At 33.5% G+C, this 72,089-nt stretch overlaps 1 protein-coding gene across 1 annotated transcript; it reads left to right on the top strand.

Annotated features, from left to right (window-relative positions):
- Window positions 1-14,196: 14,196 nt before the first annotated feature.
- On the top strand, window positions 14,197-47,666 carry CYLC2 (cylicin 2). The gene is made up of 5 exons (XM_059143029.1): window positions 14,197-14,257; window positions 26,690-26,730; window positions 28,215-28,336; window positions 29,994-32,419; window positions 47,578-47,666. The coding sequence occupies exons 1-4, from the start codon at window positions 14,241-14,243 to the stop codon at window positions 31,800-31,802; spliced, it is 1,989 nt and encodes a 662-aa protein (XP_058999012.1). The 5' UTR covers window positions 14,197-14,240; the 3' UTR covers window positions 31,803-32,419; window positions 47,578-47,666.
- Window positions 47,667-72,089: the final 24,423 nt, after the last annotated feature.

Raw genomic sequence — 72,089 nt, 5'->3', positions numbered from 1 at the left:
TTTTTATCATTGTCATTTATATCAGTTTTTCTGTACTGGCATAGCAAGAAAACAAAAATTTGCACATATTATACCTTGCATGCTCTAAATGTCCCTCTCACTCAGTTTAATTAGTCACTTAAGTAAGCGAAAAAAAAAATTGTAAGAGGAAAAAGATATTGAAGATAATTAAATGTGCAGCTAAGCACAAAGGAGGGAAAGCAATCTTCTAAACTTTCACGTTAGATAATTTTCCAAGCCAAAAAATGATTCATGGATAAATGTCATTGATGACAAACTGTTTATTCAATTGCATTTGCATTTTCTTAGTTGTAACAGAAACATGAAATATAGTATAAAATGTATTAAAGATGAACTAAGAATTATTATCTATAATTTTTAGTTTCCTAGATTCTCATTTCAAGATATAGTATTCCAAAATGATGGATAAATTTTAAATGAAGAATTTCCTATATTTTCCTATGTAGATTCTCCTTTTAAAACAGGGAGAAGTTTTTTTCTACCAAAATTTTCTACCAAAGTTTTTTCCTACCAATTTTTCTACCAAAAAAAAAAAAAAAACTACTAATAGATGTTTACATATGGCAATAATGACTCACTTTATGCCAACAATCTCCAATAACAAAATTAAATAATCATTTACAAATTTATCAAGTCATAGTATAAAGCAAGAGTTTTCAGCATGGTCCCCTGACCAGTAAGAAGCATTATATTCACCGGGAACTTGCTAGAAATTCAAATTCCCAGATAGCCGTTAATTAGAAACTCTGGGGTTGGGTCCCAACAATCAGGATTTAGTAAGTTCTTTAGGGGATTCCAGTATATGCTAAAGAAATATTCCCAAGTTAAAAGATATATATTGATACTAGCATTAAATGGAGGAGAGAGATGTATGTTAATTCTCCAGTTTAAACACTAAATCACTGGTTTAGCCATGTAAAGTTCTTAGAGATAGTATGAACTTGTTGAATTGCTACAAATCATTGTGTCCACTATATCTCAATTTTTAAAAAGTTCCTAAAGATAATCAATAATTATGTCTATATTTACTGATAAAACTTTGAGAACAAGAATGGTTAAATCTTTTATATACTGATACAAGTTAATATTTTGGATGAAGCTTTCTCTATGGCAGTATCTTGATTTCATCAATATGTCAAAATTCATCATACCTGGACACACTCAATCTGATTTTATTATTAAATTTCTGATTAATGAGACTTCTTTAACTTTGCAAACTTTCAATCAAGGGGTGGTAAGCCCAAACTAACTGCCTCTTTGAAATTCTAAATTTTGTTTCCAGGAAGACAGTGGTGAAGACCACAGCACTTATGTACTTGACCTCTTATTCAATAATTTGGTTTCCAATTATTAATTTATTCAACAAATGTTTTTTGATTATTTGCTTTACTCTAGGCAATAGGTAAGATCCAGACCTCTCCTGATGTTTCCTAAACAGGTGACATCAATTTAAAGAAAGGAAATTATTGAGGGCTGCAGGGAAGTCACCTGTTAAATTACCTTAATCCCTGTGGACTATGATCATGTAGTTTCTAAAGGGACATTAGGTATCTTCAGGTTTTAAATATAGACCATCAATATATATTGATAATTCATAAATATATAAAAAGCTATGAAGTTTGCTTTCAGTATCAGTCATTATATGAAGCAGAATAACACTGCATTCGCTTTGCACTGATAATCCCTCCATATTTGTATGTTCTTATTTGATGTGGAAATTCAGAGGTTTTTTTTCAACAGTAATAGTTCAATAGTTCTACCTTGAACTCCATGGATACCTTCTGAAACCCACAAACTTTGTGATAGGCAGTGAACTCAGCACATGACAGAAACCTCTAATAACTTCTCAACACATATAAATATTTGACAAATATATTTAAATATATACAGTATACAGTCATGCTTGATACCAGAAATAGAGATCTTACCAAAAGAAAGCTACAAATAGAATTATATAGATTTCCTATAGTAGACTGGATAGCTACAAAAGAAATGATTGGGAGTTCTGTTCTGTCCATCTGATAGATGTAGATCAAGATTCTGGTAATTTGAAAATAAAAAACAAAACAAAACAAAACAAACCCTAACTAAACTCAAAGGGGAAAAAAAGGTAAAATAACAACAAACATATAGATCTATTTGAACAAGATATTTTATTTTGTAAAAACTAATTATGGTATTAGAAAGATCAATTTTTTATACTCAAAATTTTAGTTTATGGATTCTTTTTTAAATCATTTATTTGAGAGAACATGTGAATGAGAGACAAAGAGATAGAGAGTGCACGCACAAGGCACGGCGAGAGGCAGCAGGAGAAAAAGAGAAACAGACTCCCTGCTGAGCAGAGAATCCCAACTTGGGGCTTGACTCCACAACCATAGGATCATGACTGAGCCAAAGGCAGAAGCTTAACTGACTGAGCCACCAGTGTCCCAAAACCTCAGTTTATGTTAAGAGACATCATTAATCGGTAAATATGTCAATTTTACTTTAATCTGTAATGCCTCTTCATTTTGCTTTTCTGGGGAGTAACTTTATCCCCAGCAAAATTATGCATTTTTTTCTAGGATTCTTATTACATTTATCCTTTTCAGTTTTTTATAAAGTTTTTATTTAAATTCTAGTTAGTTAACATACAATATAATATCAGTTTCAGGTGTCCAATATAGGGATTCAACACTTCATACAACATCCTGTGTTTATCACAAGGGCACTCTTTAATCCCTATCACTATTTAACTTATTTCCCCACCCACCTTCTCTCTGGTAACCATTAGGTTGTTCTCTACCGTTAAGAGTCTATTTCTTGGTTTGCCTTTCTCTCTCTCCCTCTCTCTCTTTCTTTTTCCTTGTTTGGTTTCTTAAATATGAGTGAAATCATATGGTGTTGGCCTTTCTCTAGCATATTTCACTTAACATAAACTTTCTAGCTCCATCTATGTTGTTACAAATGGCAGGATTTAATTCTTTTCATGGCTGAGTAATATTCCATTGTGTATATATACCACTTCTTTATCCATTCATCACTATTGTGTATATATACCACTTCTTTATCCATTCATCACTAGATGAACACTTGGGCTGTTTCCATATTTGTTTATTTTAGGTAGTACTTCTATAAAAATTGGGGTGTACATATCCCCTTGAATTAGTATTTCTGTATTCTTAGAGCAAATACTTAGTAGTGCGATTGCTAAATCACAGGTTATCTATACTTTTAACTATTGAGAATTTCCATACTTTTTTTTCCAGAATGGCTGCAGTAGTTTGCCTTCCCACTAACAGTGAAAGAATGTTTCCCTTTCTCCACATTCTTACCAACATATGTTTATAGTGTAGTTGGTTTTAGCCATTCTAACAGGCATGATGAGATATCTTATAGTTTTGATTTGTATGTCCCTGATGATGAGTAATGCTGAGCATCTTTTTATGTGTCTATAGGCCATCTGTATGTCTTCTTTGGAAAAATGTCTATTGTCTTCTCCTAGTCTTTTAGGAAAATTGAGATACTGGGCATTATCTCTGGTACCAAGAGAACAATTTTACCTTACAGAAGCTTTCCAGTGTTGATTGGCTGATATATATGGAGGAACAATGAGATCCCAGAATATGACACTTGGGAGCATACTTCTGAAAAAGTAGGTTTAGATAGTATTTGGAAAATCATCTTTTACCTTTATTTATAATGCCCTCTCCATAAATTGTAGAATGTGGGTTGTTATTAATTTATAGAGCATCATTAAATAAGATAAACTATTTACCTGATTTGTCTACAATGGGTAGGAGAAAAATAACTGCATGTCTATGACTAAAGAGATATGATTGGCTGCTAATGAATTGCACATGGGAGTATGTGATGGATGTTTTCTGATAACACCTTGCACAACAGTATCCACACATAGAGTTGCTTATGTCTAATCCTTCCACATTAAATATTAAAATCCTCTCCATATATACGTATAATGCAAAGATAATTTTAATGTGTCTTTCTAGATGTTCTGTATTTTCTTAGTTCATTAATTTTTTAAATCTCTCCTGTGAACTTTGGTGATTTATGCCAAGTTGGTACCTTTGTCTGAACTGATATGGTTACTGTTGAACATTCTTATTCTCTCACTCTGTTACTATACATAGTTTATAGGTTCACAAAACAAGGCATGACATAACATGACTGACAAAAGAGACTACATAATAAAACAACTTTGAGTGAAAAAAGATTTGACTAAAATTACAAAAATTGTGAGTTAGATTATACTCTCCTCTAACATCTACAGGGGATGGAGCAAAAATACAGATGTAAGTCTACATGCCACATGACTAAATCTATGACTTATAAATCAAGTTAAGACCATGGCCCAGCATCCCTACCCAGAGCCAATTTCCTCTACACCTTTTCTGATCCAAGAGCTGACTCTGATTTTTCTCATACCTACCCCTTTCATTTCATTCCCATAAGCTCTTTGGAGAACTATATATGTACATGTATATACACACATACATCCACATCCACACACGCACACAAACATACACACACTAGAGCTCAATCAGCCCTGAACCTCTGACCTAAGGACAAATTTGGTTTAAGCTCTCTCTCCCATGACTTTTGTTTGGTTGAATTGTCACTGAACTTCCAAAACACTCTTGCAAGACCAAATTGAAAATATATATATATATATATATATATATAAGGTTTTGTATTTCTACTTGTGATCCAGAGAATCCTCTAAATTCCATAATTTATTTTGAGAAACAAAAACAAAAATATGACCAGTTTTGTGACAATAAAATATTAAATATGCATATGTTGCATTTAAAATGATTCTATAAGTATAGACAAGAATATAGAGGTATAAAATATTCTATAGGGAGAGAAATTATTAAAGCATCATTTCTGAAAATTTGTATCAAAATGGTTTAAACATCTGTCATTTTAATTTGCAATGTGATTGAGTTACTTATTTTTATGCAATATGACTATTTTTCTGTTGCGGTGATTCTTCTATTTAGCGTTTTAATTCAGACTTAATTATTCATGTCATATTCTAATGACATTTTCTAGGTCTCTCAATGCTTCTGCATTTATTACTTGGAATAAATTCTTCTAAGGAAGAGTTGTTTCTCTTCTCTCCCTCAATGTTTGTCCAACTGTTTATGAACTCACAGATATTGACATAATTTCATGGACTGTAGTCAAATACACATGTTATTTTGTGTTCAAATTGATTCAGATTTTGCTGTTGGAAGCTCTTTCAACTTAGCTCCTATGTGCTTTCAACCAACCTATCGCAATCCTTTTTACTGAGCAATTCAGTTTTCATTTTACTTATTTATAAAGATTCTATTTATTTATTTGACAGAGAGAGAGATCACAAGTAGGCAGAGAGGCAGGTGGGGGGTGGGCAGGGGTAGGCTCCCTGCTAAGGAGAAAGCCCAATGTGGGGCTCCACCCCAGGACCCTGAGATCATGACCTGAGCCGAAGGCAGAGGCTTAACCCACTGAACCACCCGGCACCCCTTTTCATTTTATTTTAATCATGCATGGGTTTCAAGTTAATGATAATTCCAGCAAATATGTAAAACTATATTTATAAAATCATCTTAATTTAATCAGTCTTTGTGTAGAATAAATCATAGACCATAATTTAAACATCTATTGATTATAAATTTAACACATATTTTTGTGATATAAACTACAGCTTATGTTGTCTCTGTGAAGTGGGGAAAAGAACAAATTCCAATGTATATGTTTGTATTTTTAAACTTCTTTCTATGGAACACTATATCAAAAACTAATGATGTACTGTATGTAGACTTACATACACAATAAAAAATAGGAAAAATAAATTTCTTTTTTTTTTGAAAAAATAAATTTCTTTCAAGCATGAGTAAGTTTTAATTTGATTCTGAGAAAGAATATTTTAAATTGAAAGAAGTAATATATTCTGGATAAGTGGCAGACTTTTTCTTGAGTTTTAACTTCTTGAATTTGACATGTCTATGGAACATTTTCAAAAGTAAATAAATAGATACCTAAAACCAGAAACTGGCACTAAGGTGCTATTAATAGCTTGGTTTCTAACATAAAGAACCAGGGATCCTTGGAGAAAGTATTTGATTTTAGAGCTAGAGAAAGAAAAAATACAGGTGAGCAATATATGGGAGCAAAAAGTAAGGACATACACAAGTAAAAGCATGGGGCATGCCAAAAGCACACATTGTGGAGAATTTATAAAATAATAGAACAGGACACTTCAGAAGTGCCAAAGTCATGAAAGTCAAGAAATGGTAGAGAAACCCCACAGATTTGGAGAAGGTGCCAGGACAATTAAATGCACTGTAAAATCCTGGGCTTGTCCTTGAACAGAAAAACATTTCTGAAAAGAGTGGTAAATCTGAATAAAATTGACAGTTAATTTAATAGTATTGTAGCAATATTAATTTTACTAATTTCAGTTTTGCTGGTTATATATGATGTTACCATAAGTTTTGGTTATGATGTAAAGTGTTAACATTAGGAGAATTTGGATGAATGTGACAGGGAAATCTGTATCATTTTACCATTTATTGGAAATTACAAAATTACTTAAAATAAAAGGTTAAGCAAACTTGTAAATTCACTTAACTTCCTCTTGATCCCTGCATTATTAGAAGAATTTTGTTTAATTTCCAAATAGTTGGAGACTTTCCAGCTATCTTCTCATTTTCTAGTTTAATTCCATTATGGTCCATGTACATACTTTGTAAGATGTAAATTTTCAAGATTTCTTTTTATGGTTCATAATATGCTCTATATTGGAGAAAGCTGTATATATTTACCTAAAAACTTGAAAAGAATAAATATTCTCCTATTGTTGGACTATTTTAAATGTAAATGAGTACATATTGGTTGACAGTTCTTTCAGTATTTTATATTCTTGGTGTTTTTTATTTTTTCTATTGATTCTTAAGAGGAGTAAAGTGTGATAGTAAAGAGAGAAGAACAGGAGGATCCTAGGTTCAACTTGTCCCTTAGATTCACCTAGCTAACACCCTAACAGTGTAAATAATCTGGAAAATGACCTGAAGACTACAAAAACAGACTTTCTATAGCTCGATGTAGAGAAAAGACCACATCAAAGAAGGCAGGAACTCAGGCAGGAGCCAAACTGACCCACAGGACTATCTGAAGCAGAAAGAGATGCCAAAGGCACAGAGAAGAGGGGAGACCAGACCTTACACAAAGTACACCAGATATAGGGGGCCCACATTGGAAAACTGAATCCCCATAACATTTGGCTTTGAGAATCAGAGGGGCTTAACTTCTTGAGTTCTTATAATCACTGGAGCTTACCACAAAAAATTTTAAAAATCAGTGAGCTGATTTCTGGGGGAGAATGGGAAACTGAGAACATGAACTTAAAGAGACAGCACAATAAATAGCTTTGCTGAGATATAGCATAGAAGCAGCAGTTTGAAAAATACTTCAGGTGTACAGGAGATTTATTTCTTAGAGCATGTGCTAGAGGGGAAGGGATCTTAGGGAGACTTCTCAAAAAAAAAAAAAAATGCTGGCAGTCATCATTTCCTTCGCCTGCCTCCAGCCTAACTACACAGATGTGAATGGGAATCTGTATACTGTGAACACTCTCTGCCTAGCTTGCTAACAGCATACCCTGCCCCTACACACTTCTGTGCTCACTCCAACCAGGCCTCCTTACACAGCAAACCAGTACAAACCTTGCTAATATCAAGTGTCCCACCTCTGCACTCTTCTGCAGACCAAGCCCTTCAAACACACCTTCAGTAAAAGTTTATCCAAAGTGGCACCACAAGTGTGGCAGTGTGTAAGCAGCACATACAGAAGTCAGAACTACCTCAAATTGACTTCTACTTCAAGAAGTAGAGAAGATAACCACACACACCAATTCCACTGGACCCCCGAAGTTATCTTGTCTGACTACAGGATTTGCCCACCAACCAAAGCTTCTCCTGGAAATACAGGGAGAGGTCCTGAAATTCAGCACTGGCAAATTCAGTTCTGGCAAATGCCTGGTCTGATTCAACACAAGCCCAAGGTAGTCCCAGGGATGCCCAGTAACAACATAGTGCCCAAACACTGCCCACAACAGGCAAAGAGAGCTACTGCAGACAGCTGGTCTGAAGGCAAATGCAGCTCAACCCAAACTGAGTTCATGCCACACACATAGCAGACATTCATGAAAGACCAGGTTCTGGTGAACACAGGACATTGCACTGCAAGGCACTACAGGATCTCTTATTCATAAAACCACTACTTCCTTCTTCTTCTCCTTCTTTTTAAAAGGTTTTATTTATTTATTTGTCAGAGAAAAAGAGAGACAGTATGCACAAGCAGGAAGAGTAGTAGGCAGACAGAGAAGTAGGCTCCCTGCAGAGCAAGGAGCCCAATGTGGGCTCAATCCTAGGACTCTGGGATGATGACCTGAGCCTAAAGCAGATGCCTAACCAACTGAGCCACCCAGGCATCCCATAACATTAATTACTTTCAAGATCAGGCCATGTGGCTGACATTCCTAACACACAGAAAAAGACACAGAGCTAGACAGAGGAATATGTCTCAAATGAAAGACAAGTACAAAAATCACAGCAAAGGAGTAAAATTAAATGAAGTAATATGCCTAATAAAGAATTTGAAATAATGGTCATACTCACTGGAATTGAGAGTGGAGGACCTCGGTGAGACCCTCAACATAGAGACAGAAAACAAAAAAGAACCAATCAGAGATGAAGAACTCAATTAACAAATTAAAAATACACTAGAGGGAATAAATAATGGATAGAGGAAACAGAAGAATGGATCAGCAACCCAGAGGACAGAGTAATGGAAAGCAATCAAGCTGAGCAAGAAAGAGAATAAAGAACAATAAAAAAAGAAAATAGATCAAGGAAACTCAGAAACATCATCAGGCATAACATTCACATTATGGGGATCCCAGAAGGAGGAGAGAAAGGGGGGCAGAAAATTCCTTTGAAGAAATCCTGAATCTGGAAAGGAACCAGAAACCCAGTAGGCATAAAGCCCCCTCTAGAAAATCAACCCAAGGAGGTCTACACCAAGATACCAAGTAATTAAAATGGCAAAAAGTAGTAATAGAGACAGAATTTTAAGGGCAAGAGAGGGCACCTGCATGGCTCAGTTGGTTAAGTGACTGACTTCAGCTCAGGTCATGTTCCTAGAGTTCCAGGATCGAGTCCCGCATCAGGCTCCCTGCTCAGCAGGGAGTCTGCTTCTCCCTCTGACCCTCTCCCTGTCTCATGCTCTCTTTCTCACTCTCTGTCCCTCTCTTTCAAGAAAATAAATTAAAAAATCTTAAAAAAAAAAAAGGAAAGAGAAAAAAAAACTGTTATATACAAGGGAATCCCTATAAGTCTATCAGAGGATTTTTCAGCAGAAACTTTACAGATCAGAAGAAAGTGGCATGATATATTCAAGTGCTGAAAGAAAAATAACCTACGACTAAGAATAGTTTATCCAGCAAGGCTATCATTCAGAATAGGAAAGATAAAGAATTTCCCAGAAAAAAGCTGAAAGAATACATCACCACTAAACCAGCCTTATGATAAATGCTAAAGGGGACTCTGAATACAAAGGAAAGAGTAGAAGTAAGAGTGAGAAAAGTTGGAAACACAAAAACAGTAAAATTAAATATATCTGTAAAAATAAGTCAAGGGATTCACAAAATAAAAGGATATAGAGTATGATTTCATATACCTAAAATGGGGGGGGAGGAAAAATTTAGTATTTTAGGATGGGTTCAAACTTAAGCAACCATACACACACACACACACACACACACACACACACACACACACACACACTAATATATTCTACTTAATATATACTACTAAATGCAAAAGATATATATAATCACAAATCAAAAACAAGTAAGGAATAGGCTAAATATAAAGAGAAAGGAATCCAAGTATATCACAAAGGAAGCCAGTAGTAAAAGAACAAGAGGAGAATGGAACAGAGAACTATAAAAACAACCATAAAACCAGTAACAAAATAGTAATAAGTACATAACTACCTACTAGCTATTACTTTAAATGTAAATGGACTAAATTCTCCAAACAAAAGACATAGGGTAAGTGTCTGACTTCAGCTCAGGTCATGATCTCAGTATCTAGGGATATAGTCCTGCATCAGGCTCTGTGCTCACAAGGGAGTCTTCTGTGCCTCACCCTGCTCATGCTTTCTTTCTCAAATAAGTAAATAAAATATTTAAAACAAAACAAAACAAAAGTATACCTATCATGAAGAGAACTGAGTAATGTATAGAATTGTTGAATCACCATATTGTACACTTGAAACTAATGTATTACTCTATGTTAATTATACGGGATTCTTTTTCAAAAAGGAAAAGAATGTGTCCAATTATAACTCTAGATCTATTTCTCCTTCCAGTTTCTTTGTTTCATGTACTGTAAACTCATGTTTTAGGTAGATAATATTTAGGAATATTATGTCTTCTTGATGAATGGACTCTTTTATATCTTTATGTAATGTTCTTGGTTATATTTCTTAGATAGTTATCCTTGGGTTATATTGGCTATATTAATCCTTGGTTATATTTCTTAATGACACCTATTTTGTACAATGTTAATATAGTCATTGCAGCTTCTAATTAGCATTTCCATATGTTGTATATTTTATCTTCTTTTTCTTTAAATAAGCCTATGGCTTATATAATTTTTTAATGAAAATTTTGTCACAATTCTTATTTTTCTTCTTGGGTATGTCATATGTTGTTGTTGCTATTGTTGTTTTCCCTAGACCTGCCCCTTCACCAGTGTTCCTGATCACTAATAATCAGGAAAATGCTATTTAAAGCAACAGTGATATACCATTGCATACCTTCAAACGAACTAAAATTAAAATAATTCATAAAAATCACTGTTGTGAGGATGTGGGTGAACAGGAGCTCTCATAAATTTACAGTGATATAGTTATGTTGGAAAATTGTTTGACATTGTCTAAAGTTGAGCATCACCATACCCTATCACAAAATAATTTTGTAAATTTTAGGTATCAACATAAATACACAATCATGTCTAGCATTGCCCATAACAAAATAATTTAAAATAGTTTAAAAATTAGAAGTAAAATAAGTGTTCACCAATTTTAGTATATATAAACAATGTATATAATATTTATATATACTGTAAATAATTATACTACAAATATACATATACAGAGAAGTTATGAACAAATTGCAAATACATGTAACTATATATAGATGAATATGAAAGTATAATTTATATTGAAAGTCACATATAAGAAAATACATAATATATACTAATATGAGTTTCAAACATAGACAAAATTAATAGTATAATAGTTATAATAACAGTGGTCACTTTGGGGAGGACATAAAGGTTAACAAACTGAATAGATCACAGGTTACTAGTAATAATCTATTTGTAACTTAGATCATTGTTAAAACATTTGTTCATTTTACTGTATTTTATCATGCTGCTCACCTAAGATTTTAGTTACATTTAAAAATAATAAAAAATCAAAATTTTAGACATTTACACAAATTCATGATTAATTTTTACAATAATGATACAAACTACTATACTATACAAAATAGCTTAGATTATATTTATTTACTTATTTATTTTTAAAAGATTTTATTTTTTTGAGAGAGAGAGAGAACATGAGCAAGGAGAGGGGCAGAGGGAGAGAGAGAAAGACAAGTTGACTCCCTGTTGATCAGGGAGCCTGATGTGGGGTTTAATCCCAGGACCCTGAGATCATCACCTGAGCTGAAGGGAGATGCTTAACCAACTGAGCCATCAGGCACCCCACTTAGACTGTATTTAAATTTTACATTTGGTATGGTATATGTATATTGTATATATACATATATAACATGTATGATATATGTATATTGTATATTGTTATGTATATTAAACTTTTCAAGCAACACAGAGAGAAATAAATAATTTGACAATACATGGTCAAATTATAGATACAGATAAGTTAACAAATACACAAATCACATATGTGTATTCATACATACATAATATGTGAATCTTTGAAAACATCATAAGCTTGAAAAATAAACCATCATAAATTGAAAAATCTGTTTCAATTATATAAATATATTTATTTTATGGAGAAAATTATATGCCATACTTTTAAATTGGTAATATATCACAAAATTTTAGGAAATAGCTGTGAATATCAAAGACTGACTACCCTATTTTATACTGTTATTTTAAGAAATAAACGAGTTAATATACACAAATTATTTTGTGACCTGTAAACCACTTAAAATATATTATATATATATTTATACTTCTATATTTTTATTTAACAAAAATACAGTTTCTAAGTATAATATTGTATTTGAGGACATGCCTACTCAGCTGAATGACCTTTTTAAAAAAAACAAAATGTTTATATGTAATCACATTGCTGCTGAATAGACATTGGCAAAATCTTAGAACATAGAAAAATACATACAAGGCTAATATATTTTAATAATCGTCAAGTAATGTAAGGCTTTAGTATAATTTTGGCTTCATGGTAGGCAAAATTTGAAGAATGACCCCTTTTTGACCCCTCAAAAAGCCTTTCTTTTTGAGCACAGGTGGGATTCATGAATATGAAGAGACAGCATTCCCATGGTTATGCTATGTTATGAGAAATAGGTGACCTTCAAATGGAGAACATCTACATAAGCCTAATCTAACCACTTGAGCTTTTTAGAAGAAAAAAACTTTCCTTATCTGGTAGCAGTGGAGGAAGACAGAAAAAGAACAAATATGTGAAATATGAGAAGGACTTGAAACATCGCTGGTTTGAAGATGGAGGGTGTCATGTGAGAAGGAATGTTGGCAGCTTCTAGGAGCAAAAAGGAGCCTATAGTTGACAGTGACAACAAACACCACTGCAGCCATGAGGAACTGAATTCTGCCAACTGAAATGTTGCTTAGAAACAGATTCTTTTTCAGAGCCTCCAGGTAAAAAGAACAGTCAACAAACGGATTTCAGCCTATGAGATATTGAGCTAAGGAACCAAATGAACTTGCCTGAGATTTCTGAGATACAAAATTATGAGATTATAAATGTGTTTTGTTTTATAACACCAAGTTTGTGGTAATTTGTTATATAGCAAAGAAAACTAATGCAAGTTTATTATAAAAAGATCATTAGCTCTCTGAGATCTTAATAGATTACGCATACTTAAAATGACACTGAGAGATTAACTCAAGAAATCACCCTGCAGAAGGCAAGCATGGCTGGCTGCCCAGTCATGATTTGGATCTTACTACATGCTGACAGAAGAAAGGCTTTGTGTACATATACTTTCATAAATGAGGTGTATATTATAAAATATTAAACAAAATATTGTGGATTTAGAAATCATATGTTATTTGCTAAGACATCACTTTGCAAGTAAACATCAGCATTAATAGTGTTAAGTCAGTGGATAATGAAGCAATTAAATCAGAGAAACCTGAATTACAAAATCATCTTAAGGAAACTTCCTACCCAACCACTCTACAACTTACTATGGTCTGAGATATGAGATAAAAACTTTCACTGAGTTAAAACTGCTGAGATTTTTGTAGTTGATCTACAGGAGGTGAAGTTTAATAAAATTATGCCTTAAGGGAAAAAATCAGCTGAAATTCCCAAAAGGAGCTCGATAATGACAATATTTTCAAATATTGCTGTATTTCCATTCATCTATTAGTGGGATGGAATGGGTCAGTGTAGTAAAAATTATCTCAGATCCATCAGTAAGTTGATAATTTTAATAAGCACCTAGTTTTCTTTAAAATGTTGTTATCTATGAGCAACTCATGTACTTAAGATGGGAAAAGGTAAAAGGCACAAAGTTACACAGAGACTTTAACAGACACATGAATATCAGATTACTTAACAGATGCTTAGCTTCATCTTTTTGTTATACCAGTCAATAGATTACATGAAAAATTCAACAAGTTTTTTATTAAGATGTAAAATCAACTGTTATTTTTAACCCACCATTTGTATTTTGTCAGTAATAATGAGGGAAAGAAAACACAAGTCTTAGACTGAATATTAGAGAACATAAAATAAAGTGATTCCTCCTGTTTTCCCCTTTAACTCCCAGTATTCTTGGCCTCTTTATGATGTCACTTCTCAACATCATTAATTTGAACTTACAGGGCTTAAGTCCTGGCAAATCATAGGTGGGGGAAATGTCTGTACCAAGATTGTAAGTCCTCTTGTGAAATTTGATGTTTTTAAAATAACTGAAATGTTATAATTAGCCCTGTATTTACCCTCTTTAGAGTAAAGAGATGCTTGCTATATTATTATTATTCATTATAAACAAGAGTATGTATTTAGCAGACACATACATTCTCAAGCCATTACAGAGGTTGTTTTGATATAAAAATTAACTAGTTCATTCATTTCAGTAAAATACAAACATAGCTTTGGATAAGGCTTTTTCAAAGTGATTCTTCATTCATTTTTAGCATACTGTATTTTCTAAAACAGAAGAAAATAACTCATAGTTCTCATTCAGGGGAACTACCACTTCCTTAGAGGCCATTTGGAAACTTATGGAATTTTTTTTTTTTTTTTAAATGTCACAGTGACTGAGGAGTCTACTGACCTTTAGAGAGCATGGGTCAAGGGTGTTAAAACTTCGGTAATAATTTATTCTTGAGAAATACTGAGTTTTGCAAAAGTACTTTGCAATGAAAAGTAGATTATCCAGACAAGGGAAGTTTGATGATAGTAGTTTCCTTATGCATAATTTATGTTGTGTTGAAATGATACGGGGAAAGAAGACCTTCAATTATATAAGCCTTTTTTACTATGTAGGCTTAGAATAAAGGTGAAGGCATAGAACTGTGAAATAAAGGGAAACTGTAACTGGTTTTCCCTTGGACAATACTTTTAAAGGAAAAACACAAACCTTCAAACTAAACAAAATGGCCTTTAATAGGCACTGGTGCTTGCTTCATTACAATGCAATCAGTACTTTAATAGACAATCACCAGTGAAAGGATTCAATGCATTTGTAATGATTAAAGGCTGAGGGACTTGCTGATAATTACAAAACAATCTGCACTCTGGCATATAGCATGACAGAATTACATTGTATACTAATTACTTTAAAATGTTTAAGCACAATAAAATATTGATGGCATTACTATTATCATGAGCACTGCACAGATTTCCAAGAACTTCAAGAGTTAGAAACATATTTTTGGTTTTGTGACTATTTCTTTATGTTGTTTTCTGGCATAATTCTAAAACTCTCATTTTATCATAGAAGGAAACTATGGTTAAATTCATAATCAAATGGCCTCAAACACACAAAAAATTCCTTAATAACAAATTCTCATATTTAACTGGATTCAAGTGGCCACTTCCAGTTCACTTAACAGAGAATCTGAGATGCAGAAATTATTTCCTACTTTGTTTTTCCTCTGAATGCTATGACAGGACCTTAATTTTAGACTTAAATTTCTATGTCATGGCTATCAATTTATAGGTGATAAAGAAAATACTCCTTTTTGAGTTCAGTTTTCCCTCTCTTCACTTACTGTTCTTTAATACTCTTGTTCATCCAAATCTCAGTAACTCCATTTGAGTGCTTCACTTTTTCTTGCCTTTTCCTCCTACTCAGGTTGTGTCAATCAACTCAATTCTTCCATTTCTAATGGTGAATCTAAGGTTTCTGAAGGAAATAGGAGAGGTTTTCACAAAGACTGGGTTACCTCAAAATCTAAACTTTTTAAACTTCCAGTATTAGCTTCTGGATCACAGATTCACTGCCCTTTTTTTTTTTCCTTGAGTTGCATTAATTAGGTCCTCTCTTATCATCTTGCCTAGGAATTCACCTTCATATAGAATAAAGTTTATGAGCCCTAGCACTACTGACATTTTAGGAAGAATAACTCCTTACTGGTTTGAGGAATGGGGAGAGGGTAGGGAGGTCCTTGTAAGTAGTCAGCAGCATCCCTGCCTTCTATACCCTAGATGCCACTATCAGCACTTGTGTGTGTACAATCCCCCCCACCACGTCACCCCCAAATTGCACACAATTGTGATAAAAATACCTCAGGCATTGCAAATGAACTGGGGTAAGGGATTCATAATAAGCGCAGGTTGAGAAACACTGCTCTAGAAAATGCTAGAAAGAGACAGGAAATCTCACCTTAAGGCAGTTGACCTTTGCTTTAAAAAAGAGACCCAAAAGGCAATTGACCTTTGCCTTAAAAAAAAGAGACCTCTACAGCAAATGTAAGAGTGACTCAGGCCCCAGTCAGTCCCTGGAAAATCTTCTTTAATATTTACTTATACTTGTACTTCTGTAAGATATATTTATACATAAAGTACATAAGAATTTTATGGTTTTAATTGCCATTTAGCTGATGTAGAATCCCCAAATCCAAAATCAACTGGCAGGATATCCTGTGATACTCACACATAATGATTATCTGTAGCCATTTTACTATTAAAATCAAACTTAATTGTGGAATGTTTTTAAAATGTTAATTGTTTAATTTCTATAAATGGAAAAATTAGAAAATAATTAGAAAGGAAAAATTAGAAAATATAAGTTTAAGAAAATAGTACAAATTTCAATAACAAAAAACCTTTAGAAATAAATTTATGAAAATATATGCAAGACATATATAAGAAAACTAAAAATTTTCCTCAGGGAATTTTTCAAGGAAAGTTTTTTTTTTTTCTTTTCCTTCCTTAGATTTTATTTATTTATTTGACAGACAGAGAACACAAGCAGGAGGAGTGGGAGAAGGAGAAGTAGGCTCTGTTGAGCAGAGAGCCCAATGATTGCCTCTGTGGGTCTCCATCTCAAGACCCTGGGATCATGACCTGAGCTGAAGGCAGAGGCTTAAGTGACTGAGCCATTCATGTGCCCCATAGGAAAGTTTATATATATAAGTTTATCCGTATAAACTTATATATATAAATATATAGATATAGATATTTTTATTATATGTAATAAATATATATCCTCTGATCCAAAGATATCCTTTGGATAACGAGTACCTACTAGAACAGCTAAAAGTAAAGATTAATGATACCAACAGTCAGCAACAGTGTGGGGCATCTGATCAGTTCAGCATTGGTGGTGGGTATAAAACGGTACAACCACTTTGGAATAACACTTGATATTTTTTAAAATAAAGTTGAACATACACATGTTACATGTATGATTCAGCCTTTCCACTATAGCTTAACCAAGAGAATTTCATAAAAAGACTTGGACAAAATATGTATAGCAGCTTTATTCACAATAAGCCAAAATTGAAGTAACTCAAATGTCCACCCACAGGAGGATGGAAAAATTCAGAGTGGGGTATATCATGTAATGGAATACTGTTCTGCAATCTAAAGGAATGAAATATTCATATATATATAACATGGATGAATAAAAAATACATTGAAAAAATCCAGAAACACAAAAACACATACTGTATGATGTAATTTTTATGAATTTCAAGCATAGGCAAGGCTGTCTGTAGTAACTTAACAGCCTTTTGTGGAGGAAGGGCAGCATGGATTGACTGGAAACTAGTACAATGTAACCCAATGGTGTGGTTGAAAATTTCTGTGTTTCTTAAGGTTGTTTAAATCAGGGTTACTGATAAATGTTTAGTTCTCTTGAATTTTCAACTGAAAAGAGTTTATAGGACCCCAAAATAGCCATGATCTGAATACTCTAGTCCTCACTCCCTATGTAAATTTACATGGCATAAGTAATCCAATACATTTAACCTTTAGAAATAAATAGCATTTTGCCACTCTTTCACCTAAATCTGGTTCTGCTGGTGAGAGCATCTCTCCCTTTACCTCTCCAGGACAGTCAAGAGATTTTCTAGATCAGGATACATTTAGATACAATTTTTGAAGTTTCTCATTAAAAATAACAACAAAAACAAAAACAAAAACACATCATCAGCATCCTTTATTATTTGTTTTTCTTTTGAGAATATTGTCTAATTTAATTATTTGAAAAGAAAGGGGCGTCTGGGTGGCTCAGTGAGTTAAGCCTCTGCCTTCAGCTCAGGTCATGGTCTCAGGGTTTTGGGATCCAGCCCCACATCACATAGGGCTCTCTGCTCAGCAGGGAGCCTGCTTCCCCCTCTACCTCTGCCTCCCTCTCTGCCTACTTGTGATCTCTCTCTATCAAATAAATGAATAAAATCTTTAAAATTAAAAAAAAAAAGAAAAAAATCTGCAAAAAGTTAAAAAGGTTGTCTTGGTCTCTATTTCATTGATTTCTGTTCTGGTCTTTATTATTTCTCTTCTCCTGTTGGGTTTAGCCTTTCTTTTTGTTCTTTCCTCAGTTCCTTTAGGTGTAGAGTTAGGTTGTGTATTTGAGACCTTTCTTGTTTCTTGAGAAAGGTTTGTACTGCTATATATTTTCCTTTCAGGATTGCCTTTGTTGTGTCCCACAGATTTTGAACCATTGTGTTTTCATTATCATTTTTTTCCATGAATTTTTTCAATTCTTTAATTTCCTGGTTGACCCATTCATTCTTTACAGGGATGCTCTTTAATCTCCATGTATTTGGGTTCTTTCTAAATTTCCTCTTGTGATTGAGTTCTAGTTTCAGAGCACTGTGGTCTGAAAATAAGCAGGGAATGATCCCAATTTTTTGGTAGCAGTTGAGACCTGATTTGTGACCCCAGATGCGATCTATTCTAGAGAATGTTCCATGTGCACTAGAAAGACTGTGTATTCTGTTGCTTTTGGATGGAATGTTCTGTATATATCTGTATTGTTCATCTGGTCCAGTGTGTCATAAGGCCTTTATTTCCTTGTTGATGTTTTGCTTGGATGATCTGTCCATTTCAGTGAGGGGAGTGTTCAAGTCCCCTACTATTATTGTATTATTGTCGATGTGTTTCTTTGATTTTGTTATTATTGGTTTATATAGTAGGCTTCTCCTACGTTAGGAGCATAGATATTTAAAATTGTTCTATCTTCTTGTTGGACAGACCCTTTGATTATGATAGAGTGTCCTTCCTCATCTCTTATTATAGCCTTTGGCTTAAAATCTAATTGTTCTGATATAAGGATTGCCACCCCAGCTTTCTTCTAATGTCCATTAGCATGGTAAATTGTTTTCCACCCCATCACTTTAATTCTGGAGGTGTATTTGGGTCTAAAATGAGTTTATTGTAGATAGCATATTTATGGGTTTTGTTTTGTTTTGTTTTTGTTTTTCCTGTTCTGATACCCTGTGTCTTTTGATTGGGTCATTTAGCCCACTTACATTCAGGGTAACTAATGAAAGAGATGAATTTAGTGCCATTGTATTGCCTGTAAGGTGACTGTTACTGTATATTGTCTCTGTTCCTTTCTGGTCTACTACTTCTAGGCTCTCTCTTTGCTTAGAGGACCCCTTTCAATATTTCCAGTAGAGCTGGTTTGGTATTTACGAATTCTTTCAGTTTCTGTTTGTCCTGGAAGCTTTTTATTTCTCCTTCTATTTTCAATGATAGCCTAGCTGGATATAGTATTCTTGGCAGCATAGTTTTCTCATTTACTGCTCTGAATATATCATGCCAGTTCTTTCTGCCTGCCAGGTCTCTGAGGATAAGTCTGCTACCAATTTAATATTTTTGCCATTATATGTTACAGACTTCTTATCTCAGGCTGCTTTCAGGATTTTCTCTTTGTCATTAAGACTTGCAAGTTTTACTATTAGATGGTGGGGTGTGGACCTATTCATATTGATTTTGAGGGGGGGTCTCTGTGCCTCCTGAATTTTGATGCTTGTTCCCTTTGCCATATTAGGGAAATTCTCTACAACAATTTGCTCCAATATACCTTCTGCTCCCTTCTCTCTTTCTACTTCTTCTGGAATTCCAATTATTCTAATGTTGTTTCATCTTATGGTAGCACTTATCTCTTGAATTTTCCCCTCGTGGTCCAGTAGTTGTTTGCCTCTCTTTTGCTGAGCTTCTTTATTCTCTGTCATTTGGTCATCTATATCACTAATTCTCTCGTCTGCCTCATTTTTCCTAGCAGTAAGAGCCTCCATTTTATTGCACATCATTAATATCTTTTTTGATTTCAGCTTGGTTAGATTCTAGTTCTTTTATTTCTCCAGAAAGGGCTTTTATTTCTCCAGGCAACGTTTCTATAATATATTCCATGCCTTTTTTGAGCCCAGCTAGCACCTTGAGAATCATCATTCTGAACTCTGGATCTGACATATTACTAATGTCCCTATTGATTAGGTCCCTAGCCTTTGGTACTGCCTCTTGTTCTTTTTGTTGTTGTTGTTGAGTTTTTCTGCCTTGTCATTTTATACAGATAAGAATAGATGAATGAGAGAATAAAATACTAAAAGGGTGGCAAAGACCCCAGAAAAATGTGCATTAACCAAATCAGAAGAAACCCCAAATCATGGGTGGAAGAAAGGGGGTAAAAAGAAGTTCAAATTTTTTTTTTTTAAAAAAAGGAAAAAATGATAAAGGAAAATATAGATGTTAGATTGGTGAATGGAACAGAGCCACCCACTTAATTTTGGGAGTACTTTAGTCTCTTAGAAGAAACTACCTTCCAAAATTTTAAGAATGAAATATATATAAATACGGGTAAACACAAGGGATGGAATATGACTGTAAAGATGAAAATTTTTTAAAAATTCTAAAAAAGAAGTTGATAAGATAAGTTGGTTGGGAAAAGAAAGAAAAAGAAATTGTAGAGAATTTGCTGAGGCTAGAGACTAGAACAAAGCCCTGTGGTAGATTTAGGGTATATTTTTATTAGAAGTTGTATCCCAAAATTTTTTAGAAGAAAAAACCCTATGTATATACAAAAAATAAAGTTAGATATAATGAAGGATAAATATAATAATAAAGGCTCAAAAAGATTTTTTTAATGGAAGGTATTGTTAAGATAAACTCATTAAAAAACGTTAAAAGAGGGAAAAGTTTAAAAAATTAGATAAAAAATAAAATTTAAAAAATTAACTTTGCAGTCTAAAGAATCATGGGGTGAAAGCCATGAATTCCATGCTTTGCTTCCTCTTCCTCTGGAATTCTGCTGTTCTCCTTGATAAGAGAGCTTGACCTTGGCTGGATTTCTTTCTGATCTGCCAGGGGAGGGCCCTGTTGTAATGATTCTCAAGTGTCTTTGCCCAAGGCAGAATTGCACCATCCTTGCCAGGGGCTGGGCTAAGTAATCTGCTCTGGTTCGCTCTCAGGAGCTTCTGCTCCCTGAATGCTTTCTGTAGAGTTTTGGAGGATGGGAATTAAAATGGCAGCCTCCCAATTTCTGGCCCGGAGGACTGGAGGGATTGGGGCTCCACTCCTCAGTGCAAGGTCCTGTTGGATTTGTAGGTGTTCGGAATGGTTTGATAAACTGTCTAGCTGATCTCCTGCTACCTAATGTCATCTCAACCTGCTACTTCTCTGCCATCTTGACAATTTGAAGGTTTTTTTTTTTTTTTTTAAGATTTTATTTATTTATTTGACAGAGAGCAAGATCACAAGTAGGCAGAGAGGCTGGCAGAGAGTGAGAGAGGAGGAAGCAGGCTCCCTGCTGAGCAGAGAGCCCGATGTGGGGCTCGATCCCAGGACCTTGGGATCATGACCTGAGCTGAAGGCAGAGGCTTTAACCACCACCCAGGCACCCTAGGTTGTTCTTTTTTGATATAACTGGTTTCTGAATTAAGGTCTCTGGATACACACACACACACACACACACATAAAATAACTAATACTTCATCTTAACCAAGGTGAAATGGAAAACAGATGCCACAGAATCTGTCTTCAGGAGCAGTGCACACATCCTAATATTTCCATATCAATATCAGTATCTCTGAGCCTTTTATTTTTAAACTCAGGATTCTTTTTTATTCTTTTAAAAACTTTTTATTTGAGCATAGTTGACATAGTTTCAGGTGTACAGCATTATGATTGGGCAAGTTTATACACTGAGCTTTGCCACCAACAAGTATAGCTCCTATGTGTCACTATAAAATGAATAGTATTATAGCATCACTGACAATATTTTCTATGCTGTACCTTTCATTTCATGACTTATTTATTCCTTAACTGGAAGTCTGTATGTCTCACTCCCCTTCACTCATTTTGCCCATCCATTCAATCCTCCTCCCATCTGACATATCAGTTTGTGCTCTGTATTTATAGGTCTGATTCTGCATTGTGTTTTAGATTCCATATATGAGTGAGCTTTAAGTAAAAAAGGTACCCCTTAACATTGTGGAATGTCATGTATTCATGATGTAGAAAGGGTGCTGGGTTTAGGTTTTCCTAAATAAACATTTGAGATCATAATGTAGGGAGACATCAGGGACTTTTTTTTAGGACAAAAATCTATTTTTATATTACTACTGGACAAGGTGTGTGGGGTTTTTTGTTTTGTTTTTGTTTTTGTTTTTTTCCTTTAAAGGAGTAAACAAGTAACTGCCATTTTTTTTTCTTAATCTGAAAAAATATAATCTTAGTACAGAATACACCTGTCCTTACTTTTACCTTTAACTATATCTGTGGTACATTTTAAAATGTATAATAAATTCAAAGTATAAGGACTCTCAACAATGTGGTATCTCCTTCTGTTTTATATGAAAGGAAGCAAGTATTGCTTGAAGACACTTTATCCATTTGAGGAAGATGTCCTCTATCTCTAGTTTTCTCAGAGTTTGTAATTATGAATGTTATTTTTTCAAAAATTCTTCTGTACATCTTGAAATGATCAAATGAATTTTATTTGTTATTTTCAGTATTACATGGGTTGATTTACACATGTTAAACTAATCTTACATTCCACAAAGTAAATCTCAATAACCATGATGTCTGCCATTTTATATCATTGTTCAGTAAGATTACTTAGGAAGGTAAAAAATTTTTGTGTCTGTGTTAATGCAAGGTATTTGTCTATCATACTCATTTCTGGTAATGTCTTTAAGAAGTTTTGGTGTCAGAATTATTTATATTGGTCTCAGAAATGAGTTGAAACATTCTCTTCTTCCTCGTTTCTGAAAAATTTGTGGATTTACTAATTTTCCTTAACTTTTAATAATTTATCAGTAAAACTGGCTGGGGTCTGTTCTTTTCTTTCTGGGAAGATTTTTGATAATGGATTCATTTTATTTAATAATTATGAGTCTAGTCATATATTTATTATTTAATCATGTGTCTGTTTTGCTAAATTAGTTTTACAATGGAACTCATCTATTTCACTCAAGTTGCTGAATTTATTGTTATAAAATTATTAATAATATTCCCCATTATGCTTTAAAATCTATGTAATTATAAAAGTTACATCAGTCCTGATATTGGTAATTTGTGTTTTCTCTTTATCAGTTCTACTAGGAGTTAATAAATCTTAAAAATCTTTACAAAAATCAAATTAGGGATTTTTTTACTCTAATTTTTTTCACTTTGATTCTGTCTTAAAGATTTATTGTTTATTCTAACTTTGAATTTATTTTGATATTTTCCTGATTTTAAAGCAAGGATTTAAAACACTGTTTTAGGGGCATCTGGGTGGTTCAGTTTGTTAAGCAGCTGTCTCTGGCTCAGGTCACGATCACAGCATCCTGTGATCCACTCCCACATCCTGCTCCCTGCTCACAGGGAAGCCTGATTCTCCCTCTCTCACTCCCCCTGCTTATGCTTACTATCTATCTGTCAAATAAATAAAATCTGAAAAGACAAACAAAAAACACTGTTTTAGGGGCACCGGGGGGGCTCAGTTAGTTATGTATCTGCCCTTAGCACAGGTCATGATATGGGGGTCCTGGAATCAAGCCCCATGTTGCACTCCATATTTAGTGGGGAGTGTGTTTCTCCCTCTCTACCTCTACCCCCAGCTCATCCTCTTTCTTTCTCTCAATTAAATAAAATATTTAAAGAAAAACAATTTTAAACTTTTTAATGTAAGACATTAAATCTATTAAGTTCTCCTCTGAACTTATTGCAGTATTCTGTAATTTTTGATTCTATGTTATTATTTAGTTGCTTCTTTTTTATGAGTTGTGATTTTGTTTGACTGCTGGTTATTTAGAAAGAACTATTTTTTAAAAAAAATTTGGGTATTTTCTATATAATTTTGGTTTTGATTTCTAATTCAATTGTTTGGTGATTAAAGAACATGACCTAGGGATTATATAAGGAATTAATGGATCTGGCCTATGTATAATGTTTTAAATCTCAAATTTAATAATATTGCTTCATGAACTTGAAATATTTTCTCTTTCAGAGTATTTAAAACAGAGATGTTCATAACCATGATTGCACATCAAAAACTTTTTAGGAGTTTATAAATGTATATTGGCTAGATCCAAACCTAGAGATTTAGATATGGTAAGGCAAGTAATTTTTAATGCATGCTCTCAATTAAAAAACAACAACTGTGTGAATGGAGCTAGAAAATATTATGCTTAGGTGAAAGGAGTCATTCAGAGAAAGAAAAATACCATATGATTTCAGTCATATGTGGATTTTAAGAAAAAAAAAAAGCAAAGAGAGAAAGAGAAAGAGAGGCAAACCAAGAAAACAGACAAAACAGAACAAATTAATGGTTACCAGAGGTGAGATGGGTGGGGTAATGGGTTAAATAAGTTATGGGGATTAAGGAGGGTACTTACAATGAGTACTGGGTGTTGTATGGAAGTGTGGAATCATATTATACACATGAAATTAATATTATACTATATGTTAACTAATTGGAATTCAAATACAAAATTTTTAAAACCACTGGACTAGACAACATTTTGGTCAATATATCCCAAATTTTATTCAATTAAAATCACTTAATTTTTTAAAAAGATTTCTTCATTTGAGAGAGAGAGAGAGCATAAGCCAGAATCCCAAAGCAGGGCTCAATGCCAAGACCCCAAGATCATGACTCCAGCCAAAATCAAAAGCCAGATGCTCAACCAACTAAGCCATCCAGATGCTACCATTTTTTAAAAGATTTATTTATTTGAGGAGAGGTCAAGGGGTCAGGGGGAGAGGGAGAGGAAGAGCGAGAGAGAGTCCTAAGCAGACTCTCCACTGAGCATGAAGCCCCATGTGGGGCTGGATCCCATGACCATGAGATCACAACCTTAGCTAAAACCAAGAGTCAGGAGGCCCAACTGACTATGCCACCCAGGTGCATCAAAATCATTTAAATTTTTACAGAGTGACAAAAATGTGCCAAGTATTGTGTTGAGAAATAGAGCCTAAATAAAGATATCAGGGTATGTATTTTAATGTACTTTATTCCTCAATTTTTTTTTCAATTTTAGTATAGTTGACAATGTTATATTAATTTCAGGTGAACAACATAACAATTAGGCTTCTTTATATATTATGCTATACTCATCACAAGTGTACCTACCATTTGTCAACATACACTATTACAGTGTCATTGCCTATATTCCCTATGCTGTGCCTTATATTCTCATGCTTTAGTCATTCTATAACTGAAAACTTCTATCTTCTACACCCCTTCACTACACCCCACCCCCCCACCCCCAGCAATCATCACTTCTCTCTGTTCCTGGATCTGGTTCTGCTTTTTATTTGCTTGGGTTTTGTTTGTTTGTTTAGATTCTACAATGTACTTCTTTCTTAATACTTACATAATGTCAAAATAAGTAAAATACTATGTGAGCATGTGTGTTTCTGTGTGTGTAAGCCCAAAACTCACATGTGATCAACAGGGCTTTATTTCTGTAATATAATGGGATGTTGTAAAATAATACTTCTCTATCAGATCTTAATATATGTTTCCATTACAAATCAATAAAATGAGATTTTAAAATTCATGTTTGTGAAAATAAACAAGTTTGCATAGTAGTAAAGCAAATAGAAACTTTTAAATGAAAAATACCTTACAACATAGTTTTATTTCTCAGCATTCCTAGAGAACAAAAATTTAAAAAAATATTAGAATCTGTTCTTTGGGTGTTGCCGGGGGGAGGGGGTTGGGGAGAAGGGGGTGGGATTATGGACATTGGGGAGGGTATGTGATTTGGTGAGTGCTGTGAAGTGTGTAAACCTGGTGACTCACAGACCTGGGGATAAAAATATATGTATATAAAAAATATATGTTTATAAAAAATAAAAAATAAAAAAAAAAAAACAAAAAACAAAAAAAAAAAAAAAATATTAGAATCTGTATCAACACTTATGGTGCACAATGACAGACATAGACACATACACAACACACACATTTGTTTACAGACATAAAGGTATGCCATTGAATGATCTGGCTTTGCTTAAATTTGAGAATATTTTGAGAATCTCATTTTGCTTAAACAATGCTTTTAAAGTGATGTCTTTGCCAAAATTCAATTGCAAGAAAATTTGGAACATGAGATAGAGAAAAATAATTCAACTATGAATTCACAATTTAAAAAAAATCTTTATTTCACATATGGCAATTTGATAATTTTTAAATGTTTCTATCTATTTTAGTTATGTTGAAGTTTGTGCTAAAACCACACATTTACTCATCTGTTTTTTCTAGGATCAAGTAATCTTACATAGTAGTAGAGATCTGAAAATTCAAAATATTACTCTAGTTGGTGATGGCAAGTGCTTACACTTGATCATTATAATAATGATCATTAAATACAGTGATTGTATGTAAATTAATTAAAACATTTCCCTCTTATTTTAATAGCCAAAAAATAAACTTTGGAACATATGATAACTACATTCCAGGTAAGAAAAAATTCAATATTTATTTTTGAAATATGATTAATTTTAGGATTAGGATTACTTTTGTTTTTAAGATTTTCTTTATTTATTTGACAGAGAGCTAGAAAGAGGGAGCATAAGTAGGCCGAGTGGCAGGCAGAGGGAGAGGGAGAAGCAGGGTCTCCACTGAGCAGGGGGCCTGATGTGGGGCTCCATCCCAGAACCCTGGGATCATGACCTGAGCTGAAGGCAGCCATTTAACTGACTGAGCCACCCAGATTAAGATTACTTTCAAGGATAAATGATTATTATCCTCTATTCAAGGTGACAAAGCAGTAAGTAGCTCATGGAATATCATTAAAAATCAACTTTCTCATGGACTTGGCAAACATTTTCTAAAGATACTTTGTTTTTGAATCCAACAAAGTTTAAGCAATATATTCAGCAACATAAAGCTGTTATGTTAGAAATCATACATGTTAGAAATCACACAATCAGATACTCTTATATTTGAAAAGTAGTGTAGAAACTGGATAAACAATTCACCCATGTCTGCAATGACTTCCACTACATTCATGACAGATATATCTTCCTTATAAAAATTCACCAATTTGATGTTGAAGGAATTCATATACCCAACAGTTTTCCCTCATATATTGAGCTTAAATATGCCTTTCATTCTGTATATGTTCTCATTGATCCTGTTTTTAGGAGATACACAAGAAAGGATATTATCTCTTACATGAAGTATTATACTGCACATGTTTAAGTGAAATGAAAAATCTCTCTCACTCGCATTGGTACCCCAAACATCTTTTAACTATTTTATTTTTAACCATTTCCTTATAGTTTCCAGGAAACTTTTCCCTCACAGTCCCAATTCTATAGGTACACTGTATTTATAGTTTACTTCATTAATATGCCACTTATAACAACAGTGAAGTTTCTATGTGTATAGCATTTGCTCCTATACCTTGGAAAATTGCTAAAGGAAGCTTAATCAGTAACATTTAGAATCAATCATATATTTATTGAATATTTTAAAACAAGTACTGTCTGTGCTAAGTATTTTCGAGGCTACTGAAGTGTAGTTATCATGTTTTCTGATTTCAAAAAAACTGTATTCTAACCAAAAGGGATCTAAAGCAAAAATCTAGACTGGGAGAGATAGAAGATTAAAAGAGGGCACGTATTCCATGGAGCACTGCTTGTGGTGCAAAAACAATGAATTCTGTTATGCTGAAAAGAAAAAAACAGTAAAGAACTTTTTTGCATTTATGTTACAGACCATATTAGTTTCACAATAATTATATAGTTTTCTATAAAACTGATCAAAATAGAAAATAAATTTTTATTTTAATATATTGATAGAGAATTTCAAACATAACTAAATGAATGAAGCCATAATTTGTATCATTTGTTCATTCATGAAATCTATTATCTTACTGTCACTTTAGTTCTGATGAAATTTTATTTACTCAAGAACATTTAATGTCTTCTTATTTTAGTCAGTGAATTAAGCAAAAAATCATGGAATCAGCAACACTTTGCCCTGAGATTTCCCAAACCACCAAGGCCAGGAAAAAAAAGAAGATCAAAACCATCCCAACTACGAGACAATGCAGTTCCTGTGAGTATTGGAAGGATCATGTAATTCTACTAGTGCTAAACCTGTGAAAACACATTTTATAGCTGTTATGTGCTATAGATCAGCACTGATCAATGGGATTTCTGTGATGATAGAAATATTTTATGGCTTTATATTCCAATGTGGCTATTGGACATTTAAAATGAGGCTAGTGTTGGAGTGCCTGGGTGGCTCAGTAGGTTAAGCCTCTCCCCTTAGCTCAGGTCATGATCTCAGGGTCCTGAGATCTAGCCCTGCACTGGGCTCTCTGCTCAGCATGGAGGCTTCTTCTCTCTCTTTCTCTGCCTGCCTCTCTTGTGATTTCTGCCTACTTGTGATTTCTCTCTCCCTGTCAAATAAATAAAATCTTAAAAAGATAAAATAAAATAGGGCTAGTGCAACTGAGGAATTGAATTTTATATCTCAGTTCAATTCAATTCAATTGTGGCTTTTAAATACCATATTGGAGAGCACAGTTAAAGGTAATTCAAATTCAATACATGAAGGAAGTAGATATTTTTATTTGCATTTCATCGTATAAACCTTGTCCCCTTATTTCATATTTCTTTAGTAACACCACAATATAGAAAATATGTGTCCAAGAAGCACAAAATTCTGGAAATCCTAATGTTACAGTTAGTATGAACATTCAGAAAATATACCCTCCAGCTGGGGAAACTCCCTCATTAGAGTCATGGGATTATATTATATCTTGATAATGTTTTAATGCTTCCTCATTTTATGTAATATATCATTCAGGATTCTGAATATTAGAAGTATTTCTCAATGTTTCTAGAGTCATCATGGGATATGAGAAGTTTTTTTAAAAAGTTTCACAATATAAGACTATCATCAACTCTTGCTTATTTTAGGGAATGTTTACAATTAGTAGTGATCCTAGCTTATTCTGTCATTTCACACTCTTTGTTTTTCCTTTCTTTCTTTATTCAATTTATTTTTCCATTGTTTGTTAACATCACTTCCAAAGTTTGTTACTTTTGCCCTTGAGATTTTGCAAGCACTTGGTTAGAAGTTGAAAAAAAATGCACCATTCTGCACAAAGTTATGTGCATCAAATGTTACAGCTTTTATTATTGTAGCTTCCTATCTGATAATACTCAATTTATATTTTGCTTAGTCAGAATTTCAGGTTTTTCTTTTAACTACAGGTAGCATTTCAAATTCCAGAGACCTTGAATGTGATAATAGAGACCAGGACATGCCGGAACAGGAAACTATTACACTTAGTTTCTGAGTTAGCCTAGGAATGGAAAGTGGGCCAGATATTTTTTTGGGGGGGCAGGGGCAGATATTCTAAGAATTTTTGAGAACACCAAGGTGGGTGGAAAGCCTTTTCTGATTGTGAAGAAAGATTCTGATATGTCATTAGTTAGTCCTCACTATCAATTTTAACATAATGGCTTGAGGGAATTATGAAGATCCTCTATATTGAAATGGGCCCACAATGAGACATGACTACCCATTAGTCCAAAAAAGAATGAAATTGGAAAAGCAGAGTAAACTATGACATCTACAATTTATCCACTATTTATCAAAATCTAAAATCTTTTAATGGTTGAAGTTAAAATGCATTTGGTATGTGGTAATAAAAGCTGTGTAACATACAAATTGTTCATTCTTATTCTAACCAATATTCCAGATATATGATTCAGAAAAAATAAAAGAAGTTTCTAAGCGACCGTTATGGATGCACAGTTCTTTAATGAGAATTTCTGAGAGACCATCTGAATATTTAGCTGCCAGGAGGCAGCGTCCATATAAACCAACCCATCAGCCAAAAGAAGATACTAAGGTAACAGATGCAGAAAAACCTATATATCCAGAAACACCTAAGAAAGGTAAAGAAGACAAGCAAGAAGACACGAAGGACATATCAGAGTCAGAAACAGAACCCACAGTTTTAAAGGAGCCAAAAATAACTAAGAAAGAGTCAAAGAAAGATAAAGATATAGAAACAGGAACTAGAGATGAAAAAGATGTTGCAAAAACAGATGCCAAAAAAGAAAGAAAAGCTTCAAAGGAGGGTAAGGAGTCAGGTACAGAATCTGAAGATGAAAAGAAAGATGTCAAGAAAGAGAAGAAAGCCTCAAAGAAGGACAAGGAGTCAGGTACAGAATCTGAAGATGGAAAGAAAGATGTCAAGAAAGAGAAGAAAGTCTCAAAGAAGGACAAGGAGTCAGGTACAGAATCTGAAGCAGAACAGAAAGATGTCAAGAAAGAGAAGAAAGCCTCAAAGAAGGACAAGGAGTCAGGTACAGAATCTGAAGCTGAACAGAAAGATGTGAAGAAAGAGAAGAAAGCCCCAAAGAAGGGCAAGGAGTCAGGTACAGAATCTGAAGATGAAAAGAAAGATGCTAAGAAAGAGAAAAAAGCCCCAGAGAAGGACAAGGAGTCAGGTACAGAATCTGAAGATGAAAAGAAAGATGCTAAGAAAGAGAAGAAAGCCTCGATTAAGGGTAAGGGTTCAGGTGCAGAATCTGGAGATGAAAAGAAAGATGCTAAGAAAGAGAAAAAAGCAAAGGACAAGGAGTCAGGTACAGAATCTGAAGCTGAACAGAAAGATGCCAAGAAAGAGAAGAGAGCCCCAAAGAAGGGCAAGGAGTCAGGTACAGAATCTGAAGATGAAAAGAAAGATGCTAAGAAAGAGAAAAAAGCCCCAAAGAAGGGCAAGGAGTCAGGTACAGAATCTGAAGCTGAACAGAAAGATGCCAAGAAAGAGAAGAAAGCTCCAAAGAAGGGCAAGGAGTCAGGTACAGAATCTGAAGCTGAACAGAAAGATGCCAAGAAAGAGAAGAAAGCAAAGGGCAAGGAGTCAGGTACAGAATCTGAAGCTGAAAAGAAAGATGACAAGAAAGAAAAGAAAGGCTCAAAGAAGGGCAAGGAGTCAGGGGCAGAATCTGAAGATGAAAAGAAAGATGCCAAGAAAGAGAAGAAAGCCTCGATGAAGGGTAAGGGGTCAGGTGCAGAACCTGAAGATGAAAAGAAAGATGCCAAGAAAGAAAAGAGAGCCTCAAAGAAGGACAAGGGATCAGGTGCGGAATCTGAGGATGAAAAGAAAGATGCCAAGAAAGAGAAGAAAGCCCCAAAGAAGGGCAAGGATTCAGGTACAGAATCTGAAGCCGAAAAGAAAGATGCCAAGAAAGATGCCAAGAAAGACAAGAAAGCCCCAAAGAAGGATAAAGGGTCTACAGAATCTGAAGATGCAAAGAAGGATAAGGATGGGAAAAAAGATACAAAAAAAACAGGAGAGAAAGATGACCAATCGAAAGACAAGAAAGATGCAAAGAAAAAGGGGAGTAAAAAAGGTAAGAAAGATGAAAAGAAGGCCAGTGGGACAGATACTGAATCAAAGGATGGTGCCAAAAAAGATGCCAAGAAGGATGCCAAGAAGGATGCCAAGAAGGATTCCAAGAAAGATGTCAAGAAGGATGCCAAGAAGGGCAAATAAACCTTGAATAATAATTCAAAAGCATTTGATAACAATTTTAGTAGTCTGAAACTGAATATGAGTGACAAGGGAATTCAAAGAATCAAATAATTTTTTTTAAATGGGGCAAAGAAGAATATAAAGCAAGACCCAGAAAAGCATCACAAAATATAAGAAAGATATGAAAAATTAAAAGTGATGAATCATTGAAGGACTTGGATGATACCTATGATAAGTTTGGGGATATGAAAGATTCAATGAAAGATCCCTAGAAAGGTTCAAGGAAGAATATTCAAATCAGGATGCAGAAGTTAATGACACTGGATCTGTGGATAAAAAATAAATAAAGACTCCAAAATAATCCAAGGAGGCAGATGTTCAATCTACAGAATCAAATAGTCTGAAGCTGCATCCACAGATTTAAATACCATAGGTGTAATGAGAGAATCAAAAAAAAAAAATCAGAAACTGCACTTGCAAATAAATACAAATACAAATTGAAGGTAGCATTTCTTTAAAAAGAAAGAGAAAATATGGTTTCCTTGTGAACCTATACCACCATCCCTGAAGTATAAACAGCCATAACCAGGTTGATGGATGTTGAATGTTCCACTTCCAAGCCAAGATAAACATACTTGGTAAGTTAGTTTTGTTTAATAATAAGCCAAATTGGATTAAACTATAACTGAGTCAATTTAAAGTCTGAATTGAAACCTGCCATTCTTATAAAAATCTGTGGAATCTGTTCACTATGTTTTTATTGGAATTTGGCAAAATGCAGTAGCATTTACTTTGTGCTTTCTTATTAACAAGAAATTACTTGTGAATTTGGTGAGAATACATTAGAATGAAGACCTTAAAAGTATCAATGAAAAAGTTAAGTAGAACTATTTATCATGAGCGAGGAGACTGATTTATGATACATCTTAACTTTAACAACTACTTACTTATCAAGATATTTTTTTTCTCCTCAAACAGAAAATAGTAACCAAGTTCTCTCCATTTAAGACAGGATGTAAATCAAAAATTTCCAAATTACCAACATATGTAAATTGAAACAAGGTGAATTAAAGAGATGCCTTGTAAATTGCTAATACATATGCAAAACCAAATTCACCAGCATTCAATAGAGTCTAATAGAGTGAAAGCATCTACATATTATTTAGATGTGAAAACTATTTATTTTATATCTTTATAACTATATTAAACTCTCTTGTGATCCATAAGTCCTATTAATGTGAAGAGAAAAAAAAGAAAAACATAATGCAAAATGCAAAACTCTTCAAATATCCAATTAGTAGCAATTAAATCTCTTTAAAATTCTCTCAGATAAACTCAACATTGTTGCAGAACTTGCTAAGTGATTTTTTTTCCCTTTCATCTCTCCCAGTATAAATTCTGGATGTAAAATAAAGCTTCTCCTTGATACTCCTAGTTCCACATGTTTTCAAGAACTAGATTTATATGAATAATGAGGTATAATTGTTACCTGCCCTTAAAACATTGGCCCCTGTTACCCTACATCAACTCCTGAAGGATTCATGGCCATTTGTAACTTATGGTCTTTGAGGTGGCCCTACCTTGCAGATCTGAATCAGCTGTAATGACAGAGTCAAATCCTGCCCCAATATTCTCTCCCTCTTGCAAGAACTCATTCTTCCTTTCTCTCTGCTTGTAAGTAAAATTATATAGTCAGATTTTCAAAATTTTCTGGAAATGCTAGCATCTTTCTAAGGATTTAGAGATTCATTTAAAAGCCTCTATTCCTCTAAAAAAAAATCTCTTAGATTATTTTCTAATATGATATTCAAAAATCAAGTTTTAGATTAAAATTTAAGGTATAGTTTTAGAATAACTGAGCTCCTAACTTTATTATTCTATCGAAATGCATGAAGGTCCCCCCAACCTTTTGGAGTTCCAATTGCAGTGCCCTTCTTTTCTGTCTATATATTTCTCTAAAATTATTCCATTCTATTCCCATGGTTTTATACATCATTCTTTTTCTGTTGAAACCTAGTGATTTTTCCACTCAATTCCAAAAGCATTTGTCTAAATATTAAGTTAAAGCATCTGCTTGAATGTCTTCCAGACATCTCAAAATTAACAGGTCCCAAAGAGAACTCAAACCTGTTTTCTCCATCCAAAACCATTTTCTCCAGGTTTTCACCAATTCAGTAAATGATGCTGACATTAAACTTCAATCTAAATCTGGTGGGTCACTCATAATTCTTTCTTTTTCACCATGTTTATCTATTGCTGAGTCCTGCCTGGCTACCACCAAAACATTTGAATTGATCTACTTCATTCCATTTCTATCATTTCTACACTAGAAGTCCAATCAGCATTTCTTTTCACTTGGAAATCCCAAAGCCCCCTAAATGCAGGGAAAGCAGCCTACTTCATCGTTGACCACCACCCAACATCTCATTCTCAACACAGAAATCATGTTCCTTCATTACTCTGAATCTTCTAGTATATTGGTGTTACATTTAACATAAACTTTTCTTTTCTCTAGCTTTAATAATCTGGCTTCTGACTGCTTATCTGCCTTCATGTGGTAGCAAAATTGCCTATCATGCTGTTGTCACACTGGATTTCTTTCTACATTTAACTATACAAATCATAACAGTTTCAAGGCTTCAAACTTGTTTCCTCTGCCTATAACCCAATTCTTCTAGAACTTCATATTGCTGATTTAAAATTATTTTCTCAGCTTAAATTTTACCTTTGCAGACCTATTTTATATTTAGAGCATTTTTAGATTCACAAAAAAATTGATGAGAAGTCGCAGAGATTTCCTACTTATCTCTTATAGCCACACACGCGTAGCTTTCCTCTCATTTGTTAACATCCACCACCAGAGTAGTATGTTACAATTAATAAGCTTGAATTGATGTATCATCATTGCCCAAAACATAAAATTTATATTAGGTTTCACTCTTGGTGGTGTACATTCTATGGTTTTTTTTTTTTTAATTTTTTATTTTTTATAAACATATATTTTTATCCCCAGGGGTACAGGTCTGTGAATCACCAGGTTTACACACTTCACAGCACTCACCAAAGCACATACCCTCCCCAATGTCCATAATCCCACACCCTTCTCCCAAACCCCCTCCCCCCCGGCAACCCTCAGTTTGTTTTGTGAGATTAAGAGTCACTTATGGTTTGTCTCCCTCCCAATCCCATCTTGTTTCATTTATTCTTCTTCTACCCACTTAAGCCTCCATGTTGTATCACCACTTCCTCATATCAGGGAGATCATATGATAGTTGTCTTTCTCTGCTTGACTTATTTCGCTAAGCATGATACGCTCTAGTTCCATCCATGTTGTTGCAAATGGCAAGATTTCATTTCTTTTGATGGCTGCATAGTATTCCATTGTGTATATATACCACATCTTCTTGATCCATTCATCTGTTGATGGACATCTAGGTTCTTTCCATAGTTTGGCTATTGTGGACATTGCTGCTATAAACATTCGGGTGCATGTGCCCCTTTGGATCACTACATTTGTATCTTTAGGGTAAATACCCAATAGTGCAATTGCTGGGTCATAGGGCAGTTCTATTTTCAACATTTTGAGGAACCTCCATGCTGTTTTCCAGAGTGGCTGCACCAGCTTGCATTCCCACCAACAGTGTAGGAGGGTTCCCCTTTCTCCGCATCCTCGCCAGCATCTGTCATTTCCTGACTTGTTGATTTTAGCCATTCTGACTGGTGTGAGGTGATATCTCATTGTGGTTTTGATTTGTATTTCCCTGATGCCGAGTGATATGGAGCACTTTTTCATGTGTCTGTTCGCCATCTGGATGTCTTCTTTGCAGAAATGTCTGTTCATGTCCTCTGCCCATTTCTTGATTGGATTATTTGTTCTTTGGGTGTTGAGTTTGCTAAGTTCTTTATAGATTCTGGACACTAGTCCTTTATCTGATATGTCGTTTGCAAATATCTTCTCCCATTTTGTCAGTTGTCTTTTGATTTTGTTAACTGTTTCCTTTGCTGTGCAAAAGCTTTTGATCTTGATGAAATCCCAGTAGTTCATTTTTTCCCTTGCTTCCCTTGCCTTTGGCGTTGTTCCTAGGAAGATGTTGCTGCGGCAGAGGTCGAAGAGGTTGCTGCCCGTGTTCTCCTCAAGGATTTTGATGGATTCCTTTCGTACATTGAGGTCCTTCATCCATTTTGAGTCTATTTTTGTGTGTGGTGTAAGGGAATGGTCCAATTTCATTTTTCTGCATGTGGCTGTCCAATTTTCCCAGCACCATTTATTGAAGAGGCTTTTTTCCATTGGACATTCTTTCCTGCTTTGTCGAAGATTAGTTGACCATAGATTTGAGGGTCTATTTCTGGGCTCTCTATTCTGTTCCATTGATCTATGTGTCTGTTTTTGTGCCAGTACCATGCTGTCTTGATGATGACAGCTTTGTAATAGAGCCTGAAGTCCGGAATTGTGATGCCACCAACGTTGGCTTTCTTTTTCAATATCCCTTTGGCTATTCGAGGTCTTTTTTAGAAATGTATAACATATATCAAACATTACAGTATCAGACAGAGTAGTTCCATTGCCCTAAAATTCCTCTGTGCTTTTTATGTTTGGCTACCACTGATCTTTTCACTGTCTCCAGAGTCATGTATCTGAAATCATAGAATAGGTAGATTTTTCAGGCAGACTTCTTTCATTTAGTTATATGCATTTAATATTCCTCTATGCCTTTTCATGTCTTGAGAGCTCATTTCTTTTAAGCACTGAATGGTATTACATTGTCTAGATGTACCACAGTTTATTTATCCATTCACCTACCAAAAGACATTTTAGTTGATTGTAAATTTTGGCAATAATGAATAAAGATGCTATAAACATTTATGTGCAGGTTTTTTCAAGGACAAATATTTTCACCTTATTTGGGAAAATACCATGGAGTGCAATGGCTGGATTATGTGATAAAAGTATGTTCAGTTTTCTGACAAGTATTTTATGCTTTAAAAAATTGGCGAGAAGATCTTATGTATTTTATCACACAAATGGTGATAATACATTAAAAGGGTGGGAGGCAACTTTTGGACATTATGGATATGTTATGGTATAGATTGTGGGGATGGTTTCACAGGTATATATGTGTATACTTATCTCCATAAAATCATCAGGTCATCTGGTTACACAGCTTTTTGAGTGTCATCTATTTATAGATATAGATATATAGATATAGTTATAACATACACATATAAAAGAAACTTCTGAACTGTCTTTTATGGTAGCTTTTATGATGACCATTTTGTATTCCCATTAGCAATGAATGAGAGTTCCTATAGCTCTATACCCTCCCCAGCATTTTGTGTTGCCACTGTTTTAGATTTTGGTCATTCTGATAGGCGTGTAGTGGTATCTTACTGTTGTTTTGATTTGCATTTCCCTGATGGCATATAATGTGGAACATTTTTTCATATTTTTATTTGCCAGCTGACTATCTTCTTTGGTGAGGTATCTGTTGGTTTATTTTTTTAATCAGGTGACTTATTTCTCTGATTATTGAGTTTTAACAGTTCTTCATATATTTTCGTAACAGTCCTTTATCAGATAACAATCCTTTATCCAGATTTTCTGGATATTTTTCTCCCAGTGTGTGTCCTGTCTTGTTCTCTAAACAGTGTCTTTCACAGAGTAGATTTTTTTTTTTAATGAAGTTTAGCTAATCATTTTTTTTCTTTCATGGATTGTGCCTTTGATTTTGTATCTAAAAACTCATCAGCAAACCCATAGTCATATAGATTTTCTCTTATATTATCTTCTAGGAATTTTATAGTTTTGTATTTTACATTTAGGTCTGTAGTACTTTTGATACTGTCTGCTCTGTCATTCATCACTTCCCTATTACCTACTAACTTCTATCTTCTAACATGCTTTATTCTTCGATGTAACATACAAAACCACCTGTGTCTGTATCTATTTATCTATCATATAAATCACGTATTGCATATTGCCTATCTCTCCCACAAGAATAAAAGCTCCACCAGGGAAAGGAAAATTATGTGACTTATTTACTGTTTGTACCTTCATAACAGAACTATACCAAGCATATAGGACACAGTCATTAACTATAGGTTAGGTAAATGAATAAATACGAGTTGGAGTACCTAATGACAAGTATGACATACTTGGGGTGAGCCTTTCCAAAATCCTCAACTGAAACATGCCAGTCTCAGTAAAGTCAAACTAAAATAATTTTTAGTGTCCTTTCAAAAAGGGGAAAGTCCCAAAGAAGGTAATTTTGATGGTTAGTGGCAATCTGGATAGCAGGCTGCAGTGTTTTCTTAATGTGATGATGTATGGAAAATTTTATGAAATATGTAGTGATTTTATGAACTAAATGTCTATACAGGCTACCAGAACTTCTTGGGGTTTTGTTTTATTTGTTTTGCTTTGTTTGTTTTTTTCATCTTTATCCCTGATCAGTCATGCTTGCATGAATGTTTTTACACAGCATGACTACTAAACATTGCAAGATTTCTAATCATGGAATGAGGATTTATTTATGTTCTTTATTAAGGTGAGAACACAAATTTCTACATTTTGTACTGTTTTGTTTTCTTTAGAAAATTTATTGTGGCTTTTCCAAATTTTTATAATTTGTAATGAGGACTTTTATAATACTCATACTAATGGATTTGAATACTTTTTAAGAACTCTGTTTTACATAGGGGAAGCAAACATCACATTATGCCCAATATAAAATAGAAACTGGTTTTTCTAAAATTGTAAGAATCTTTAGATGTTATCAATTTCTTTACTTATAATAAAACCACTATCAATAATAATTTTAACATATATAATAAATAATAATGTTAGTAACAATTTGTTTTATACTCAAAACAGTATTTCCCACCTGTGTTTCACAGAACTTAAAGTGCCAGTACTCTGTTTCATAGCTGGGAATAGTTCAAGCTTTGTCCTACACCTTTAACATGTTATTCTAATTGAAAAAAAGCAGGGATGTCCTAAATGGGTAATGGGTATTAAGGAGGGAACTTGTGATGAGCACTCGGTGTTGTATATAAGTGATGAATGACTGAATTCTACTCCTAAACCCAATATCATATTGTGTGTTGACAAACCAGAATTTTTTAAATTAATTAATTAATTTTTTATTGTGTTATGTTAGTCATCATAAAATACATCATTAGTTTTCTGGTTTTTTTCACATTAGTTTTTGATGCAGTGTTCCAAGATTCATTGTTTATGCATCACACCCAGTGATCCATGCAATACATGCCCTCCTTAATACCCACCACCAGGCTCACCCAACCCCCACTCCCCTCCCCTCCAAAACCCTCAGTTTGTTTCTCAGAGTTCATAGTCTCTCATGGTTCGTCTTCCCCTACAATTTCCCCCAATTCACTTTTCCTTTCCTTCTCCTGATGTCCTCCATGTTATTCCTTAATGTTCCACAAGTAAGTGAAATCATATGATAATTGACTTTCTCTACCTAAAAGTTTGAAGAAAAAAAAATTTACTCATGGCTGTATTATAATCCACACTATAGCAAGAAATATACATCTGGACTTTACATCTGATACATATGATCTCTTATGCCATTCATGGTCTCCTTTCAATTGCTAGTATTCATGAGATTATTTCAAAGGGTCACACATTATCATTCCACATCCTCAGTGATATCTACATTGCAGTATACATATTAGCTCCTTAAGAAATGTTGTTGTTGGTTTTTTTAAAAGATTTTGTCTATTTATTTGACAGACAAAGATCACAAGTAGGCAGAGAGGCAGGCAGAGAGGGAGAGGGGAAAGCAGGCTCCCTGCCGAGCAGAGATCATGATCTGGGATGACCTGGGATCATGACCTGAGCTGAAGGCAGAGGCTTAACCCACTGAGTCACCCAGGTGCCCCAAGAAATGTTGTTTTAAAAGCTAATTGGATCATAAGCATTTTCTCCCATTCTATAAATTGCCTTTCACTCTGTTGACTGTTTTCTTTGCTATGAAAATATCTTTTCAAGTAGCACCACTGGTCTATTTTTGCTTTTATTGTTTGCGCTTTTTGTTGTCAGATTCAAGAAAAGCATTATCTATACCGAAATCATAAATATTTTCTCATAAATTTTCCTCTAGGGTTACATTTTTAGGTCTTACATTTTAGGCTTTAATCCATTTTAAGTTGATTTTTGTGTACAGGATAAGGTAATTGCCTATTTTCATTCTTTTGCATGTGAATATTGTTTTTCTAACACCATTTGTTGAAGAGACAATTTTTTCCTAATTGTGTACTCCTGACATCCCTTTCAAAGCTCAGTTGACTATAAATGTGTGGATTTTTTCTGGGCTCTCTATTATGTTCTACTTGTCTGTATGTCTATTTCCATGCAAGCACCACATTGTTTTAATTACTATAGCTTTATAATAGATTTTAAAATTAGAATACTGATTTCTTCAGCTTTGTTCTTCTTCATTAAAATGGTTTTGTCTCCTTGGGGTCTTTTATGGTTACATTTAAGGATTAGAATTGTTTTTTCTATATTAGTAAACAATGTCACTGAAATTTTGATATGGGTTGCACTGAATCTAGAGACTTCTGGATTGGCCAGTAGAGATATTTTAGCAATATTAAGTTTTCTAATCCATGAACACAGAATGATTCCCATCTGTTTTTTAATTTCTTTCATCCATGTTTTATGGTTTTCTGTATTCATTATCTTTCACCTCCTTGGTTGTGTTTATTTTTAAGTATTTTATTTTCTTATGCTATTGTTAAATAGGATCATTTTCTTCATGTCCTTCCTTCTTCAAATAGGTTGTTATTAGAGAACACAACTTTTTTTTTTTTAACCGAAATACAGTTGACATACAATGTTATATTCGTTTCAGGTGTACAACATATTGATTCAACAATTCTCTATATCATTCAGTGCTCATCATGAACCATGCAGTTTCTGTCATCAAACATTATTATAATATTATTGACCAAATCTCCTACACTGTACTTTTTATCTCCAAGACTACTTATTTTATAACTGCAAGTTATATCTCTTAATCCTCTTTATCTATTTCACCCATCCTTCTACCCACCTCCCCTTAGGCAACCATCAGTTTATTCCCTGTACTTAAGAGTCTGTGTGATATAAGCGTTTCTAAATATCTCATATAAATTTCACGTATATGTGGAATTTTTTAAAAATGAACTATAAGAAACAAAATAAAGTAACACAACTGATTTTTGTAAGCTCATTTTATATTTCATGAATTTACGGAATTTGTTCATTAGTTCTTTTATTGAGTTTACAATAGTTTACAATAATAATATCGTGTATTTATTATTACATGTAAACTGTGGTATACATTCTCTATATAAAATTTATAATAATCTTATGTCTCTCTTTCCAGAGAGACAGTTATTAAACATCAGCAAATAACTACTTGTGCCTCACTCATATAGGGAGAGCAGGGGATTGGTCTATTTTTTGTTAGCTTCATTTTTACTCTCAGAAAACACAGTTATCTCTTTTTATTGAAAAATATCCAATTTCACAACTCTGCCTATTGGCCCTTTGTTGTTTTCTACAGTGCAAAGGAGCTTGGCTTAAGGGCTACTGCAAAGAAAAGAAGGCACTGATTACCTATTTTCTTTACAATTGAAAGTGGCCTTTAAAGATGAATATAGTTGACACTTGAACAAAACAGAGTTGAAATGTGCGGTCCACTTATGTGCGAGTTTTTATAGTACAGTTCTGTAAATATATTTTTGCTTCCTTATGTTTTTTCTAATAACATTTTTTTCTAGCTTAATTTTAAGAATAAAGCATAACAAATAGCATGGAGGACATGGGGAGATAGGAGAAGGGAGTTGGGGGAAATTGGAAGGGGAGGTGAACCATGAGAGACTATGGACTCTGAAAAACAATCTGAGGGTTTTGAAGGGGCGGGGGGCTGGGAGGTCGGGGTACCAGGTGGTGGGTATTATAGAGGACACAGATTGCATGGAGCACTGGGTGTGGTACAAAAATAATGAATACTGTTATGCTGAAAATAAAAAATAAATTTAAAAAAAAGAATAAAGTATGTAACACAAATAACATACAAAAATATGTTATAATTGGCTGTTTATGTTACTGGTAAGATTTCCAGTTAACAGCAGACTATTACTAGGTAAGTTTTGGGGAAGTCAAAGGTTACATGTAGATTTTTAACTCTGCAGGGGGGATAGCACCCTATGTTGGGTGCTGCACTTCTATGTTGTTCAAGGGTCAACTATATGTATATGCTACATTATTTGTGCTAATAATAAAGCTGACCCAAAACATATTAGTTGTGCATTTAAAATTGTTTTGCATTCTGTATGAATTTTCTTTGCTGGTAGGTTTTTCATTACTAGTTCAAACTCCTAACTCATTATTACTCCCTTGAGGTTTTTTATTTCTTCATGATACAGTCTTGGTAGGCTGTATGCTTCTAGGAATTCATCCATTCTTTAGTTTATCTGATATGTCAGTGTATAACTGTTCATACTAGTCCCTTATAATCATTTTTTTTTAATTTCTGACATTTCCCTTGTAAATGTCTCTTGTTCTATTTCTTATCTTGTTTGGTTTTTTTTTTTTTCCTAGTTTAGTAAAAGGTTGTTCAAATTTGCTTATCTTTTCAAAAAGCAAGTCAGTTTTGATTTTTTGTACTGTACTTTTGTACTATATTTCATTTATTTCTTCTAATCTTTATTATTTCTTCCTTCTGCTAGCTTTATTCTTTTTCTAATTCCTTGAGCTATAAAGTTAGATTGTTTATTTAAGATCTTTCTTCTTTTCTAATGTACATGTTTAATTCTATAACCGTTCCTCTTAGTACTGCTTTTACTCTTTCCAATATGTCCTGGTATTTTGTATTTTTATCTTGAAACATTTTCTAATTTCCCTTTGAGTTCTTCTTTGACCCACTGGCTGTTCAGTAGTGTACTGCAAAATTTCCACACATTTGTGCATAAACCCATGCATATAGAGTCAATTGATCTTTAACAAAGGTGCCAAAAATACACATGAGGAAATGACAGATTCTCCAATAAATTTTGTTTCAAAAATTGGATATCCACATTCAAAAGAATGAAATTAGACCCCTATTTTATACTATATACAAAATGAGCTCAAAATGGAGTAAAGACCTAAACATAAGACCTGAAAGTGTGAAACTCCTAAAAGAAAACATAGGGAAAAAACATCATGACATTATTCTTGACAGCAATTCCTTAGATTTTTCATCAAAACAATCAACAAGAGCAAACACAAACAAAAAACCCAAACAACAACCACAAAACAACAACAACAAAAAAACCCAGAAAACTTCAAAAACTCCTACAATTCAGAAACAAAATAGTGCAAGGACTTGAAGCATTCTTACAAAGAAAACATATAATGACAGACCTATGAAAATATGCTTGGTGTCCCTAATCATTATCCCTAATCTCCTCTTAAGTGTTATCAGAAAAACAAAGGATAGTAAGTGTAGGTGAGAATGTGGGAAAACTTGTACCTGTATACATTGTTGATTTGAATGTAAGACAGTGCTGCCGCTATGGAAAACAGTATGGAGTTTCCTCAAAAAATTAAAACTAGAACTATCAAATGATCTAATCTTCTCACTCCTGGGTGTATATATCCAAAAGAACTGATAACAGGATCTCAAAGAGAGAGCTGTACTCTCACATTCACTCCAAAATTATCTGAGTAGCCAAAATATGAGAACAACCTAAATGTCCATCAAGTGAACGGATGAAGAAAATGTGATATACAATGGAACACTATTTAACCTTAAAAAAGAAGGAAATGTTGTTACATGAACTACATGTTTGACTCTGGAGAACATCATGCTAAATGAAATAAATATGTCACAGGACAAACACTACATGATTCCATTTATATGAGACATCTAAAATAGTCAAGCTCATAGAAACAGAGAGTATAATAGTGATTTCCAGGGGTTAAAGGGAGGGAGAAATGGGGATTTGCTCTTCAACAGGTACTAAGTTTCAGTTATACAAGATGAATAAGTTAAAGAGATCTGCTGTACATCATGTATTAGTTAACAATACTGTACTGTGTACCTTAAAAGTTTTTAAGACAACAGATCTCATGTTAAGTGTTATTACCATAATGAAAAAAAGCATTAGTATCTAGGATTAGGTAGCTAACCTTGGAAGAGTTACTTACTCTACTTAAAGAATCTCTTATTTGTACCTTTTTCTTGCAAAAACACTTTTCTTGGTTTTTCAATCTTATAATACCCCTTTTAGATGTATCAAATTTTCTAAGCTTTCTAAAATTTGGATTTTCTATACTATGTAGATATTTTAACTGGTGAAATCTGAGAGATTATCTCTAAAACCCCTTAACGAATAGACTGAGGTCAAATGAGATTGAGTAATATTTCAAGCTTTTATATCAGTGATAGAATTTGGGTGAGAATGCTGGTCTTCAAATTCCCATTCTGCTATTTCTGCTTATGTCTACCAAGCAAAAATTTTGATCACTAAATTTATGTCTCTATTCACCCTTCTAACAAAGTCAGCTCTAATCCAAGTTTTCTTTGGTGGCTCAACTTAAACAGAATCAGCATTTTCAGGCTTTACTGGAGAAAGAAAAAAATTAACGTTCTAATCAAAACCAAAGAAATACACATATTTTAATTCTCAGGAAAAATATATTTGACATGTAAAATATAGCTTTTCCTCGTAGCAACGAATGTTTTCTAATTTCATCATTAATATTGGTCAAATGTCCAAGAAAATGGAAATTTTTTTTTCTTGCTTCATATAGAGCTCATTTCTAGCCCTAAATAATAAATAAATAAATAAATTCTCATGAATATACTTAGGGATAGGGTCAGTATATTTTCAAGTAGACTGTAAACAAAATGTATAAATTTAAATGAAAAGTAAAATGACTTTTCATTTTAATAAATTGATCTCTAAATTTCAAGAGAAATAAGATTTTCTTGCAACAAATTTGGATGACTGATACACTTTCTTGTTCCTTGCATTAAAAATTTCTAATTTTAAGGTAAAATATTTTACCAAAGAAGAAAATTTAAGTCTATTATTACCACATTTCTTAAGACTGAAATTATGACAAAATAAAAAGTTTAAAATAAGCTACTGAAAACTAAAGTGTTCTAACTTAGGCATCATAACTACTAAAATGTTATATTCTTTATATTTGAAAAAAATCTTGACAAAATTTAGCACTACCTAATATATACATAAAATATCATATATATATATATATATATACACACATCAGATATATCTATGTGTTAATGTGTGTGTGTGTGTGTGTGTAACCACACACATTCTTTCTTCAGTATTTTTGTGAATTTTTTCAGATTTACATCATAAAATATTCACAATGCATGGATATCCTATGACAAGGCCCTTAGTTAAAAAAATTAAAAGCACTGTTATTGGTCCATATAGATCTAGGAACTTTCTTTATATATCTATACACATAAAAATATCATATAGGATAATTTTTAGAATGCAATTGGCTTTGAATTCCTAAGTTCTAGAGTCAATAATTTCTTTTCTTTTCATTAAATTGAAATGAATTTTGTCTTACATAGACATTACTGTGAAAGAAAACATTTGCAGTAGAGACACTGTTTAGAAAGAGTGAATTAATAATCAATACTCAACATACACCATGCTCTAAATTTAGAAATAGAGGTATAGTTCTGGAATTATAAATTCTTATTCCATTAACACTGGCTATAAACTCTCCCCGGAGGCAATCATTAATTCTATTTCTATAATGCTATATCATGTAGAGAGTGCTGTGAGAAAAGAAAATGCTAAATAGCATAGAGATAACTGAAAACATAAGCATGGAAAAACTAAGAAAAGACATACAGAAAACGGAAATTTTAAAGGTCCTCTTGAAATACAACAGAACCTTGTCAATGAAGACTTTTCAAGGTTGTATTATTTAAGGTCTATGATATGTACTGAATTTTAATTTTGCTGAACTTTAATAATGTTAAATGGCAAGATGGTATATGAGAAACTATCACTTAGTTCATATGTGATCCTTGTCTGCTGGGCACTCAAATTTCATCAAAATATTCTCCATCCAATCGTTCTAGACTACACTTTAGTTTTTGCACTGAGTTGAAATATCTTTAAATTATCATCAGTTCAGATTCCTAGATTTTGAAACATTTGCTATTATTGGCACTACAAAAATTAATTTAAAATGATGAACTTATTTGCATGGAAAAATTTAATAGATTTTCCATTCTGACTGTAATTAATTTATGTAACTATGCAGAGTAGAGATGGTCATCTACCCTATAAATATCTTAGTGCATATTCTAGAGAAAGCAGAAGTAGAAGAGATATTAATAAATCAAATTTTATTACTAGACAATTGTCAGAATTTATGCTCCACTAATGAAAGGAGATTGACTCATAGTTTTAGCCATTCTTCAATTGCGTATATAATTACATTTCCTAAAAAAAGTAAACGCATGAGTTTCCTCTATCCACCCAAGTATTCATCAAACTTTATTTGTGCTTTTTGGTAGGACATATGTCACATGGAAAAAAAACCCAGAAATTATTTAGACTCTTAATTGTTATTCTGTATTTTAATATTTATACCTCTCATATTACTATACCATTCAATAAGTACTAAATTATCAAAAGACTGTATTTAGTAATAAAATAACCAATTTTTTTCTCTATATATTCAATTCGAACTTAATATGAATCATTAAAAAGTGTTATGTACAAAACAACATTTCACATTCTGGAGGTGAGAATGAATGTTATAATCTAGTTATTTGAAAAGCCCACTTATTTGCTTTATTAATTAAGTAGTAGTAAAAATTTAGGAAATCTGTTTTTAATATGTATGGTCCTAATTCCATATCAGAAACATAAATAATAATAACAATAAAGTTTGAAAATTTAAAGAAAACTGTTATATTTAAAATATAAAACATTACTTGTACCTTATTCAATTTTATTTCTAGGAGGTATCAAATGCTATTAATGAAAAAAGCAAATAGCAATCACTGAAAAGAGAAAAGTTAGAAGTCATCTACTAAGTGAGAAGTCATAGACCACATTACTGTACAACCAGGAAAATCCTGTAAAAGCACTGGAAAATTTAAAAAAAAATTTCAATATTGTATTTCAAATTACTAATCATATGCTTAATCTACAAAATCTTCCTAAATTGAAATAACATCAATAGCAAAATCAACTATCCATTTATTGTCTACTATTTGCCAAACACTTTTCTTTCATTGTCATTTAATCATCATAACAACCTATAATAACTAAAGTAGAGAGAGGTTAAGTAACAGGAATAAACTTCCACAGCTAATAGAAAAACCAAGATTCTGATCTGAATTTAAATCTCACTGGAAACAAGGATTTAGATCAGGATTTTGTGACATAATTGTTCTGAGATTTGGGGGGATTTCCTTTTAACACCTCAGCCTCGGTTTCTTCATAGCATCATTTCTATACCAGCAAAATGTATAGTTTTGTTAAAATTACTTCATATGTGTAGAGGTCCCACCATATAGTTTCTTAAGATGGGCAATTGTTCAATGCATAACTGCTTGGCTCCATTAGTCTCAAAGGAACCTGTCAGGCTACTACTTTTCCTACTCCCTGTATCTTTTAGTGTGTCTTTTCATAAATATTGCACTGTAATTAATAAGTTACATGAAGCGTATTTGCAGGAATAAGCTATAGAGAACAAAGATACAGAAACTGAAAATATGCATTTGAATCCTAGCTCATCCATTATGTAATCATGAAAGAGGGACAAGAAAAAGAATATAAAACACTGAAACCAAAGCAGATGGAAAAATACCATATCACATCCAAATAGTGCTGATTCTAAAAAGCAAGAGAAAAAATGAATTATGACTGGAGAAAAGGTAAAGTTAAAGATTCATCTATCTATCTACAATATTACTGAGGAATCAGCTCTAACAGTTTGTTTTCAACAATATCTCATGTTTTCTTCTTATCTTTATATGTCATCAAGAAGTACTTCTGTAAATCCTATTTTTTTTACATTTCAATTAATTAGTTTACGTTGTCTTAAATTCTACTAAGAATTGAATAGAATAAGGGAAAACTGATATATCTAGTGTCATATGAATCATATAATAGTATATATATAAAGACAACTAGAAAATTGTTCCATGTATGACTTTTGATAGTACTGAATGTTGGCAACAGGCTAAATTGTTTCTGCATTGTTTTACTTTAACATTGATACATCTTTTAAAGATTTATTTATTTTAGAGAGAGAATGTGCCCACGTATGCAAACAACAGGAAGGGCAGAGAATGAGGGAGAGAGAATCCCAAGCAGACTTCCCACTGAGCGCAGAGCCCCTGAGGTTCAATCCCAGGACCCTGAGATCATGACCTGAACTAAAATCAAGAGTTTGCCGCTCAACTGACGGAGCCACCCAGGTGCCCCAGCATTGATACTTTTTAAAACAGTCAGATTCATACCTATAAAAGGAGATTTCAGTGAACATGGTTGGAGGTCAAATTATATGTACTTATGAATCCACATAAATTCACACGTATGCATTATTGAAGTACCCTAGTCTAAACTAGAGGGGCTGTATCCTGGTTAATTAGCAATCAGGAAAGTGGAATTTAAAGTTAATCAAGACAAGTAATTTGAATACTACTGGACTTTAGGGTTTTTTTTCTCTTTTTTTTAAAGATTTTATTTATTTGAGAGAGTGAACAAGAGAGAGCAAGCAAGCATGAGCGGGATGAGGGGAAGGATCAGGGGGAGAGGGAGAAGCAAACTCCCCACTGAGCAGGGAGCCCAATGTGGGGCTCCATCCCAGGACCCTAGGGATCATGATCTGCACTGAAGGCAGACGCTTAACTGACTGAGCCACCCAGGAGCCTCTGGGCTTCAGGTTTTCTTAGTAGTATAAATGCACTGAAAGAAATTTTAATTTTCCAATAAGTTAAATTGTATGGTTTTAAAAATCATTAATAAACTGAAAACAAATAGTTTTAATAAATGGCAAGTCATATAGACCAACATCAATCCTGCACTATATGTGCTATTTTAACCCCTAGTAATATAAAATATTACATGCCAGAGATATAAACAAAGAATGGTAAATGATTGTAACCCTTCATAATATCCATGTCAACCACTGGGAATTATAAAACAGAAAGTGATAAACATATTATTTCTGAAAAAGAAATGTTTCAAATACTTAAATACTCTCATACTCTGTTGCTCTGACATTTTAGAAAACTAATACCCAAGATTTTATTTTTAAATTCCAAGATGCTATGTGAATCCAGTTACATGCATTCAAAAAAATAATGATGGAATTTAGCTGATCTTAAAGCACAGCATAGTGAAATAACTACAAATTAAAATTAAATTAAGAGGACCCTATGATTATCTCATTTTACTACAAATACAGGGAAATACATTTTTCATCCACAATAATTTTATTACTATAAAATATTTTCTAATCAGAAAGAAATTCAGAAGTCAGATGTTACATTATAGAAAAATAACTAATAAGCTGAATTTCCTGTAATAAATTCAACTACTTGCAGTGAGAACTGTTAACAATTCTAAGAAATTTTAATGATAGTTACTAACATTGCAATCTAGAAAATTTTATATTTGATTTGAAAAATAAACTGCAGATTTCAATATTATGCTCTAAAATTTTATGAAAATGGGAAAAATTTATGAGGATTTAGAATACAAGCATCATGATACACAGAAATACTTATTAAATCATTATTATATTGAACTTATTTTTTATTATAAAAGGATATGAAACTAGTATTTTGTTCTACTTTTATGCAATGTAACTTCCATTAAAGTGATAGCATATTCAATGAAAACCCTGCAAAATTTAGGTGATTCTATGTAAATAAAGAGTATGTACATAAGTATATGTTTGTGTATATATATGTGAATGCATATGTGTTCTATTTCAGAAATGTTACCTCAGAATTTTAGGTTGATTCCTTGGAATTCTTTATTCTAGACATATATAAGCATCTCTAAAAAAATTAAAAGCATATTTAAAATTGACTTCTGAATCTGGGGGTAAAGCCTGACAGAAGTAAAGATTTTCTAGAGAAATTTTTTCTAAACTAGTAAGTACTTGCAGAATAGATAAATCCATCATTCCAATATAAGATAGAATTACTCAGAATAAATCATTCATGTATAAGTACTGTCCAAAACTTCTTTGGAAGTTCATGATGTGATAAGTTTAACCTCATTTATTTTTGCAATCTAGTTACTTTTCTCAGGACAGATGTGTATTGAAATAATTCAAGACAAGCTGACAAACTAAGAAGTCTGAAAAACTTTTAAAAAACTTCATGTAAAATTCTGTTTCTCCCTCTGTGTATGTGTATGTGTTTCTATCTCTCTCTCCAGCCTCACATCATATATTTATAATAGTTGTTGTGGAGCTAGACACTGGTAAAGACAGGGCCATGCCTTTGGGTAATTTGTTCTACTTAGCAAACTAGAACCTTGAAGAACTCCAAAATAATGAGGGTTGACACATCTGAATCCCAGGAGCACATTCGGATTTTCCCTACAATTATCAAGTATAGTTTGGTGTGAACAAATATCCCAAAACTCATGAAAAATACATATTATATATATCCATATTATTTCATATAAATGTTATGTTTCACACTAAGCAATAAACACTATAACAAGTATTTTTCCATATCAATAAAAATATATCAGTAAAATTTTATGACTAAAAATTAAAAATAATTATACAACAATAGATTTTTAAAACAGCAGATTAATACCAAAAGATCATTGGTATTGACAGTTTGAAATAAATCAAAAGATCACTTATGGCAAAATAAAAGCTTCAAATGAATGGACAGTCACTGGCAATAGCATATGTTTTAGTTCACCAGGGAAATATGATGATTCTAATCTTTTGTGCAACTATTAAAAGTACCTTGAAAATATAAAGTAAAAATTAAATTAAAAGGAGACATAGATCCAACATCCTACAGGGAAAATTTAATCCATCTCTCTCTGGAAATTACAGAAAATACATATCAGTAGGAATTTTGAAAATTCAACATAACAAACACCTAAATATACTAGATCAATATATAACTTTATACCTCATAACTAAGAAAATATATGCCTTTTTGTCCAGTATGTAAGGTCCACTCATGAAAACTAATCTCATTCAAAGTTCTAAAGCAAGCCTCAAAAGATGGGGGAAAAAAAAATCTGGTCACAAATTAATTAAGTTAAAATTCAAGCATACATACAATTGAGGAAGATTCTAATTGTTGGAAATTAATATCTATCCTGATATAAATAAAGGAATATCACATTTTAATAAAAGCAAAAAGACAAAGTAATGACAGGGCACTGGGATAGAGCCCAGTATTGGGCTTTACTATTGGCAGGAATTCTGCTTCTCTCTCTCCCTCTGTATCACCCCCCACTCCCTGCCACCCTCCCTCTCCCGGACCTTGCTCATGATCTTTGTCTCTCTCTCAAATAAATAAATAAAACCTTTTTAAAAAATTGCAGCAGAGACTTTCTATAATGCAACTTAACAAATTAGATAAACTAAAACATAATGTAATTAAATATCAAAGAACAAAAAGAAATCATAAATAAATTTAAAAACATAAGATCAATATATCAACAAAAGTAAGCTTCTTAAAAAAATATAAGATTCATAAGCCTTTAAGATTTACAAACTAAGACTGATGAAGAAAGAAAGAAGGCAAAAAAGCAGACCATATTAAGAAAGTAAAACATGTATAAAAACAGTGGGCACCAATAACTTAAAAACTGAAATCTTTATCCCAATAAATTTGAAAACTTGTAAGTCCCAAGAAAATATAATATTTGTCAAAACTGACTCTAAACAAAAAATCTTAATATTATTCTAATCAAGACAAAATCTGATATGATTTTTAAAAATCATCTTACAATAAAAAGGCAGGTCCAAATAGTATTACCTACTAACATTCAAGGAAGAAATAAATCAAATTTACCACAAAATTTTTATAAAGTCCAGAAAGAGAACGTATCTATATTACTTTGCCAAATCTCCTAACCTTGGTACCAACTCTAGTAAAAACAATATTAAAAATAGAATTATAAGCAAATCTCACATTAATCATAGATGCAAATATCTTAAATATCCTCAAGCCAAATTAAGAACAAATTAAGGTAATAATACACCATGAGTAATTTAAACTTTTCACAGGAATTCACTTTTTAGTATTACAAAAAATTAATATAAAGTAACTTGTATATGAGAAAATTAAATAATCATCCCAATTGTTACAAAAATGAGGATTAAGGAATCACAATCTGCTCATTATTTTTAAAATATATCTTACCAAGAAGAGCAGAAAATAGAATGTTCTTAACCTGACAGTCCTTAACTATTATAAAACTTGAAACAAATACATAACATGAAATATTTAAAGTATTTATTTTATTACCAGAAACAAGTAAAAAGTATCCATTCTTACTGGTGTTATTTCATATTCTTCTGGAGACACTGGCTACTGCAATAAATCAAGTAAAGAAAATAGATGAGGATGGGGAAGGTATGTGCTATGGTGAGTGCTATGAAGTGTGTAAACCTGGTAATTCACAGACCTGTACTCCTGGGGCTAATAATACATTACATGTTAATAAAAAAATTAAAAATTAAAAAAAAAAGAAAGTAGATGAGGAGATAGGAAAAAACAATTCAGATCCCTTAGTTTTACAAATGATATAGGAAAAAGAATCTACAAGTGGACTATAGAAATTGTAGATTGTACAAAATTATAAATTAACAATGAAACTTTTGTATTCAAATTAGTATCTGAAATTTTACTACACTTTCATATTAAAACTACAAGCATTTCTAATAAGTGATTATAATATATCACTTAACATAACACCAAAAATTCTAATATACCTAAGGGGTAAAAATCTAAGACAATGTGGATAAAATTTTTATAGGAAAAATGCATTTATAATATTTAACTTATATAAATTAAATTTAATTTAACTTATATTTAGCATACATAAAAGTCACTGATATATATTGAAAGATATTAATAAATCAAGAGATATCACATACTCATAAATTAGAAAACTTAGTACCACAAAATCCTACACTTATCAAAAATAATATATAAATTCAATTTAATTCTAATCAAAATCCAATAGGATTTGGTGAAATTTAATAAACATAAATTTTAAATGGTAAAAGGCCAAGAATAGTCAAGGAATTTCCAAAGAGCAAGACTTACCTGCCAGATAACTATCAAATTCCAAAGATGCCATAATTATCTCAGTGTCATCTGACAGCAAAACTAACCAATGATATTTTCAACACATTTGACTGCACAATTTAGGACTGAAATTATACATAGGATTCCTATAAACTTAAAAATAAACAAAGTATCCAGAAGATAAATGGACATACGTGGAGGCAATTTACAGAAAAGGAAATATGAAAGCCCCAAAATTATAGTATGATATCATGTATTTATGTGTCAAATACATGTTACTTAAAATATAATTTTTAGGAATGAGCACATAGTGATTACATTCTAAATAAACACAGACAAAAGATAAAACAAAATTGAGGCTAGCAATCCTTTCAAAGAGAGAAGGAGGAAAAAAAAAAAGTAGAAGAGAAAAAAAGGGTATTGGTTTCGCTAAGCATGATAAGCTCTAGTTTCATCCATGTTGTATCATATGATCTCCCTGATATGAGGAAGTGGTGATGCAACATGGGGGCTTAAGTGGGTACGAGAAGAATAAATGAAACAAGATGGGATTGGGAGGGAGACAAACCATAAGTGACTCTTAATCTCACAAAACAAACTGAGGGTTGCTGGGGGGAGGGGTTTGGGAGAAGGGGGTGGGATTATGGACATTGGGGAGGGTATGTGCTTTGGTGAGTGCTGTGAAGTGTGTAAACCTGGTGATTCACAGATCTGTACCCCTGGGGATAAAAATATATGTTTATAAAAAATAAAAAAATAAAAAATAAATAAAAAATTTAAAAAAAATGTAAAAAAAAAAAAAAGGGTATTGGTTTTGGTCCACAGTCCACAATGGACTCTAAGAAAACCAGAAAGTTTTATACTGAAGCTGATTTGTGGTCTCAGAGATAGTTTTCTTTTTCCTTATGTATCACATATATATTTCATATATTTTGATACATTTCATATAAAACTGCACTATTTAAGGACTATCATAGCAAATTATATATATATATTAAATGTATTTTTGCACACTAATAAATTCATCAATTTATCTTATTCCTATGATCATGAAATATAACAAATAATAATGAGAAAGAAAGCTGGTAAAATGTATAGTTAATTTGAATAATTAACAAAACTATTAATATAAAATAAAATCCAACAAAACCAAAATTGAGCCTTTCTCTGAGTTTTGTTCTGAATGGCAGTAAGTTAGATTCAACGAACAGTTAGGTGGTCCCATTTTAGTCTATGGTACAAGATGCATGTTTTACTGCAGGTTCTACCACAATCTTTCACTGGTGATAAAAGAATATCATTCACATTAAAAACACACACCTATATGCAGACAGAAATTGTGTATTGTGTGTCTCTGTGCATACACTGTACATCCAACAAATCCTGAAGAGAAGAGAGCATAAGTAGAACACACTGTATACCTTACACAAAGGTGCTCTGGCTAAGTAAGCTTCAATAAGTATATGCAATATTTTTAATATTCAGTATATAAATGCCACATGGGAAGATGAAGGGCTCTGTAGATCAAGTTCTGTACCACTGTTCTAATTATCCTCTCTCCTCCTTGGCTTTAGTATATACAAGTTGATTATTAACATAGTTTTAACTGTTGTGCTCACACACGAGATCGAAACGAGGTTTAAAAAGAGTAAGAATCATCGTGGGAATCAAAATGTGAATATCTAGAACCTCAGAGGGCAAAGATCTATTTACAGGTAGAGGTACATAGATTACTTTCCTGAGATGAAGAAACTTTCTCCTTGAAGAATTAGAATAAAGAAGAATTTCACTTTTTTTCAGAAATTTCTAAGTATTACTTTGAGAATTCAGGCCTTTTCTTGGGGCAAGTAAGATGCATCTCACATCAGACTTACCTCACATTTAGCTTTCAGCATTAAGGGGAAGATAAAGTCTACCAACTCCATTGTGTGAGATTTCCTTTGAAGTATTGGGTATTGATAAATGCAAACCTGAATTATATTTCTGGATAGTTTTTCTTTAATTCCTTCCCTCATGAGATGCTAAGGGTCTGTTATTTAAGACTATAACATGAAAATAAGAGCCAAAAATATGTTCTGGTTGTTTTTGGAGGAATGAAGTTTAACTAAGACCCAGTATATGAAAAATCTGATAGATAAAAAAAGAAACATACATAAAGAAAGAACATAAAGAACATAAAGCACACTTTTCAATGAAATTCTGAAGGCTGAAGGAATGTGTCAACTAGAAGTGAATTCATACCAAAGAATAAATATTGCATTACTGAATATCTGCTTATATATGTGCATCTTATAATATTGCTGCCATGCAACTATGGAGATGTTTAATAAAAAATCATTTCACCTGGAAGATAACCAAGTATGGAGCTGCTGCAGATAGAGGCTAGGGGGTAAACTGACACACAATAATAAGAGGTTATGAAATTTAAATGAGAGGTAAAAAGAAGGGAACTTTCCTTCAGCCTTCGGCATTTGCCATGTTTTCTATCAACAATTAAAAAAAATTCTTTCCAAAATTAATTTAAATTGATGTTTGATTTCTATATCTAATGATCAATGCATATAATGCTTACTGGTCATAACCATGTAGAAGAGGAAGGGCCAGTAGCAGAATACATTAATTCTGAGAAATGTGCCCTAGAAAAATTTTCCAGGGGCACCTGGGTGGCTCAGTCGGTTAAACACTGTCTGCCTTTGGCTCAGGTGATATTCCCAGTGTCCTGGGATCAAGCCCCGGGTCCAGCTCCCTGCTCGGTGCGGGGCCTGCTTCTCCCTCTCCCTCTGCCTGCTGCTCACTCTACTTCTGCTAACACTCTTTCTTCCAAATAAATAAAATCTTAAAAAACTTTTTTTCCAATTATTCTCTGGCCATAACATCATCACTACTGTTGAATAGGTCATAAAGAAATCCAATCTGCAAGCCCAGCAACTCTCTTTTGTGACCCCTGCTATATCTATCCTGTTCTATTCCTATCTTGAAGAAAGGGCATGGTTTTCTGTATATCCAAAGGATGAATCTTCGTTCCTCATGTTTCTCACCAGGAAACAGCATCTTAAACTCTGTTGGGCTACTTCTTTTACAATGATTTCAATTTAGATTTTTTCAAAAATAGGATGCTTTTATGCTTTTTGATTTGGTGATGCTGCCAGAATTTGTTTCTGCCACTAATCCCAGAAGAAACAAAAGGACAGTGGTACCAATAATTTCTCATTTCTATTCTGACATATATGCCCAGAGGCATATCACTCTCTCCCTACTGAAATTGTTTATGACTCTATGCTTCCATAAAAACTGGACTTGATACAGGAGAAGATGGCTACTCTTGCAGTCCTAATGTTTGCCTCATATTCTGCTGTATTTTCCATGATGGTTAAGAACAGGGACATCCATTTTCTTCAGTTGAAAATCCTTTATCTCCAGTATTTGGGCCATTTACAAGATTCCAATGGGGAAAAAAAGTAAGGTTCTCATGCAAATTTCATAATTTTAATGTAGCTGAATATTTTAGTCAATTAAAATATTTTGTGTGTGTATATATTATATATATATTACATATATATATATATTTTTAATATATACCTATTACAAGATATTTCCTGACAAATACAGACTGGACTCTTCCTCTCCTCCTCTCTCTCTCTCTCTCTCTCTGTGTGTGTGTATATATATATATCCAAAGTATCCAAAGAGAAAAAAAAAAAAAAAAGAAAAGAAAAAATAAAAAAAAAAACAAAAAAGAAATAAGACTACCTTTTAATAATCAAGAATGTTCTCTAACCCTTCCTATATAAGGATTCCTTGGTATACATACATTAAAGGATTAATAGTTAATGTCCAAACTATCCTCGCATGCAAATACATACCCCTACATATAACTAACTGGGTTATTCATTTTTCTGCTCACTGTTTATGCATCATAAACATAGTCTGCATTTCTTCTGTAGTTTTTGCTTCTGTAAAGTTGAAAGTTACTTGGGTTTTCTTCTTTTAAGTTACTATATAACTTTGATAATGTAGGCTTTCCAAGTAGTACAAGATATGAAAGAGTTATATTATTTTTCTCAAAAAAAAAAGTTTTATGTTTGACATTGTCACATAGGTTTGATGGCTAAGTCACTTACTATTGAACTTTAGTACCTCGGGTTAAGAGAATTTAAGTTATTTCTGTAGAAAAGGTGACAGTCATTCTGATATGGTTCTTGAAACCTGATGAAACCACCTAACTGACAAAAACGAGGTCCAAGTGAAGCTAACCTTTTGATAACTGGGGGAAAGGAGGATGGCTAAGTAGATAAGGCATTATTAATACAGCTCTAAATTAGGGCTCAATTTCACAAGAGATGGCAGAAATCCAAAACCACTACTCTGTGGGTTTACTGAGTCAAGTTTTCTGAAGTGTCTTGAAGTACACAAAAAGTTTGCCCCCACCCCCCCGCAAGGAGAAGGCATTAACCGAAGGCCCGTAAACATTCAAAACTTATATGCAAGTTTTGTAGACATTTGCATTATTTTTATACAAAGTTTGGCCTCATTGAGAAAGTGATAGCCCAGAGTTCAATGGAAGTAATTCTAAAGAAACATTATTCAAAATCCCTTGGCCTTTGTCAAACAATGAAGTGAAAAGATGAAAAGTTTCCATTTCAAGCTTTTCCTTGTTAAATATTTAAATAGTACTTGTGCCTTCAGCCTAATCTGGGGCTTAACACATGATTAAAAAATTGCCTGTTGAAATAAATTATAATATGTCACAAATAAAAAATATTTTTAGGAGAAAATATGGGGGCAGGGTATCTGAAGGGTAACTCCTAGTTTTCTTATTAGATGAAAGTATTAGAAAATCTAGTCAATAAGAAATCTAATCACAGTATAAATCTGTTCAAGAATCAGTTTTATGGTTTTCAAAAAGTTTTATACTAAATTTTTACATTTCCTGTTATTGCATGCAAATGGAAATAGTTGCTACTGTATTTACATTTGTAATTCCTATGGCAATAATAAAGATGTTCCGTGGTGTATATAAAGGGTAAAAGAACATGGAATGGTGCAGGTTCAGCCCTGGGATAAAGGAAGTAAAGGAAGTTAAATAAAAAATATGCCTGGGCATCAGAAATAAATTTTTTGTAGAGAAAAATGTAAAGATGTGGTTTTTATTGATACCAATATTAAGCATCACATAATATATTTGGATATCTAATAATATATTTAAAAGAACCCTTAAGACAATTTTAACATAAATCATATCTGAAACATTTCTCTTGAATGTTCCTTGAAATGTCTGTCTGAGCATGTCACGTGCCTTTCAGGCAAGGTTGTTTTGTTTTGATTGGAGCACACATCACACAATTTTAGTTTCAGGTGTACAACATAATAATTTAACACAGAGTAGGGCATTTTTGTCTTTGACTAGGTTTAACTTTTAGAAGATCTTCTTATATTCAGGACTGCACAAATACTGATATCTTTTCAACTTCAGATATATGCAAAATCAGAAAAAAATGGAAAGATGAAAATTAGTATCAACTGCTGATTTGAAATTCAAGCTCAGTTCTGGAGATATTAATGAACAAATATTAAAAGCTGATAAAGAGGGACACCTGGGTGGCTCAGTCAGTTAAGCATCTGCCTTCAGCTCCAGTCATGATCCCAGTGTCCTGGGATCAAGCTGGGCATTGGGCTGCATGCTCAGTGGGAAGCCTGCTTCTCCCTCTCCCTCTACCTGCTGATCCCCTTAATTGTGCACTTGCTCACACTGGCCCTCTCTCTCACACTCTCTCTGTCAAATAAAGTCTTAAAAAAAAAACTGATAAAGAACTGAAAATCTAGATAAAGAAAGGGGCCTAAGATTAAGGAAAAACAGCAACCTTTGGTAGCAATCATTCACCACCATGGTCCAAAAATAAGCTATGGGATAGTTTTTTCTTTAACACATTGCCATGGAAAGATTATTGCCACCTGCTGTTCTTTTTAGGCAGAAAAAAAGATACAAAAGCATCATCATGCTGGTACCAGAGTTGTGACATACAAGTAGCTATCAATGTAGGATGATTATTCTTTCCTGACCTTTATTCAAGGATTACAGCCAAACAAGGAGAACAGCTTTAATGGGAGAGTTTCCCTAAATCACCTAATGTGTGTGAAGCAAAAGAGGATGATCAAGATAAAGACTACATGAACAGACTCCCACCCATCAGAAGCCCTACTGTGAATTGCATGTAGGTGAAGTGTATTAAGAATTTTAAAGCACTGCATTTCTGATTTATCAATTTTTTAAAATTTTTATTCATGTCATTGTTTTGTTCTTTTCTTTAGAATTTTAATAGACTTTTTGTATATATGCACACTAGTTATTCCATCATTGTTACATTGTCTATATCTACTACTTCTAAGGACATTATACTCTAGTATAGAATTTTTTTTAATCTCTAATAGTTCCCTATTAAATTCATATTGTTGTCTTAGCTTCTCATTAATCATTGTAAAAAAGTAAAAAAAAAGAAAAAGCTTTATACCAATTGATTTACCAGGGAAATCAAATTCTCTTTGTCTCAGGTTAAGTACCTTAACAGAATAATGGGATAGTGGGGCATGAAAGATGAGACCTTATAAGCATAACCCAGATAGAAGGTGTTTACTTTACAAAAAGTCAATTTCTCTACATAAGAAAAAAACAGGGAATTTTTTGTTTATATTTCCTTTCTTTTCTCTCTCTTTTTTTCTTTCCCTCCTTCCTTTCTTTCTTTCCTTTTTTTTTGGGGGGGGGGTGGGGAGAGGAAAGCTGACAGTTGGTGCTGGAGAAAGTTATCATAAGAAGCAAGGGTAAGACAGCAATAAAGGGCATAAGAAAGCTAAGGAGAGAGGGACCTGGTGGCTCAGAGTTGGTTGGGTATTCTGCTCTTGATCTCAGCTCAGGTCTCAACCTCATGGTCATGAGTTTGGGGCCACATACCGGGTATAGAGCCTACTGAAAAAAAAATAAAGAGAAGAGAAGAGAGGAAGGGAAGAGAAAAGAAGAGAATTAGAGAAGTAAAGAGAAAAGACAGAAGGGAAGGGAAGAGAGAGCCAAGCAGAAATTTTCTTTTATGTGTAATGGACATCTAATTTTAGGATAGTGATATTTAATATGTAAGTTTTTTCTTGCCTCATCTATTATTATCATCTACTGTCCTATACCTGCAAAGAAAAACATCTGCACCACAAGTTTGGTTTAAAGGTATTTGTGGAGAATAAATGATATATTAGTTGGGAAATGGGAATAATGAAGAGGACAGAGAAGGAATTTCAAAGGAGTATTTAAGGTGGGAAGCCCTTGTGAAACTAGCTTATAAGTGAAACAACCATTAATATATATCTCCTATTAATATCGAATCCTCCTGAAATTCAGAGTTATATTAGGTAATCAGAATGTCTCAAAGATGATTTGATTGTAGCTAAAGCGTTGTTATTTAGAAATAAAGGGCATCCACAGAATGCTGAAGGATTAGAATCATCTGAAATATATTTCATAAATAAGCTCTTTTATTTTCAAGGAAATAGAGTTATTTGTTGCCTCTAATTTACTTTAATAAATGAACTGATCTGAAAAAAAGAAGTATGGCCATCAACTGTATTCAATAGGTTCTGTTTATGTCTTCAGAAACTTTTCTTTCATATCATTCCCTCCTATATATACCTACCACATGCCCCTCCCCATTCAAGGTTTTACTTTCCATGGTTTTAGTTACTGGTGGTCAGCCATAGTCCAGAAGCAGATGATCCTCCTTCTGACTTATTGTTAGAAGGTCAGTAGTAGCCTAACGCTATGTCACAATGCCTACATCATTCACTTCACTTCATCCCGCCATGTAGGCAGTATTTCACTTCATATCATAAGAAGGGTGAGAATAGTACAATAAGATATTTGGGGAGAGAGAGACCACATCCACATAACTTTTATTATAGTATACTATTATAAGTACTATATTTTATTAGTAGTATTGCTGCTAATATCTTACTATGCCTGATTTATAAATTAAGATTTATCATAGGGATATATATGTAGGAAAAACCACAGTATATAGAAGATATACTGTTATATTTACCAGGGGAAGTAACTTCCTCTTAGGAAGAGAAAAACTTTCCCTGGTATATATAAGATATATTTATATCTATATATAGATATAAAAACAGTATATATAAGATTCAGTACTATCTGTAGTTTCAGGTATCCATTGGAGTCTTAGAATGTATTCCCACAGATAAGGGGGGAATACTATACTTGAATGTAAGTAAGTATATTCAAAACACATATTTTCTTAAACTTAGTATAACTGGATATAATTGGACAGCCTTTAACCTTTTGCAGTTATAGTTAATAAGTTTTTCTTAGAACTTACATAGGAGAGGTATGCTTTATTTTTTAGATATTCCATAATAAATGATCACAGACTGGATGGCCTAAAGAACAAATTTATTTTCTCATAATTTTGCAAGATAGAAGTCTCAGATCGAGATGTCTGCAGAGTTTATTTCTTCTGAGACATCTGTCCTTGGCTTCTAGATAACATTTCCCTCTTCATCTGTTTCTCCTCTGTGTGTCTGTGTCCTAATCTCTTCTTATAGGGATATCAGTCATACTGGATTGGGGCCCAATTTAATGACCTCAGTTAACCAAAATCACCTATTCAATGTCCTTATCTCCAAATACAGAAACATTCTGAGATACTGGGAGTTAGGATTTTAGCATTTGAATTTGGGGGGACACAATTCTGCCCATGAGAGGAGGCATATGAAATTAGTTTATTTCATAGATTTAATCACTCAGAATACTAAAGTTTTAAGTGTGGAACTCACAGTTTAAGTAGAGGAATAAAGGAACTTTTAGCATCTGATGTGACTCTGGTCTGATTATATTCTAGGACTATCGTGAAGACACACTGAAAATTCTAACACCCTGGAGAAGTATAAAATCCCATTTAGTTGCTAATCTTCCTGTCATGGAAGTTGCTTGCCAGCTCTAATTTCGAGTGAACACATTAAATACAATGGTGAAAATGTCAATTAAAAATCTACTCTCCATACCACGTGTGTCTCTTTCCGTGTATGTTCTAACCTAACTCACATCCCACCTATACATAGCTGTTTGTGGATCCTGTGTTTTCATCTGTTACAGTCTTAGTTAAAATCATCTATTTTTTTTCTACTATCCTACCTTGATCTTGACTTCAGCTCTTGCTCCTCAAAGATGGGAATATGAGGAATGGTTCTCTCCTTCACCATATAATTCTTTTGTCAGGAATTTCAGGATTTCCTCAACATTTGCAATTATGTGTTTGACATTATTCTCTAATTTCCACACTGACTAACTTTTTTCATTTTATATTCTTATATTTTGTAATTGGGTTTGGTTCTTACATGGATTGGAAAATTTACACTTATAACACTGGCTATTATTCCCCAGATTTCCTCCTTTACAAGGCTGATTTCTACCTGGATGTTCTAAAGATTCCCAAAATGCAGCATTTTCGTTCCTAATCCCTAGTTTTCCCCATTTATAACACGTTCTCCTCGACAGATTGAAATTTAGCAAATAAGCTTTGTAAACATGCAGTTGTTTTGAGTAAACTCAAAACCATCATCAGGGAAAAAAAATCCCTGTCAATAAATTTAAAATCTATGTCAATCAATACCAGTCCACATCATTTCCCTTTAATGGACTGTTTTTCAATTTCAAACATTTTTTTTTCAATTTAAATGTAAAGAATCTATAATTGCGTATTCACTTATTTTCAATATTACTCCCACTCTTTTCCCACCTTTCTCCTTTAATCTAACAATATATATCAACATTCTTTTTTTTCCCAAAATGTTTTTTATTCTTCCCCTTTCTGGTTTTTAAAATCATACTGTTTACTTGATCTGGAATATCATTTTCTTTCATTGCATCTATTAAACATATTTATATCTCCCAGTGTCCCTATTAAGACAGCTAGCCTCATGGCAAGTTTCTAGTCCATCTTCTGTAATCTGAGGCTAAGGCCCCAGTGGGGATCTACTAGAGAAATGTTGAGCTCTCCTTATCTTCATGAGGAGGAATTAGCATTAACTATGGACAGCATTATAATTCTTCCGAAAGAATCATATTTGAATTCTTTGTCAATTTCTCTAATCAGGGCTGGCTCCATTGATCAGTGAAGTTGCACAGCATCCAAACTTAATAAGAGGCCCTGCACCTCGGTTTCATGTTCTATTGTATCATTTTAAAGTTATTTTTGAATTTGTGTTTTATAAATGGAGCTGACAGCTGACATAAATGGACGCAGATTTAAGTGAGTGAGAGCTCTGCAGCCTCTGGGGCTGGACAAGGTTGCAGCCTCCCTGACTCTGGCAGGTAGCTCAGTGGTGGCTTCCAAAGAGACTTGCTGGGGAACTCTCACCTACTCCCCATGCAGATACTGAGTGCATCCCAGCATGGAAGCTGCAATCTCTTGAAGCTCTCTATGGGCCTGGCTAGGGGGCTCTGGAGAAAAAGAAACTGATTGCCTGCCCAAAACAATCCCATGCATTTTCATTTTGTACTGCAAAGAATCCAGCAAAGAATAATTCTACCTACTGTTCTAAAATAATAGAAGAAAAAAAGGAAAAAATAAATAGGAGCTCCTCTTCTCTCAGCTACTCACACAATTCAACATTTAAAATTAAATAAGAATAACAGGGGCAAAAGGCACTCCACAGCCACTGTTTATATTATTTTTTCTCTTGAATGGTTTCAATGAATAGTATTATTCTGTTAAATTGAATTAATACAGTTCTAAAGGTAAGATCTATACATATCCAAATAATTAGAAATCACATATAAGTATAATCTGACTAAAAGAAAAAGGTTCTCTATATAAAAGTTGAGAAGAGACATTTCAACATAGTGTGGTACACAGAATGTGCGTCCAGATTCTGGACCTGCCATTTTCTAGATATGTATTCTTTTTTTTTTTTTTAATGGCAAATTTCTTTTTTTTTAATTTTTTATTTTTTATAAACATATATTTTTATCCCCAGGGATACAGGTCTGTGAATCACCAGGTTTCTTACAATATTCTTTAGTTTCCAAATATTGTATGTTTGGGTTTTTAAAATTTGTTTAAAACTAAACATATACCTGAAATAAAATAGATGCTCAATAATTCTAATTACTTTCTTACTCTAGAACAATTATCTTCTATTATTAGGAAAGTACATTGACTTGATAATTAGCTCCTGGGCATTGCCTAGAAATAAAAACATTGACACAAAAGAGCAAAATTAATGTTTCATAATTAAGTGAGAAATTGGGAATTCCCAGGAAGATCTGAGAAAAGGGTAGATGGGGCCTTTCAGCAGGAGAGAAAAAGCAGATGATGTAACTAGTACATCATAACTGTTGATGGTTAGTGAGAATTAATGAAAGACTTTTTAAGAATATGGATGGGTAAATTCTTTTTTACATAGTAATGATATTCAGAAAATGTCTCCTAGTACTCAGTAAAAGTCACAACTACATGCAAACTTGAGCAGTAATTTTGTGAAGAGGGACTAAGTAAAGAAGGATCTACTGAAGTAGCTTAGTACAGTGCAGACCAGTAACAGATAACTCATGAACCTGGCATAGTCCGATGACTGTGTTAGTTCACCAGGACTAAGAATTCAACCCAAATATGTGAGCTTCCTATAACATCTGTGTTGGAGAGAATGGGATAATAATGAATTATCAGCAAAAATAAGGGCAAACACTTAGATATGATTAAATATATTATGGATACTACCATATACAACATAAAAACTATTCTGAGACAAATACTATTAACATACAGTTAGGAACCTAAGGCACAGAGAGGTGATTTGCACACAACCAGAGATTACAAGTAGAATAGCCAGGATTTGAACTACGATTCTTCATCTCCAGAATTTGTCCTTAACCTCTTTATCACATTACCTCTCTGTATTGATTTTTTAGCTTCCTAATATAGGTAAGTGTAATTTCAGTTTTTCCCCAGATAACATCTGATTTATACTAATGTGGATCTTTTTCTCTTTTTCTCAGTCACACGGAGAAATGGGTAGCCAGAAATGCAAAACCATTATAATGAACTTTTTTTCCCACCATAATAGTTTAGGAGTCATTTTTTTTTTCTCAGCTGCTTGGAATAGTGTAGTCATATTTCTGATGACCCAGCAGCAATAAGATGGTAGATTTTTTAAAAAGCTTACACTATACTTACTTTATGCTTATTTCAGTCTGCATTTTGTATCTTTGCAAGTAATATGTTAAATGATGGTATTTGTTCAGGACTGGTCAATATAATATTTTTCAATTATTTTAATATCTATACCATTTTTCATAGTATGTTGTATAAAAATAGGTAAAAGTATTCTAGATTAAACTTTGCAATTACTATTGCTTTACTCAGATTGTACTGAGGACTCCACAGCATACCATTTGGCAGGTGGTATTTATTTGATAGATGATAATACAGAAAGCAGAAAAACAAAACAAAATAAAAAAACACAACAACAACAACAACAAAACCCATAAAACAAAAAACAAAGGCAGAGACAGACATGGCAAAGTTGTGTGTATTTCACCTATGAATTTTAGTTTTCAGTGACTTTGACAGTTAATACAAGGCTATTATCACTGCTGAAATTCTTTTTTAGTTTGTTCAGAAGTTCATTTTATTTATCTTGGAACTAGTGAGTCATTGTTTCTAGCCCAGAGATACAATACCAAGATCACACAAGGCATAGGAAACTGCACATAATTGGAAATTACTTCTATATCTTTCACTAAATAAAAAACATATATTTTCATACTGGCATAATTAAAAAATACTAAAACTTATTAAACACTTATTAAGAGTCAGGAAATCTGAACCTTAACTGCATTTTATTTATCTGCTTAATTGCCTTAATATATTTTCTTGATCTACCCTAAAAATACACTCAATCATTCTGTTCTTTACTTTTCCTGTTCTAACTCATTAACATAATCATATAATATTTCTTTGATTTTGTTTTCATAAAAATAAATGATAGTTGATTAATCACCCCTTTCTCCCTACTTCTCAGGAGTCAGTCTGCCTTAGCACTCTACCAAGATTCCTCTTCTAGACTAAATTCAGTACGAGTAACTCTGCTTCTCTTTGGAGAGGTGTATCAGGAGCCTAAAATTCAACTGAGGTGTGCACTGCTGAAACGTATTCAAATAGCCTGGGGATCTCACTGGTGGATTTAGATAAATAGTAGTAGCCTTGGCAGTATGAGATCTTGATATCCTGTTGTATATATTTCTATTTACCTTTTATTGCAGGAGATGATGAAGCTGGATACAATCCTTCTTATGCAACGTTGAACAAAATAACATGTCCTTATTTTAAAGCTGCTGTTTCAATAAGAATGGCAAAGTAATTATGTCTGAGCTTCTAGCTTTATCTTATTAGTGCTCTTAGGTAGGCAATACTGGATAGACTGCCCCTGCTTCCATTTGGGATTAGAAATGAGAAAGAGCATAGTAAAAATTTAACCTTAGATGCATGTGGTTTTCCCCAGGCATAAGAATCAGGGTCATACATGGTCTAACATGAATTCTAGGTTCACAAATTATGTATGAGACCCAAACATAAGTTTCTCTGTGAAAAGAGTGTTAGAGGGGTGCCTGGGTGGCTCAGTAGGTTAAAGCCTCTGCCTTCAGCTCAGGTTATGATCCCAGGGTCCTGGGATCAAGTCCTGCATCAGGCTCTCTGCTCAGCAGGGAGCCTGCTTCCTCCTCTCTCTCCGCCTGCCTCTCTGCCTACTTGTGATCTCTGTCAAATAAATAAATAAAATCTTTAAAAAAATGTGTCAGACTTTATTTAAACACAAATAAAATGTAATATAGCTCTCTCTTATCCTTGTGAAAATATGCCAATTTCTTAAGTCAAATTAGTTTAAAAAAATTCGTGAAATTACTGCAAACCCAAAGGAAAAAGAAAGCAACTTAAAAGGCCTGAGATTAAAGCACTGCCCCTGGAAACCAAGTTTGCTAATAAACCAACAGGACACTAGAATGGATTCTGTCTTAATGTCAGAATGAAAACAAAAAGGAACATAGAAGATACATAAGTTAGAAACGGAGAGAGGTTTCCTTAAGGAGAAAATATTAAGAGTCAGGAAAAAACAAAAAGAGACAGATAGGATACATATGAAATGAAAAATGAGATACCGATAACAACATAAGTAAATATACAGCAAAAGGTAGCCTTATTCACATATAACTATTTAAGGAAGACATTGGACAATATGTCTTAATTAGTAATGGGGTCTGGATTTGGAAAGAAGCACATTCTCAGGGAAGCTCCCATCTGGCACAAATGTGGGATTCAAAAGAAAAACTGAAATTAAATGGTTTGATTACTTTCACATTCCAAGAGATAATTTTCACATATGGATATTTTCCCTCTAGATATTTTATAGTATCATAGTAAACATCAAATGTTTAAGTCAAGTTAAAGTGTGAACGCCATGAATTCTGAAAGACTACTCTTTTTTTTTTAATTTATTTATTTATTTTAAGATTTTATTTATCAGAGAGAGTGGGCGAGAGAGCAAGCACAGGCAGACAGAATGGCAGGCAGAGGCAGAGGGAGAAGCAGGCTCCCGGCCGAGCAAGGAGCCCGATGCGGGACTCGATCCTAGGACGCTGGGATCATGACCTGAGCCAAAGGCAGCTGCTTAACCAACTGAGCCACCCAGGCGTCCCTGAAAGACTACTCTATTGATGATGATAAATATTAGATTTTTCCCCGCTATTCAAAATCCATCACTCAGTCTCCGATATGACATCAACACCACCACACTTATATTCTGGAACATAATTTTCCTGGGAATCTTGTTGAGGGCTAAGATTTAGCTTGTTTTTATTTCTTTTTGTTTTTTAGAATTCAGTAGCATAGGGTTAGTGCTATGATAACTTTATTTCATATTAAACTCTTTAAAAGTGATAATTCATGAGAGACTTGGCATTGGATCTAAAGAATTTCTGATGTCTTTAACTACTTAGCACCACTCCATAGAGAAAGACATAAGACTAAAACTTCCAATTGGACCCTGACTTTACCTATGCTCTGATCCAAGTTGATCATATTAGAAAATAAAAGCTAGGGGCACCTGGGTGGCTCAGTGGGTTAAGCCTCTGCCTTCAGCTCAGGTCATGATCTCAGGGTCCTGGGATCCAGCCCCGTATCAGGCTCTCTGCTCAGCGGGGAGCCTGCTTCCCTTCCTCTCTCTCTGCCCGCCTCTCTGCCTGCTTGTGATCTGTGTTTGTCAAATAAATAAATAAAATCTTTAAAAAAAGGAAAAAAGAAAAGAAAAGCTAGAACTTGGCCTATTTGGTTAATATCATCAATTCAGTCCACCAGCCATTTTGCTGAAGCTCCAGAAATTTGTATTTTATGGAGGCTTTCAGCACTTGATGCCAATGCCAGAACTGCTCAGTTAAGTTGATGCCAAATTCTTGCACAGAAATTGTGAGATGAAGGTTCACTGTAGTTTGAACCCATTAAGATTTGGTATAATTTGTTATTCAGCAATAGTGAGTGATGTACACAGCAAAGAATTTCTTAAAAAGCTTTGGCTTGCAAACTTAATATTCTGCTTTGTTGAGCAAGCCTGAATCATGTTGTGAATTATTTTACCTACTCTTGAGGTCTTTGATTCTAATACAATGTGTAAAAAAGCCCACTATGATTCTAATCCCTCATATTGGTCCTAGATCTTAAAATCTACACAAATTTACACAGGGTGAAAAAACAAACTGAAACAAATCATTCCACTCAGAATCCATCTTTGTTCAATCTCAGTATAAAGATTTTTTTTTAACATTTTTCTCCCTGCTGTGAACAGGATATTTTATTGCACATCATTATCCTTACTATCACTCTAGTACGTAAAGAAATCCATGATATTTGTGTATCTATTTCACAACAAAGACTTCACTGAAACAGTTATTTCTGATACCTATTTAGCTGATTTTCAGATTTATTTACTTCTTTATAGACCTATTGTTACCACCCTGGTCCACGGAGACCAACACAGGACACATGAATTATTAAAAACAAAAAAAATAGGCTTCATCCTCCTGTGTATGCTCTACTCACTTTCCACACTATTCTCCCCAGTGGCAGGCAGAAATATGGTGGTATTTTTAGTACAAATATAGTTGCTATCTTCATGATTAAATTACTTAATGATTTAATTTTTATAGGCTGAAAAAATATGACTTCCAAGACCTCTCAAGTTCTTGCACCTACATTGCTCTCAACAAACTCTTCATTGATTTGCTACAGTTCAGCTATGAAAGACCACTTTTTACTTCCTGAATGCCCCTATTCTCCCTTAGGGTTAGGATGTGTTATCAAGGTGACCTCCCATTTAACACTCCTAGTTTCCTGTGTGCTTTATTTGGCTTTTTATTTATCTCTCTTTGTCATTAGAGACAGGAAAATGGTGTTCCAGTTTCCAAAAAGACTTTGGTAATAATTATTCTCACATACACCAACATGTATAGATACTCATTTGAATATGGCTTCAGAGACATTCCCATTTTAAGCTTTTATTATAATTGTTCCTTACAGCTTATAATGGTTTTTGTAATAATATAGACCATAATTAATAGTTGGATTCTAGCCATTATAAATAGAATGATTCTTTGCCAAAATGCAAACTATTTTCTATGTTTAATGAGATCATCTCACAATTGCCTCGGTTCACTCTGTTGCCTGAGGGAAGTAGTAAACATCATGATGTTATTTTCCATTATTATTATCTTTGTCTCCTCTTCTTTAAATTTTTATGAGGTATTTCTAGCTACCTTCTTGTCCTTTGAATCATTTATTTTTGTTATAGGATATATTTCACTAATCTGCTGGTGGAGCAGTAGGCATGTTACATATATTAAAGTTGGGCCAGTACCAAAACCTTACGCATTATTTGTCACTTCCATCTCCAAATCCATAGGGATTAGATGTATCCATCAGTATGGAAAATATTAATGTACTAAAGATCTCACATTTCAAAAGCCATGTTCCAATCTCTGGAATACTTCAGTGTCCCAAATCTATGCTATATTCTGTTCCAAAGTTTTGGAAATTTGCCACTCTTTCCTTCAGGTTATACTAATATTGGGGGGTGGGCGGAGAGTAGGGCTCGTAACATTTCAGAACTTTTCTTCCAAAATAGCCCTGTCACTGTTATGTGTGGGGTGTGTGTGTGCACATACACGTCTACACATATGTTAATATAACTACTCACACTACTATTTTTCAAGCACTCGACTGAAAATCCTATGAAGAGCTAAGTCTTCCAGAATTACAGTCTGAGGAACTTGGGGAAATCTCTTCCACCAGTGAGATATCTATTAAGCCACTCAAAAATTTGTAATGGCAATTACTGACAGATTTTTTAAACAACATACAATAATTTCACAAAATAAGCAAAATCTAACCAAAAAAATTTATAGAGCTTAATACAGATGACCTTGTCACTTGAGCTAGAGGATGCTACCATCTACCCATAGTTCCTTGTGGAAGAACTATTCCAGAGGATTGTCCTCTGGCTCCATGGATAGAAGAGCTATTCTGGGCCAGTTAGGCTGGTGAACATCAGCAGATCCCATTACTCTTATAGTCCCCTCACTGCAGGAGGCTTATATCAAATGGGTAGTAGAAGTGGGGCAATGGAGCCACCATCCTATCTTCAACTTCTAATATGGATCCAGCAGGGCATCTGGTGAAGAGCAGAGTCCCCCTTTCCTTCATAATTGTGTGTTGCAGGACAGTTACACTTGTGGTCTTGACAAGCATCAGCTCTAATCTCCTCTAGCTTCCTTAGGTAGAAAAATTAATAAATTGGAGCCAATGAACATGGCTGATCCCAGTCTCCCAGTTCTATACTACAGAAGGTCCACTTTGGACCATTCTCACTTCTCCCCAAAATCAGCTCTTATCCTTAGGAAAAATATCTGTAAGGCAGCTGGGGAAGATCAAGTTCCCTCCTCTAACTCCCCAAACATGTAGGATCTGCTGTGTACTCAGAGGTTCTTCCCAGGGTGGGATCTAAGCAAGCATCAAAAATGAACAACTCCACAGATCTAACCAAGTGATTCAACTCTAACTGTATCAAGTTGTAAAATGATTTATACCCCCAGACACAGTCCCCAACATTAAAATAATCAGCAATTAATGGAGCTTAATACAGATGACCTTGGCACTTGAGCTAGAGGGGTTTGATACTAACAGATACAGACTAGCTGGAAGTTAATAGGTGATCAGGAAAAAAAGATTTTCAGAGTGCTCAGCTAAACCCAAAATTAAATTAAGAAAGCAACCATATATATAATAATATTTGTAAATTTAAGAATAAATTGAACATACTATGCCTGGGTGGCTAAATTTGTTAAGTGTCATGACGTCAGGGTTGTGAGATTGAGCCCTACATCAGGCTCCACACTGGTCAAGGAACCTGCTTAAGGTGCTCTCTCTCATCCTTCTGCCCCCCCCCCCCGACCCCCTTTTTCTCTCAAAAAAGAATTGAACATAAAAAATACAAGACTTCAATACTAAACTTACAAAACATTGCTGAAGGAAATGAAATAAGATGTAGATGAATGGAATGATATCCCATACAAAAAGACTAGAAGACTTATTATTGTTGAGATGCCATATTCCTCAAATTGATCTCCAGATTTAACGAAAACTTAATAAAAACTTCAACTTGCTATTTTGCAGAAATTGACAACATGATCCATAAATTTATGTGAAACCCAGATGAGCCAAAATAATATTGAAAAACAAGAAAAGAAATGAAGTACTCATGCTTCATATTTTCAAAACTTACTACAAATGCATAATAATCAAGATAGTGAGTTACTGGCATAACCCTAAATATGTAAATAGAAATAAGAGTCCTGAAAAAAGAAACATTAAATTTATGCTTAAATGATTTTTGA

This window comes from Mustela lutreola, chromosome 12 (genome assembly GCF_030435805.1).
Source record: "Mustela lutreola isolate mMusLut2 chromosome 12, mMusLut2.pri, whole genome shotgun sequence".
Taxonomy (NCBI): Eukaryota; Metazoa; Chordata; class Mammalia; order Carnivora; family Mustelidae; genus Mustela; species Mustela lutreola.
This window is presented reverse-complemented; position numbering and strand designations above follow the sequence as displayed.

Bases quoted from the DNA above. Each gene is read 5' to 3' on its own strand.
- CYLC2 (XM_059143029.1), top strand. The intron at 26,731-28,214 runs GTAAGAAAAAAT...TTCTTATTTTAG, and splicing joins ATATGATAACTACATTCCAG to TCAGTGAATTAAGCAAAAAA. The intron at 28,337-29,993 runs GTGAGTATTGGA...CCAATATTCCAG, and splicing joins TACGAGACAATGCAGTTCCT to ATATATGATTCAGAAAAAAT.